This window comes from Loxodonta africana, chromosome 7 (assembly GCF_030014295.1).
Source record: "Loxodonta africana isolate mLoxAfr1 chromosome 7, mLoxAfr1.hap2, whole genome shotgun sequence".
Taxonomy (NCBI): domain Eukaryota; kingdom Metazoa; phylum Chordata; class Mammalia; order Proboscidea; family Elephantidae; genus Loxodonta; species Loxodonta africana.
In genome coordinates this window covers 14,499,970-14,572,058 of record NC_087348.1, presented here as the reverse complement: position 1 = coordinate 14,572,058, position 72,089 = coordinate 14,499,970, and the positions used below count along the sequence as shown (strand labels likewise).

Sequence of the window (72,089 nt, the reverse complement as noted above, 5' to 3'; positions counted from 1 at the left end):
AGGTTAGAGAAGTTCTATTCTTCTAAATTCCTCACAATTCTTGGCCAAATACACTGGTATAAATGCCATGTAAATTGATCTCACATCTTTTCTTCTCAGCACCTCAATGTGTGTCTTCAACTTATATCTACTCCATTTATTTACATTGTTTCAAAATTGAATAAATAATTTCTCACTATTTTTGTGTCTACATCCTCTATTCTGCTGGAGGAAATTTATTCTTCATAAGAATAAAAGCATATACCATAATTTATTTATCCATTCATCTGTTGATGGGCACCTTGGTTGCTCCCATCTTTTTGCTATTGTAAACAGTGCTGCAATAAACATGGGTGTCATATGTCTGTTCGTGTAAAGGCTCTTATTTCTCTAGGATATATTCCAAGGAGTGGGACTGCTGGATCGTATAGTAGTTCTATTTCTAGCTTTCTAAGAAAGCGCCAAATCAATTTCCAATTTCCCACCAGCAGTGTAGAAGCGTTCCAATCTCTCCACAGCCTCTCCAACATTTATTAGTTTGTGTTTTTTAGATTAATGCCATCCTTGTTGGAGTGAGATGAAATCTCATTGTAGTTTTGATCTGCATTTCTCTAATGGCTAATGATCATGAACATTTTCTCATATATCTGTTAGCTACCTGAATGTCTTCTTTAGTGAAGTGTCTATTCATATCTTTTGCCCGTTTTCTAATTGGGTTGTCTTTTTGCAGTTGAGTTTTTGCAGTATCATGTAGATTTTAGAGATCAGGTGCTGATCAGAAATGTCATAGCTAAAACCTTTTTCCCAGTCTGTAGGTAGTCTTTCTACTCTTTTGGTGAAGTCTTTGGATAAGCATAAGTGTTTGATTTTTAGGCTCCCAGTTATCTAGTTTTTCTTCTACATTCTTTATAATGTTTTCTATACTGTTTATGCCAGGTATTAGGGCTCCTAACATTGTCCCTATTTTTTCTTCTATGATCTTTATCGTTTTAGACTTTATATTTAGGTCTTTGATCCATTTTGAGTTAGTTTTTGTGCATGGAGTGAGGTATGGGTCTTGTTTCATTTTTTTGCAGATGGATATCCAGTTATGCCAGCACCATTTGTTAAAAAGACTGTCTTTTCCCCCATTTAACTGTTTTGGAGCCTTTGTCACAACAGATGAATGGATAAATAAATTATGGTATATTCACACAATGGAATACTACGCATTGATAAAGAACAGTAAGGAATCTGTGAAACATTTCATAACATGTCAGTTGCAATTAGTCTTATACAATTAGTCTTATTGTATAAGACCACTATTATAAGAACTTGAGAAATAGTTTAAACTGAGAAGAAAACACTCTTTTGTGGTTGGTGTTCACTAATTAGATAGTAGATAAGAAGTACTTTAGGTGAAGGGAAAGACAGCACACAATACAGGGGAGGTCAGCACAATGGGACTAAACCAAAAGGAAAGACGTTTCCTGAATAAACTGAATGCTTCAAAGGCCAGCGTAGCAGGGGCAGGGGTCTGGGGACCATGGTTTCAGAGGACATCTAAGTCAATTGGCATAATAAAATCCACTAAGAAAACATTCTGCATCTCACTTTGAAGAGTGGCATCTGGGGTCTGAAACGCGAGCAAGCAGCCATCTAAGATGCATCAATTGGTCTCAACCCACCTGGATCAAAGGAGAAGGAAGAACACCAAGGACACAAGGTGATTATGAGCCCAAGAGACAAAAACGGCCACATGAACCAGCGACTGCATCATCCTGAGACCAGAAGAACTAGATGGTGCCCAGCTACAACCAATGACTGCCCTGACAGGGAACACAACAGAGAACCCCTGAGGGAACAGGAGAGCAGTGGGATGCAGACCCCAAATTCTCATTTGACTGAGACTGGAAGGACCCCGGTGGTCATGGCCCCCAGAGCGTCCATTGCCCCAGGACAGGAACCATTCCCGAAGCCAACTCTTCAGGCATGGATTGGACTGGACAATGGGTTGGAGAGGGATGCTGGTGAGGAGTGAGCTGCTTGGGTCAGGTGGACACTTGAGACTATGTTGGCGTCTCCTTCCTGGAGGGGAGATGAGAGGGTGGAGGGGGTTAGAAGCTGGCGACAATGACACGAAAAGAGAGAGTGGAGGGAGAGAGCAGGCTGCCTCATTAGGGGGAGAGTAATTGGGAGTGTGTAGCAAGGTGCATATGGGTTTTTGTGTGAGAGACTGACTTGATTTGTAAATGTTCACTTAAAGCACAATAAAAATTATTTTTAAAAAAAGAATAAAAGGATAACTATGATACTTTAATTGTGTGGTGCATACAGTTTAGTGATGTTCTTTCCTCAGAGTTTTGAAAGCATGAGCCATGATGGAGGCACTAGGCATAGAGAAATATGGATATGTGCAGTGAGATGAAAGAAGCTGCTATTCTGTATATACTTTCTTATCTCAGAAGCAGTTTATCATTCGTGGATTTCTGACTTTTGTGTCTGCCAAGAAGCAAACAAATACATTGATAAGTTAACAATTTTCCCATTTCTCATTCATGGAGAAAATAAGAATTTATTAACACTTGGATTTACCCACATAAAGCCCAGTCACCCAGGAGATCCACTATTTTTCAGCACATTTATCACGTAACTATCTCTTTGATTCAATGGATCATGTTTGCCATCATTCTATGACTAGATGCAGATAAGATCAATCTTCCTGGATTTTAGAAACGCCAGTTCCCATCACCAAAAGAAGAAGAGTAAAAGTTTATGTAGCTGTTAAGGTCCACTTAGTAGCAGGCAGAGGGATGTTAATATAGAGACATTTGTGGCTCTGATATGAGAATGTCAGCCTTTATTTTTGATTGGGGAGAGAAACTTATCTAGAGAATGAAGCTAGAGAGGCTAAAACGTCCATGATTTTTTAAAATCCTAGCCATGATATGTGTTTATGAAATATCAATTTCCCCAACTGTTCTTCACCCAATTGCGCTTTGCCATTCAACTGAATTGGCAATAGAAGGATGCTGAATGTCTAATAAAGATCCCATGGGTAAATTTATGGAGTCAAAATTCCCGTCCTGCCCTATAGGGTCTACAACCCCGTGGCACTTTAACCTTTTAAGCAAGGGATTTCCTTTATTTTTCAGCTCAGAGGAAACCTGGGAACTAACAGTCTCAGCACTTTAGTCTGGATTGTTGGGATCTGCATTCTCTCATATAATTTAATAAAAAATTTCCCACTATGATTGCAAGGTGGAAACTTAATGTTCTGACAGCAAACCAATCACAACTGTAAATACTCTTCTCCTGAATTCTGGCAAGAGTGAATGCTTTGAATATGATGAAGATGACACTCCTGATCATTGGTAGGATATTTCAAGAATGTAGCAAAAATCCTTTTTTCCAAAATTCTTCCCAATACCTCGCTATAGTTTACTGCCACTTTTAGAAATAAAAACATATTTTCCCCCCAGTGGCAGAAAGCCCAGCATCCTGTGATTCAAACTTTACTTCTTAAGAAACAAAAAATGGTGAGGAAATAGACGGAAGATGGTAATTTCTGGGTCAAAGATTGGGTGATTTTTATTTTCATATCGATTGCATTTTCTCTCATAAATATTTAGTACAACTATGATTTTAAAAATAAATATTATCCAGTGTTACCTGGAGAATTAGTATTTATTCTGACTTGCTGGTATCTGGAAGCAGATTCTTTTTTGCAATTAGGCCATGTGAAAAATGTAGAGACGACATTATGCAGAGGAAAGGGAAGGCTCACTATAGTAGAGGAAACAAAGAACACTGGAGTATTGGAAAACAAATTGCACATAGGAGGACAAGGAAAGAAAATTTCACAATTGTTACTTGATTTTTCACTCTAAAATGTGTTGAAAATATAGGTAATCTCCTAGTTTTAATTAGGAGTCAAATGCAAAAGTGGCAAATTGTAGTTTTTCACTGGGAAGATCTGAAGCCCTGACATGTTTGCCTTGTATATTGAGAAGAATCAGCTTTGCAAGCATTGCAAAATTTCTAATATCTATGATGGAATAATAATAAATTCAATAATAATACGAATACTAACCCCACCACCACAAATGATACTCTCAATGAAAATGCAGAAGTGAAATAATCTTTACGAATTTTGAAAAATCAAGGGTTTTCTTCCTACTGAGTTGATATATTCAGGAATAGTAGATTTCATTCCTAACTCTTGTTTTTCTATAGCAATACATGTGTTTCTGGGTTCAGACCCAACCTCATCCCTCTATTTTGTATAATGTGAGAAGTACTTCTTTTTGAGGGCCTGGGTGGTGCTCTGAGATAGAACTCTCCAAACTACCATCTTGGTGGAATTTAGCACTATGGAATTTTATTTTCTTTAACAGAAGCTAGTAACTGTTCTAATGATTCTGAGCTGCCTACAATTTTTAATTTCACTGTATCTCTCCATGCTCACCTATAACGTGGATGAGAAGAATATTGACTGGGTAAGTAGCAGTTCTTGGGATGATGAGAATGAATTTGACTATTTCATTAAATCATGTTGGCAAGAACTCTTTTAACTTTTGGTAAAATGGGCAATAACACAAAACTTATTTGTGGTTCTGTAAATGACTAATTATATGCTGACCACACTTGGCACACACAGTACGTAATTATCAAATCTGCACAGAAACTCACCCATCCATGCATTCAAATATTCATTTATTTATTCATGAATTCACCTATTAATTTGCCATATTCAGTATGCTCTGTAGTGTGATGAATATATAAAGTATGTATGTTTATAACAATTAAAAAAATCAAAGTATAATTCATTGGAGAAATCTGGAAGAGATAAATTATACTATTACAGGAGTATACAATTGAAAATGCTGTAACCTAGACATAAAAATAACACAAATATTTAGAATTTTGTTTTATTGTAACGTATAACAGAGCTGGAGTCCTCTGGAGCAGTGGTTAAGAGCTCAGCTGCTAATCAAAATATTAGCAGTTCAAATCCACCAGCTACTCCTTGGAAATCCTATGGAGCACTTCTACCCTGTCCTGTAGGGTCACTCTGAGTCAGAATCAACTCGACAGCAATGGGTTTGAATTTTGGTATACTAGAGCTTTTTTTTTTTTTTTTTTAGAGCTAGGTAGTACAGAACTGTAATACGCTTTCGCCAACCTTATCACATGGCTCTTTTCATATGTTAAAATTATTGATATAGTTCTGCACCTGATAGGGCTCATTCATTCAGAAAATGGACAAGATATGGATACAGAATTCTCTTTTAAGTATGCTTGGTAAAGTATGCTTAAGTATGCTTGAAAAAGAGGAAGAACCTCAATGAGGTGGATTGACACAGTGGCTGCAACAATGGGCTCAAGCATAACAACGATTGTGAGAATGACACAGGACCAGGCAGTGTTTCACTCTGTTGTACATGGGGTCGCTACGTGTTGGAACCGAATCAACAGCACCTAATGACAACAAGTATAAAAAATTTATTACAAGCAATTGGTTTACATGTTTGTTGGGCAAGTCTAAATCCCCTAGGGTAGGGAGTTAGGAAAGGAAGATTATGGGCAAACTTGAACCCATGGGCATGGCTCACAGGTGAAATTTTTTCTCTCTCAAATCTTATTATAAGAAGCATGAAGAAAGTCATATTTTTAAGACTTTGTTATGTTCACCATTTACAAATTCTGCTTTCCATATCACTGCAGGAGAAAATTCTCTTATACTTTCTGCCACTGTATAACAAAACCCTCTTTTTCCAGTTTTTCACAATGCATTCCTCCCTTCTTTCTGAGCCTCACTAACAGCATTCTCTGAGTCCATATTTCTACTAGCAGACTAAGGCCATTTAGCTTTCGCTGTCCTTGTTCTCAACATTCTTCTCAAACTTCTTCCAGCCTATTGTCCAATTCCAAAGTCACTTACATATTTTAGGTATTTGTTATGGCAGGACCTTACTTCTAGTACCAAAATCTGTATTAGTTTTCTATTGCTACGTAATGAATCACAAATGTCTTAGCTTAAAACTGTACTTACTTATTATCTCACAGTTCTGTAGGTCAGAAGTCCAGGTGTACTTGGCTGGGTTTTCTACTTAGGGATTCATCAGGCTGGAGCCTAGGTCTCAGTTGAACTGGACTCTTACCTGAAAACTCTGGGAAAGACTCTTCTTCCAAGTTCATTCTTGTTACTGGCAATATTCAGTTCCTTTTGATTGGAAAACTGAGATCCCAGTTTTCTTGTTCGTTGTTGGCCAGGGGTCAATATCAGCTCCTAGGGCCCACTCTTAAGTCTTTTCACTTGGCCCCCATCTTCTTAGAAATGGAGAACTTCCTTTTTGTCAAATACGTCTCATAATTTGAGTCTTTCTGACTTCCTCTTCAACCAGCCAGAGAAAACTCTCTACTTTTAAAGGACTCCTAGATAGCACAAACGTTAAATGCTCAACTACTAACTGAAAGGTCAGTAGGTCAAACCCACCTAGAGGTGTCTTGGAAGACAGGCCTGGTAATCTGCTTCTGAAAAGTCATAGCCTTGAAAACCCTATGGATCAGTTCTACTCTGCACACATGGCGTTACCATGAGTTGGAATTGACCCAGAGGCAATTAACAAGTGATGAGAGCAGGCCTATCAGATAATGCCCTTTTTGCCATTAACATAGTCATAAGCATAACACCAGAAGGTAAAGGTCATGAGAGAGGCATTTTAAAATTCTTCCCACCAGCAGCTTCTTCTTTTACATCTGTATAACATCCAGTGAGAAAACTTACAGAAAAGAGGAAAAAGTATTTATTTTTTATAGGGTCATGAATCTAAAGTGAAACATTCCTCCCCTCACAGTACATTGGCCCAACATTTGTCACGTGTCCTCCCCAAACTACAATGGAGACTCCAGAGCTCTATTATTAAAGGAGTAGGAAGAGTATTCTCAACCACGGTTTTCTCCATGACCACCAATAATACGCATATACCTTTCTCCCCACACACAAAACACGTTCATCAATTGACAAAGGACAATAGCACGAAGTCCTATGCATTTGCTGCACTGGGCTGAACATCAGGATTGTAGTATATTTGTAGTTCTTCTCTCCAATAAATCCAGAAGTGGATTGCAATGAGATCTGAAAGTCAAGCTATCTGTCCCACCCTACTCACACTCATGATACATCTGTGGATTAGAGAAAGGATAAAGATAATAAAACCTCAGCTTGGAAAACAAAAAAGAAAAACCCTGTAATTATTGGTCCATCGCAAATGTAAGATTATTTGAGGCAAGAATTATACAGATCTCCAATTCACTAAAAGGGTATAAAGCACTTATATCAAAGTTCACATCCCACTTCCTGATGGTGCAGGTTATGTTGGGATTCCTTTTGTTATTGTTAGGTGCAATTGAGTCAGTTCCAACTCGTAGCAACCCTATGTACAACAGAACGAAACACTGCCTGGCCCTGTGCCATCCTCACAATCATTCTTACGCTTAAGCCCATTGTTGCAGCCACTGTGTCAATCCATCTCATCGAGGTCCTTCCTTTTCTTCACTGACCCTCTACTTTACCAAGCGTGATGTCCTTCTCCAGGGACTGACCCCTTCTAATAACGTGTCCAAAGTATGTGAGACATAGTCTCACCATCCTTGCTTCTAAGGAGCATTCTGGTTGTACATCTTCCAAGACAGATTTGTTCATTCTTTTGTCAGTACTCTTCACCAATACCACAATTTCAAAGGCGTCAATTCTTCTTTGGTCTTCCTTATTCATTGTCCAGCTTTCACATGCATATGAGGCAATTGAAAACACTATGGCTTAGGTCAGGCACACTTTAATCTTCAAGGTGATACCTTTGCTTTTAACACTTTTAAAGGGATTCCTTTAGATGCATATGCATTCCTTTCACATGCATATGAGAGGACTGTTGCAGCAGATTTGCCCAATGCAATGCATCCTCTCATTCCTTGATTGCTGCTTTCGTAGGTGTTGATTGTGGATCCAAGTAAAATGAAATCCTTGACAACTTCAATCTTTTCTCTTTTTGTCATGATGTTGCTTATTGGTCCAGTTGTGAGGATTTTTGTTTTATGTTGAGTTATAATCAGTACTAAAGGCTGTGGTCTTCATCCTCACCAGTAAGTGCTGCAAGTCCTCCTCACTTTCAGCAAGCAAGGTTGTGTCATCTGCATAAAGCAGATTGTTAATGAGTCTTCTTCCTCAAATCCTGATGCCCCATTCTTCTTCATGTAGTCCAGCTTCTGGAGTTATAGGCTCAGCATACAGATTGAATAATTATGGTGAAAGGATACTATCCTGACACAAGCCTTTCCTGATTTTAAACCATGCAGTATCCTCTTGTTCTGTTCGAATGACTGCCTCTTGATCTATGTACAGGTTCCACATGAGCACAATTAAGTGTTCTGGAATTCCCATTCTTTGAAATGTTCTCCATAATTTGTTATGATCCACACAGCCGAATGCCTTTGCATAGTCAGTAAAACAGGTAAACATGTTTCTGGTATTCTCTGTTTTCAGCCAGGATCCATCTGACTTGAGCAATGATATTAGTGGTTCCACATCCTTTTCTTAATCCAGCTTGAATTTCTGGCAGTTCCCTGTTGACGTACTGCTGCAGCTGCTTTGGAATTATCTTTAGCAAAATTTTACTTGTGTATAGTATTAATGATATTGTTCTATAATTTCCACATTCGGTTGGATCACCTTTCTTTGGGATAAGCATAAATACGGATCTCTTCCAGTCTGTTGACCAGATAGCTGTCTTCCAAATTTCTTGGCATAGGTGAGTGAGCACTGTTAGTGCTACACCCATTCTTGAAACATTTCAATTGGCCTTCTGTCAATTCCAGTAGGCTTGTTTTTTGCCAATGCCTTCAGTGCAGCTCCAGCCACTTCCTTCAGTACCATGGCTTCCTGATCATATGCTACCTCCTTGGAAACTCTATGGGGCAGTTCTACTCTGTCCTATAGGGTCGCTATGAGTCGGAATCGACTCGATGGCACTGGGAAATGGTTGAATGTTGACCAATTGTTTTTGGTATAGTGACTCTGTGTATTTCTTCCATCTTCTTTTGATGCTTCCTGCATCGTTTAATATTTTCCCCATAGGATACATCAATAATGCAACACGAGGCTTGAATATTTTCTTCAGGTTTTTCAGCTAGAGAAATGCTGAGTATGTTCTTCCCTTTTGGTTTTTAATCTCCAGGTCTTTGCACAGGTTATTATAACACTTTACTTTGTCTTCTCAAGCAAATCTTTGAAATCTTCTGGTTCAGCTCTTCTGCTTCATCATTTCCTCCGTTTGCATTATCTACCCAAGGTTCAAGAGTAAGTTTCAGATTCTCTTCTGACATAGTTTTTTTCTTTTCTTTCTTTCCTCTCTTTTTAATGACCTCTTGCTTTCTTCATGTATGATGTCCTTTATGTCATTCCAATACTTATCTGGTCTTCAGTCATTAGTGTTCAATGCATCGAATCTATTCTTGAGATGGTCTCTAAATTCAGGTGAGATATACTTAAGGACGTCCTTTGGGTCTCGTGGACTTGTCCTAATTTACTTCAGCTTCAACTCGAACTTACATATGAGCAATAGATGGTCTGTTTCACAGTCAGCCCCTGGCCTTGCTGTGACTGATGATATTGAGCTTTTTCCATAGTCTCTTTCCACAGATGTAGTCGACTTGATTCCTGTGCATTCCATCTGATGATGTCCATGTGTATATTATTGAAAAAAGGTATTTGCAATGAGGAAGCCATTGATCTTGAAAAATTCTACCTAAAGATTTTCAACATCGTTTCTATTTTCCAACTACTGATCCTTCTTCTCTGTTTCCAACTTTTGCATTCTAATCACCAGTAATTATCAATGCATCCTGATTGCATGTTTGATGAATTTCAGACAGCAGAAGTGGTAAAAAATCTTCCATTTCTTCATCTTTGGCCTTAGTGGTTGATGCATAAATTTGGATAATAGTCGTATTAACTGGTCTTCCTTGTAGGCATGTGGATATTATCTTAACACTAACAGTCTTGTACTTAAGGATAAATCTTGAAATGTTCTTTTTGACAATGAATGCAATGCTATTCCTCTTCAATTTGTCATTCCTGGCATAGTAGACCAAATGATTGTCCAGTTCAAAATGGCCCATACCAGCCCATTTCAGCTCACTAATACCTAGGATATTGATGGTTACGCATTCAATTTCTTGTTTAATGACTTCCAGTTTTCCCAGATTCATACTTCGTACATTCTACTTTTGATTATTAATGGGTGTTTGCAGCTGTTTTTTCTCAGGTTATACCACATCAGCAAATGAAATCCTAAAAATTTGTTATAACAAACAGCAAAGGTGTCACCTTCTCACCTGATAAGTTTTACTCATCACAGTGAGCACTGAAGGAGTTGCTTTCATTTTCTAATCTCTGCATTCCTCATTGCTAGGTCTAGTGATGGCTTAGCCCAAGATAACGAACGCTGCACCACACACACACCAAGTTTCCTAGTTGTCATTTCCTGATCACGTGAGTCTTTTTGCTATAGTTTCCTATCTTAATTCTTTATTCCATATACAAAAGTTTTTGGTTTGACAGACTCATATTTTCTGCCTCAACAATAGTATCAATTTGATTATTAAGGAACTCCATCAAAAATAAACTTTAGGTTTTCTTTGTCGACTTTATTTTACATTGAGTCTTCAATTCTGTCCTACTGGCATCTAATCCCACAGTCCAGCACCAGTATCTCAGCCATGTAATGCCCTTTCCTTTACACAACCCTGTCCTTCCCTCAGAATCTCAAACCAGAAAGAATAAAGAAGCTTTCAAAAGAAGGGAAAACAAGAAGTCAAGACTTTCAGAAAGCTCATAAGATTGGAACATCCCATCTGAAAATACTTACAGTCACACTGTTGATGGTCATGGAGGACTCCTTGGCATTACATGTGTGAAGATCATAGGAATAATTATACCATAAGGATGGCATAACCTCTTTGTCCAAGTCACACACTGCTGCGAGGGATGGCCCAAAGCAACCAGGCCAATAGAGAGGAGAATAAAACACACTACAGCAGAAAACAGCTCAGAACATTTGTGGCCAGGCTACTCTGAACCTAAAAGAGAAATGCTGAGTAAGGATCCCTCTGCACAAGCAACAAATGCATCTATTATACCTCCTTTCCAGTGACTTGCAATTGTTTATGTCCTTGTCTGTCTCCCTCCAGAGAGGTCTAGAATTGATCATTTATTTCTGTATGGCTTCTGGATGCCTAGTAAAGTCTTTGAACCTAGAAGGTAAATCTTGGTTGAGTAAATGAATAAACGAAATGTTTCTCTGAGGCAGGACTTCAGTGGGGTGGAAGAGAATGGTGCTCTCCTAAATTCCCTACAATGAATAGACAGCAAGGTAGATGAAAACAAAACAAAACAAAAACTAAACCTGTTGCTGTGAAGTAGATTCCGACTCATAGTGACCCTATATGAGGTCATACATAAAAACCCCCATAAAACTGTGACCAGAGGCAGAGACATCAGTGGACCATCCACAGTTTCTTTCTCATCCACCTTACTCAGAAACCCCTTGTGTAAGCATCAGCCACACAGATGATGCAGATGAGCAGTTTGTTCCTCCTGGTACACCTATGTGTCCACAAAAGCGAACCTACTCAAACATGGTTCTCGGACATAGGAGGGTCCAAGATTCTGGATAGGTGTATAGTTGGCTACATCTGTGGCCATAGGTGGATAGCTGGATAGACAGGTTTAACTTGGGCTCTACTTTCTTCGGTTTGTTTGAGTTCTCTGTTCCACAGTTTCATTTCCCACTCTGTGCCTACGTTTATAAAATGAGAGGAATAAACAAAGTGATCTCAGGAGTGGCTTCCCTTGTACCCCAACTCACAGAAGAAGGGGACTGAGCAAAGACCAGTCTGAAAACTGTAGTTAAAGGTACATGGCCTCAAAGGCAACTCCAACAGCCATATATTGGAGTAATGCATAATCTCATCCAGACCCCCTTTTTACAGGCCTGAGCAGTTGGAGCTTTGGGAACAGTAGAGGAAAAGTGGGGAATCTTTTTCCTCAAAACCCCAATTTTCCCAAAATAATCACTAAAGTCCATGTTCCTGGAACTCCTCATAGCGAACCACAGTCATAATACCTTGAGTACATATTTCTTAGAATAAATAAGATTTGTTCTGGGACAGTGCTTTTCTTCAGTCTCAAAAAGGGATAGTATAGTATGTGACAGAAGTAAAATTCACTACAGGCTATATGACTCTGGTGAGCCTGAGCCCACTCTGCGACACCATTCTGTATCCTTGCTGATAAGTTTGTTGTGAGACTGTTCTTCTCTGGGGGTAAGAGTCCCATATGCTTCCCCTGAAAGCATAGAGATGTTCTTCTTGTGCTACTCTATTCAATATGGTAGTCAGTAGCCACATGAAACAACTTATATTTAAATTAGCATTAAATAAAATAAAGATTCAATTCCTTAAACATGCTAGCTGCACAATTTCTCAGTAGTTACATGTGGCTACTGTATTTGGCAACAAAGATATAGTATAGTTCTATCATCTCAGAAATTTCTATTAGATAGTCCTGGTCTAATGGTTTGGGGTCAAGAAGGGGGTTCCAAATAATATGCTTTCAATCCTGATGAAAGAGAGATATTGACATTGGCCTGGATAGTCCCTAAAACTTCTTTGCTGCTCTCAGGAGATTTTTGCAACAATAGCCACTGCGGTGCAGCATTAAGGTGGCACTCCCACACATGGCCCCAAACTTCAAACCACTGGCAGGATATTGGGTTGAATGAAGACTTAGCAAACATTTACAGATTAGAAAAATCTTCTCCCTATAACCACACATTCCCCTGCCTGCCTTTCCCATTTCTGGGTTTCCCTGGAAAGAATGAAAGGAGGGTAAACTTCCTTTCATAGCCAATACAAATAACTAATGATAATGGCTTAAGAGTTTATCCTCAACCCTACAGAAGTATTAGTTTTCAGGTCTAGTAAGCAGGAATGATGGGATATGAGTCCTCACACGAACAGCCTTTTGACTGAATTTTTTCAAGTGATAATGTCTGACAGATGTGCTTAAACAGTAAACCCAAAACAAGGAGACCATCTTTTTTTTTTTTTTAACATTGTAGCTTCTTTGTCGTTGAAGATCTGCATTTGAAGGCCAGTTACCACCAAAAGGGCATCATGAGGAGGCAGAATTTTTCTAGAATAGATTCCTAGGCACAGGTTTAGGGTAAACCAAAAGAAAACCAAACCCAGTGCCTTCAAGGATTTAGGGTATAATACAATAATACCCTGAAGGCAGGCAGTGATTTAGGGCACAGTGATTGGAGAAATGTGGTCTGGACAAGAATGTGGAAGATTCAGCCTCAACTCTTAACTCTGCCAAACAGCTGGTCTAGATCTCAGTTTCCAGCTCTGCAAAGTAGCAAGATTACAGCCTCATTTGGATCCATAAAGCTATGGGTTTTAGTTCTCATACTCACCAGTTTTAATTGATTTTTCTTCTGTGATGATCAACAGAAATCCAGAGATGACAAACGACTCAGAAAAGACAGAAAAAGGTCAGGTTAGTTTCTATGTGCAGATGTAGCAACAATATTACTATCACGGTGTTTATGGAAAACTACTGTGTGGAAAGCCCTGGTGAACCAAGGAACAATGATGCAAGAGCCATTTGAATACATATATCCTCATACTCATATAGCATTCAGAAAAGTGAGTGAAAAGCAAGTTATGATCACCACTCCATCCCAATAAACAAAATTAGGACATTAAAAGCCAGGAAAGAACTGTTTTTTGCATGAAAGAAGAAAGTCTTGAAGTCAGGAAAAATTGGATAAAACAGTGAGAAAAAATTTCAGTTCTTGATCCAAATACCAACAACATTCTTTAAAGAGATGGAAAAAATTATCATTAACTTTATATGGAAAGGGAAGAAGCCCCAGATAAGTAAAGCACTATTGAAGAAGAAGAATAAAGTAGGAGGACTCACATTACCTTATCTCAGAACCTACTATACAGCTAAGGTAGTCAAAACAACATGGTACTGGTACAACTACAGATACATTGACCAATGGAACAGAATTGAGAACCCAGATGTAAATCCATGCACCTATGGTCACCTGATCTTTGACAAGGGCCCAAAGTCCATCAAATGGGGAAAAGACAATCTTTTTAACAAGTAGTACTGGTAAAACTGGATGTCCTTCTGCAAAAAAATGAAACAGGACCCATACATCACTTCATATACAAAAACCAACTCAAAATGGATCAAAGACCTAAATATAAAGCCAAAACTATGAAGTTCATAGAAGAAAAAAAAGGATCAATGCTAGAGGCCATAATGCATGGCATTAATAAGATACAAACCACAACCAACAACACACAAGCTCCAGAGGATAAGCTAGGTAACTGGGATCTTCTAAAAATTAAACACTTATGCTTATCAAAAGACTTCACCAAAAGAGTAAAAAGAGAACCTACAGACTGGGAAAAAATTTTGGGCTATTATGAATAAGACAAAGGTCTAATCTCTAAAATCTGTAACGAAATCCGACACCTCTACAACAAAAAGACAAATAATCCAATTAAAAGAAATGATGAGACACTTTACCAAAGAAGACGTTCAAGCAGCCAACCCACACATGAGGAAATGCTCACTATCTCTAGCCATCAGAGAAATGTAAATCAAAACCACAATGAGATACCATCTCACTCCGTCATTACTGGCATGAATCAATAGAACAGAAATAAGAAATGTTGGAGAGGCTGTGGGAAGGTCAGAACTCTTATCCACTGCTGGTTGAAATGCAAAATGACACAACGATTTTGGAAAACAATATGGCACTTCCTTAGAAAGTTGAAATAGAAATACCGTATGATCCAGCAACCCCACTCCTAGAAATATACCCTAAAGAAATGAGTTGTCACATGAATAGACATATGCACACCCATATTCATTGCAGCATTGTTCACAATAGCAAAAAGATGGAAACAACCTAGTTGCCTATCAACAGATGAATGGATAAACAAACTGTGGTACCTACACACAACGAAGTATTACACAATGATAAAGAACAACTATGAATCTCTGAAGCATCTCATAACATGGGTGAATCTGGAGGGCATTGTGTTGAGTGAAATAAGTCAATCACAAAATGACAAATATGGCATGAGACCACTACTGTAAAGGCTCGTGAAAAGGTTTACATACAAAAAGAAACAATCTTTGATGGTTGTGAGGGATGGGAGGGGTGGGGATGGAAAAACACTAAATAGACATTAGATGAATGGTAACTTTGGTGAAGGGTAAGACAGTACATAATACCAGGGAAGCCAGCACAACCTGTATAAGGCAAGGTCATGGTAGCTCCACAGACACATCCTAACCTCCTGAGAGACTGAATTGCTGGTGGGCCGAGGGCTGTGGGGATCACGGTCTTGGGGAACATCTAGCTCAATTGACGTAACATAGTTTGTACAGAAAATGTACATTCTACTTTGGTGAGTAGTGTCTGGGGTCTTAAAAGCCTGTGAGAGGCCATCTAGGATACTCCACTGGTGTCACCCCTTTGGGAGCAAGGAAGAATGAATAAAACTAAAGACACAAGGGAAAGATTAGTCCAAAGGACTAATGGGTCACATCTACCACGCCTCCACCAGACTGAGTCCGGTACAATTAGATGGTGCCTGGCTACCACCATTGACTGCTCTAACATTAGGATCACAATAGAGGGCCCTGGACAGAGCTGGAGTAAAATGTAAAACAAAATTCTATCTGAAAAAGAAAGACTGGACTTGCTGGCCTGATATAGATTGGAGAAACCCTGAGAGTATGCCCGCTGGACACTCTTTCAGCTCAGTAATGAGGTCACTCCTGAGGTTCACCCTTCAGCCAAAGATTGAATAGGCCCATGGAACAAAACAAGACTAAAGGGGCACACCAGCCCTGGGGCAGGGGCTGGAAGACAGAAGGGAACAGGAAAGCTGGTAAAGGGAACCCAGGGTTGAGAAGAGAGAGGGTTGACATGTTGTGGGGTTGTTAACCAATGTCATAGAACAATGTGTATAGTAACTGTTTGATGATAAGCTTTTTTTTTTTTTTTTTCTGTAAACCTTCATCTAAAGTTCAAGTAAAAAAAGAAAAAAAATTTTAAAAAAAAAGGTATCGTTCTACTGGTCCCAGAATTAAGGAATTTAGACCTGCATAAATAAATGCTGACAAGATGGACTAGATGCCTCCTCAAGTGTGGGCTATGCTTAGTAATTTGTTTCCAAAGAGTAGACTAGGAAAAGAGGAGGGAGAGAAGTAACTTTACAGTGGAGAAAATTGGAAAACACTATATTGGCCATGTGATCAAGTTTAACTTCACCAGTAACAAGTCATGTTGATAGCACGCACACTTGATTGGTGAACTGATGAGAATGGCATTTCACCTCTGTATTCTTATACCCAAAACCCATCACCTTTGTCTAATTGTGAAAAAAACATCCAGCAAACCCAATTTGAAAGATAGTACAAGGAATCCCTGGATTACAAAGGAGATCCATTCCTGAGTGTGTATTTAAGAATTTGTAGGTAAGTCAACAGGTGCATAGGGTTCTCATTTAGCCTTACTTTAGTGAAAGCAAAGGCTCAAAGACTTTTCAATGATTTAAAAGCTTTATGTGCAGCAAGGGAAGGTGATTGTGATGAACAATTTGTTGTGAGTAGGGTTTGATTCAATTGTTTCAAAGCAAGGGCAAATTTATATAACATTAACGGCTAAGTATGAGTTGTCCATAAGTCAGACTGCCTGTATACAAAAAAACATAGCCAGTCCTCCACAAAACTACCAATATCTTCAGAGACAAAGAAAGTCTGAGAAACTGTTACAGCCTTGAAGAACATCAGGAGATATATCCACTAAACGTAATGTGGTATCCTTGAGGGGGTACTGAAATAAGAAAAAGGACATTGGGGGAAAAGTTGGTGAATTCCAAAGTATTGACTTTAGGTAATAAAAGGTAGAGAAAAAGGTGAAATTCTGGGTGCATCTGACCAAAAAAAAATGAGTGTAGCCAAAGATAGCTATCTATTTGTGGTGGGAAGCTGATGGGAAAACTATGGAAGAGAAACTTAGTTATGAGAAAGACTTAATCACATCCATGTAGAAGAAAACAGCTCTCAAAGAAAAGAACCACTAAGTCCCCCTTGATATCCTATACATGCAGTGGTTTCTGAGGAATTTCCAGTCCATCACTGAAGTATGGACATTTGTTTGGTCTTCTCTGAATGCAACTAAATGCAGCAAAAACATTTCAAAGTTCTCAGAACAAGAAGTGCTCCTTTCCCCATGGTTCTCACAAACATCAGCATGGTTTATCTACACATGTGTTGTGTCTCTCACAGGTGCTCATTTTTCTACAAAGAACCGTTCTCCCCAACTTTCTCCTACTTCACGGATTTTTCACTAAACCTGGAGAGAAGTCACTAGCCTCATCATAGCTGAAGAAAGTAGGTAAAAGTTAAGGTAATCTTTAAAAGAAATGATTATTTCTATCAGTTAAGAAATGGGTCTCAAATCAGAAGACTCTTGTCCTCCCACCCCACTCAATCAATTCCAAGGCTACAAACACAGGAGAACAAGTTCTACCCTTTGACCCCTTGCTCCTGAGGTTATAAATGTAGCAAGGTGACAGGTATATAGCCCAAGCTATTTGCTTCTTCCTCACACCTCCACCCCCTCCTATCCTCCTAGGGAATTTTACTCACACAGAAGGCTCCTATGAATGGGTATCCAGCCTTCAACAGGGTGGAAAACACTGGAGTGAATTGAGAAAAGAAGGAAAGAGATAAGAAAATGAGTCCCAAATTCAACACCATCAACCCACACAGAATCTGGATAGTCCGTTGGGAGAGGAAAGGAGATCGGGGGTTAAAGAAACAGCATTTGTAGGGACAGGGCCTTTTCACCTCTGACATAATGCCCACGCATTGTCACTGACTGTGAGACCTCAGCCAGTATGCAGACACTATAAAAGCTCTAGAGTGAGGAATCTGGAAAGCCATTGTGTAGGGGATGCTATTTTACCACAAAAAAAAAAAAAAAAAAACTGTTGGACTGTCTAGCAAATGCACAGCAAACCTTTAGGCCTTTCTGTCTCTCAAGCCCTTGTCTGTAGATCTGGTGGCACAGTGGTTAAGAGCTTGACTGCTAACCAAAAGGTTGGCAGTTCAAATCCACCAGCTGCTCCTTGGAACCACTATGGGGCAATTCTCTGTCCTACATAGTCACTGTAAGTCGGAATCAACTTGATAGCAATGGGTTTTTAAGCCCTTGTCTTCTCAAGATTTTGCTCTCAGTTCATGATGAGTGCTGGGCTCTTTTTCTTAATCTTTCTGAGTCCATTTTTCATAACTCTCAGCTCCTACTTTTACTTCTTATGGGAAGAGTTAGCATCAGAGCCCTCATACTCCTTTGAGTATTGGTAGTTGTCAAAACCTCTTCCTACTTCACTCAAACACCACTGGACACATCAACATGGAGGTTGGCCCTCCTCGGACTCATCAACCAACCTCCCTGTTGCTGAGGAGCCTGATGCTGTACCTCAGGTGGTGATGTTTTCCTCCCCGATATTCCCCTTACCTCAGAGATTCATAGCTCTATTAACATTTACCAAACAGTTTCCAAGCTTTATGTCACATAAGCCTCACAGTAATCAATATTATTGAATAGGTGAGGCAAGCAACCAGTTCACCTGGTCCTGAAGCCTGATCAGACTGAGGAGCCTGATGCAGAGACAATTCTGAAAACCAGAGTTCTAAATTTTTCTTCCCAGCCCTAGATGTATCCTTTCCTCCCCTTCCCTCCACTCAGTAGAATTTCTTTAATAATCATGGAGGACAGCAGATAGGCAAACAAAAAATAAACATCACCACCGTTCTCAAAAGGAAAGAGGAAACAAGAAGAGGAAGTTTTTTCCAGTTACTTGTGGTGAGGAATCAATTCCCTTCAAAAATCAATTCTGATTATAGGCATATAGTTGGGGAATACATAGAAAAATATTTATATATAATATATAATCATTTACCACCATTATTTTCTAAAAGAAAAATATACACATCCACTCCTCACTTATCGATATTTTAAGTTCCAGAGACCAGATCGTTATGTGAAAATAGGCATTATACAAAAATGGAGGATGACCACATCAATTCACAAAATGGAGGATGACTACATCAATACATTACTGCCAATTATGTCATTACATAACTGCCAAACCACTGAGAATCATGGCCCAGCCAAGTTGACACATAGCCTTAGCCATCACAGCCAGTGTTACCCTCACCTTTCACCTCAAGATTCATTACTGGCAGACATATGTTGTTAATGCACAAAATAGTCAGATAATAGATTTTTCACTCTTGTCATAAATTGGAAATGTCAGATAATGAGATAGTTGACAAGTAAGGAGTAGGAGTATTATATATTATAAAATAAATGTGTGTGTACTGTCATGGATTGAATTGTGTCCCCCAAAAATATGTGTCAACTTGGCTAGGCCATGATTCCATGTAATGTGTGTTTGTCCTCCATTTTATGATTGTAATTTTATGTTAAAGAAGATAAGGGTGGGATTGTAACACCACCCTTATCCAGGACACATTCCTGATCCAAGGTAAAGGGAGTTTCCCTGGTGTATGGCCTGCACCACCTTTTATCTCAAGAGATAAAAGAAAAGGGAAGAAAACAGAGAGTTGGGGACCTCATACCACCAAAAAAACAGTGCCGGGAGCAAAGTGCATCCTTTGGACCAGGGTTCCCTGTACAGAGAAGCTCCTAGTCCAGGGGAAGATTGATGCAAAGGCCAACAAAGAGAGAAAGACTTCCCCTGGAGCTGATGCCCTGAATTTGGACTTTTAGCCTACTTTACTGTGAGGAAATAAACTTCTCCTTGTTAAAGCCATTCACTTGTGGTAGTTCTGTTATAGCAGCACTAGATAGCTAAGACAGAATTTGGTACCAGGAGTGGGGTGCTGCTCTAGCAGAAACCTAAAAAGTGGAAGTGGTTTTGAAACTGAATGGATAGAGAACCAGCAGCAACAGAGAACCTGCAAAGGCAGAGAAGCAGCAGCAGAAAAGCGGCAGCAGCAGAGAACCAGCAGCAGCAGAACCAGAAAACCAGCAAGAAATGGTGCTGGAGCTGACCCACAGAGCAAGAGAAAGCCTTACCCTGGAGCTAATGCCCTGAATATGAACTTTCAGCCTACCTTACTGTGAAGAAATAAATTTCTCTTTGTTAAAGCCGTCCAATTGTGGTAGTTCTGTTCTGGCAGCACTAGATAATTAAAACATGTATATATATGTGTGTGTGTGTATACAAGTTGTTGTTATTGTTGTTGTATTTTCACAATTTCATACACACACACACATATTGTATTGCAAAAATACAAAAACAACACCAACAACAAAAAAGTCAAAAGCTGATATTCAAAATATGGGGAAGGACATTTTGAAATACCACCTCATATAGCAAAGGTCTTAGGACAGTTCAAATGGCACTCTAGGTGCTTTCCATTGGCCCCCAGAGCAGCCTGGATTCCCTGCCACAAAACTTAAGAGTCACCAGATTACAGCAAATCTCCAGTCCCAAAATGTACACAGTGTCTACCCTCTGTACTCTCCAAACTGAACCCCTTCTGATTTGGACTCACCCCAGGAACTCTGATTTCCTTCTTTAGGTATTTCATCAGGCTATCCTGTCTCTGGTTGGTGGGTTTGGGTTTCTCTATTTTGGGGAACTTGCTGCCATCTGGTGTGAGGACCAAAATGGTCTCATTGGACATGCACTTTGATATCATGACGTGGCAGCCAAATGGAAGAAAAAACAAATTCAGGTTGAATATATCGTTTAACACAAAATGTACAAGGCTTCCAGGTTCTGGCCTCCCAAAATTGTTAGACCCTTAATCCACAGGTGACCTGTCCTTCAGGGAAGGAAATTAGTAGTATGGAGCAGGAAAACCTGAAAACTTTGGTTTCATGGGGAGTTTTCCATGTTTGTCATAGTCTATCAATTACAGGTAATAAACACAGCCCAGGAAGGCGATAGCGTGAATCTCAAGAGATTCCAATATTCAGAGGCAAACAGTCTCACAAGATTGCTTTCAATACAAGGGACAATATCCATTTCCCCTAGTCCCACCTACAATGAGTGCATTGCCGTATTTTGAATGAATTTCACCCTTAACCTATTCCACAAGTCATGAGATATGATAAGAGTTCTGTTTTCAACTTTTCCTGTTCAGGTTCTCTACCACTCAAACTATCTAACTCTGCCTATTTGTTTTAGTTGAGTAATATTGGGTAGCACTGTTGTGTTGTTCTTAGGTAATGTTGAGTTGGTTCCAACTCATAGTGACCCTATGTACTACAAGACGAAACACAGCCCAGTCCTGCGCCATCCTCACAATTATTGCTATGCATGAGCACGTTGTTACAGCTACTGTGTCAATCCATCTCGTTGAGGGTCTTCCTCTCTTTTGCTGACCCTTGCCCTCTACTTTACCTAGCATGGTGTCTTTCTCCAGGGACTGTCCCTGCCAATAACTTGTCCAAAGTATGTAAGACAAAGTCTCCCCATCCTTGCTTCTAATGAACATTCTGGCTATATTTTTTCCAAGACAGATTTGTTCATTCTTCTCGCAGTCCATGGTATATTCAAGATTCTTCACTAACACAATAATTCAAAGGCATCAATTCTTCTGTCTTCCTTATTCATTGTCCAGCTTCCGTGTTTATATGAGGTGAATGAAAATATCATGGCTTGGGCCAGGTACACCTTAGTCCTCAAAGTGATATCTTTGTTAGTTTGTTTGTTTGTTTTCCTTTTTAATTGTACTTTAGATGAAGGTTTACAGAACAAACTAGGTTCTCTTTAAACAGTATACATATTGTTTTATGACATTGGTTAACAATCCCATGACATGTCAACACTCTTCCTGCTCGAACTTGAGTTCCTTATTACCAACTTTCCTGTCCCCTTCTGCCTTCTAGTCCTTGTCCCTGGCTGGTGTGCCCCCTTTAGTCTTGCTTTGTTTTATGGGACTGTCTAATCTTTGGCTGAAATGTGAACCTCGGGACTGACTTCATTACTGAGCTAAACAGGTGTTCTGGGGGGCAGACTCTCAGGGATTCTCCAGTCTCTGTCAGGCCAGTAAGTCTGTTTTTTTGTGTGTGTGTGTGGGTTAGAATTTTGTTCTACGTTTTTCTCCAGCTCTATCCAGGACCCTCTATTTTTATCCCTGTCAGAGCATTCAGTGGTGGTAGCCGGGCACCATCTAGTCTTACGTGACTCAGTCTGGCAGAGGCTGTGGTAGATGTGGTCCATTAGTCTTTTGGACTAATCTTTCCTTTGTATCTTTAGTTTTCTTCATTCTCCCTTGTTCCCAAAGGGATGAGACCAGTGGAGTATGTCAGATGGCCTCTCACAGAATTTTAAGACCCCATATGCTACTCAACAATGTAGAATGTAGAACATTTTCTTTATAAACTATGTCATGCCAATTGAGCTAGATGTTCCCCTGAGACCATGTTCCCCAAAGGCCTCAGCCCAGCAGTTTGATCCCTCAGGGTTCCATGGCATGCATCAGGCATGGGTCAGACACACCTTAGTCCTCAAAGTGATATCTTTGCTTTTTAACCCTTCAGACAGGTCTTTTGCAGCAGATTTACCCAATGCAATCCATCCTTTTGATTTCTTGACTGCTGCTTCCACAGGTGTTGATTGTGGTCCCGAGCAAAATGAAATCCTTGACAACTTCAGTATTTTCTCCATTTATCTTATTGGTCCAGTTGTAAGGATTTTTGTTTTCCTTATGTTGAGGTGCAATCCATACTGAAGGCTCTAGTCATTTGTCTTCATCAATAAGTGCTTCAAGTCCTCTTCACTTTCAGAAAGCAAGGTGTGTCATCTGCATATCACAGGTTGTTAATGAGTTTTCTTCCAATTCTGATGCTGTGTTCTTCTTTACACTGTCCAGTTTCTCAGACTGTATGATTAGCATTAGTCCTAGTTTTTTCATTATGAATTTTTATTAAATATTATTCCGTAGTACCTTCCATACTCACAACATCCCTGTATGTCAGTCAGTTAGTTATTAAAATGACATAGTAGTTATGGAAACTCCTAGTCAGAAAGTGCGTTATGAATGGAAATAATACACACTTTGCATACATGATAGTGTAGAGTTAATACTGTAGAAATATTTGTGGGAAACTGTAGAACCAGGGCTTGACCCGTTTATCCCAGAATCTGAAGGTTTTGCACAACTCACTAAATTCTACCACTACTTCCTATCCCATCCTAATTTCCTCATGACAATGGCAGCTTTATGTCTCACTTTACTCAGTCTGAGAGGCTGCTGTATGTGATGGTATGAGAACATAACCATAAACCTAGGTTTAAGGTCACTTGTTAGCCTTAAAGATCAAGTTGCCTGTGGTATAAGCTGTAGAGCTCCACTTAGATTGCTTTTCCCTGCACCAGTCTCAGCCCATGGGCTCCCCAGTTTGCATAATAGCCTGAGAACATCTGAAGTTACAAGCTCTCTTCCCAGATGATTATGTGACTTTGGGCAAGTGACTCACCAAAATCATGCAGTTAGCAAACAGCAGAAACAGTGAAAACCAGATACTCCTTCCTGCCCATTCTATTTCCAAAATGTTCTAGCATCTCTTAACTGCTCTCAAGGAGCTTCCAGGCAAATAGCCCCCTAATATGGTCACAGCAAGGGAGTTGCGAGCTGAGAAAATCTCTCTACAGTGCCTACCTGTCCCTGTGGACTAGCCTGTGGGCTCCAATGGAGATCTCAGAAGTCCCCAGGAGACTTTAGCTCTGGATTTTCATACCTACTGTTCTGCCAGCATTTCCTACTTGTCATCATCTTCTGAAACCCCTAGCCCATCTTTAGTCCAATGTTTACAGATACACAGAGTGTCATGTGTGTGATACATACAGATTGCAGATTTGTGAACTGTGCCTCCACTTCCTTTTACTAAATTCCTAGCATCTCCAGACATATCACAAATAGAACCAATCAATAATTGGGAGAGAACAGAAGTCTGTGTGTGAACTGCCATCCCAGTACTTACTAGCTCCGAGTTATTAGACAAATCTGCATCCTTCTTGGAGCATCAGTTTCCTAATCTGTTAAATAGGATAACAATACTGACACTAGAGAGTTGCTATCAAGAATGCAGTACTAAAGGCCTATATTGCTTCCAAGGAGTATTCAAAAATATACAGCTAAAAGTGGCTGGGTGGCATCAATGGTTAAGCACTTCACTACTAGCTAAAAAGTTGGTCGTTTAAACCTACCCAGGTGCCTCAGAAGACAGACCTGGCCATGTGCTTCTGAAAGATCACAGCCTTTAAAACACTTTAGAGCAATTCTGCTCTGCACAAAAGGGGTGGCCATGAGTTGGAATTGATTCCATGGCAGCAAGCAACAACAAAAACAATAAAATAGTAATATCGATAGTAATAACCGTATTGAGAAATAATAATGTTCAATAATATAGAGGTAATAATAGTAATGAAGCTCTGGTGGAACAATGGTTTAGAGCTCAGCTGCTAACCAAAAGGTTGGCACTTCGAATACACCATCCAATTCTTGGAAAACCAATGGGGAAGTTCTACCCTGCCCTATAGAGTCACTATGAGTTGAAATCCACTCAACCGAAATGGGTTTGTTTTTGTTTGTTAAATAATAGTAATAATGGCTATATTGCTTTCAAGGAGCACTCAATAATATCTACTTAATGAATTTAAAAATAAAATATACAATTTTTTTATTTTATGTATTTTTTTTTCTTTTTTCAAATCCTCAGGCTTTGCCTAGGCTGAAAGCAGCCTTTCAGCACTCACAGCTTATAATGGATTGAATTATGTTGCCCAAAATTATGTGTAGTAAATCCTAATTGTTATACCTGTGGTGTAACCTGGTGGTACAGTGGCTAAGATCTATGACTGCTAACCAAAGGGTCAGCAGTTTAAATCCACCAGTTGGTCCTTGGAAACCCTATGGGTTAGTTCTATCCTGTCCTATAGGGCCGCTATGAGTTGGAATCGACTTGATGGCAATGGATTTTGTTTTTGGTTAATACCTGTGGTTAAAATCCCATTTGGGAATAGGTTGTCATTGTTATGTTAAAATGATGCAGAATTAGTGCAGGGTGTATCTTAAGTCAATCCCTTTTGAGATATAAAAGAGATAAAACAAGCAAGCAGAGGAGAGAAGGAGTAATATAGATGCCAAGTATATGGAGATCTCCAAGGAACCAGAAAGCAGAAGTTGAAGAGACAAGGACCTTCCTCTAGAGCTGATAGAGAAAGCAATCCTTCCCCTAGAGATGGCACTCTAAATTTGAACTTCTAGTTTCCTAAACTGAGAGGAAATAAACTTCTGTTTGTTAAACCCATCCACTTGTGGTATTTCTGTTATAGTGGCACTAGATAACTAAGACAGAATTTGTACAGAGAATGGGATGCTGCATTAACAGACACCTAAAATGTGAAAACAGTTTTGGAATTGGGTAATGGGTAGAGGCTGGATGAGTTTTTAAGTGCCTAATAGTAAAAGGGGAACCCTGGTGGAGTAGTGGTTAAGAGTTCAGCTTCTAACCATAAGGTTGGCAGTTGGAATCTACCAGGTGCTCCTTGGAAACCCTATGGGGCAGTTCTACTCTGTCCCATAAGGTCGCTATGAGTCAGAATGGACTCAACAGCAATGGGTTTGATTTTAATATTAAAAGACTAGATTGCCTTAAAGAGACTGTTGGTAGAATTATGGACAACAAAGGACAATTCTGGTGAGGTCTCAGAAGGAAGTGTGCAAGCTATAGACAAAGCCTCTATTGTCTTGGAGAATACATATGGCACCAGGAACTAAATGTTGCCAGAAATGTGGATGTCAAATGTGCTTCTGGTAAGGCTTTAAAAGAAAATGATAAACATATGAATGGACAATGGAGGAAGAGCAGCGCATTTTATTCAGTGGCAAAGAACATGTCTGAATTATGTTCAAATGTTTAGTGGAAGGTAGAACTTATAAGTGAAGAACTTATATATCTGGTTGATGAGATTTCTGAGACAGATATTAAAGGGGTTGCATGGTTTCTCTTTGCCACTTATAGTAAAATATGAGAGGAAAGAGATGGACTTAAAAACGAACTGTGCAAAATGAAAGCAAAACTTAAAGATTTGGAAAATTCTGTGGTACAAATTAAGGGCACATGTCCTTGAATTTTCACCAAGGACATGGCTACACAAGTTTTCTTAAGTAAATTGAGCCTGTGACCAATGGATCTATTCAACTACCACAGCAGAAAACCTATTCACTTAGACTGAACAGGACAGATTAAAAAAAAAAAGAAGAGGATGCTGACTGCCTCTTGGAATTCTTCAGGCAGGAAACATGTCAAAGGAGCTACATCTGTTGTCCTCCAAGAAAAGAAAGAGACTGTCCAACCCTGGAGTAGTTCAGAGATCAGCAGAACTATTGGAAGGAGCATGGGGGGGCAGGACCTTCTTGTTTTCAATGGGTGGGGCCATTGTCTCCTGGATCTCCAAGGGTGGGACCTCAGCCTCCTAGGTTTCAAAGAGTCAGATCTTCACCAAATTGGTCTGGAGTGTGGGACTGCCATTAAAGTGTGCAGGGGGATGGAGCCTCTGCCCAAACCTTAGGGGACAGGATTGCCATGCTCAAGGGGCAGAAGAATGGAGACTGCTGGGGCTGAGGTGTTAGGGTCACCACTCAGATGAACTAGGAGAATGGGGGTTCCCATAGCCAAAGGAGCAGAGTTGCTGTCCCAGTGGGCCTGGAAGACAGAGCTAAAGCCCAGGACTGAGGACCCTCCATCCAGAATCCAGATACTGTGGCCACACCCAGAGTCTAGAGGGCAGGGACATTGCCCAGAAGGTCTCAGAGAACAGAGGATTATTTTCAGGTCTTGAGAGCTTGTAATATGTTCTTATGGGTTTTGGATTTGCTTGGTGCATGTTGTCCCTTCTTTCCTTACATTTTCTCCCTTTCCTAATGGACAGTCTACTTTGTACCTGTTCCACCACTTTAGTTTGGAAAGATTTAACTCATTTACTAGCAAATTCCCCTAATGGTGAAGAGGGCATTGCTGTCCCTTAAAGGGCCATGCACCTTCTTTGTCAAAGTCCAGGAGGAGCTCCGCACATAGTCTTTTCACTGGGTGCTATAATGATGATAGGGAAAATGACAGGCAGTCACTGAAGAAAGACCCCTGGAAGGGGAAGGAACCAGGAACCAAGAGAGAAAGGAGTCTAGATTCTTCCATAGCTTGTCCACAAATGCCTGCATGAGTCATCTCCTCCCTTTCAGACTCATCCCTGGATCCTAAGACAAGAGAGTTGTGCTTGGTTATCTCTGTTTTCCTCTAGTTCCTAGAACTAAGCCAGCCTCCTAAATGCTGCTCCTAAATTCCTTCTTCACTAGAAATGTTAAGCAGTGCAGGTAAGTGCCCATGATCAGGTTGTGCTTCTGGGTTCCTGCTGGCCGCCCCCAGGGGAAGGAGGAAGCTTGCAAAGTAGAACTTTACAGCTGCTTCAGCAGGCTCTGGTACCCTTGCCTGCTGCATCTAAGGCTGCTTCCAAACCTTAAAGAGCCACAAGGACCCACTCTAGAAACCACCTAGTGTGTGAGTTTGTGTGTGTCCTGCTGAATGCTCCCCCTCTGCTTCCCCCATCTTTAATTCTGCCAGTTCCGTAGAAGTACCCTGTTTTTCAGAGGGTGAAGATCCATTGTTAGAGTGGCCAGAAAAGGAAGTAGGCAGTAGATAAGACGTGTCTTAGTTACCTAATGCTGCTAATTACAGAAATACCACAAGTGGATGGCTTTAACAAACAACTATTTGGGTAAACATCACCATACTTGGAATATAAAGATGGTTTAAACTGTGTCCTGTGGAGCTGACGCAGGATCTAGGCTAATTCATTCATTAATAAATAAGAAACACATAATTAGGATCGATTTATCTGAGAGCTTTTTCCCAACTTTCCCCAGGAAACTCACAATGTCTATAGCTGGAGCTCGGAGTTTCTGTCATTCAGTGGTTAAAAAAAAAAAGGGGGACTAATAAATAGAGAATAAAATGGCAAATCGAATGCATGCTAAAACCAGTCAGTAAAAGCTTATTTGAGAACATAATATTCACATGGCCTTAGAGTACCACCCCACTGATTATTCTGTAATTACAATGTTGAAAAGACTTCTTTATAATGAAAATATCTGGTAGACACCACCTTAACCAAGTGATCAAGTTAAGCATCCCAATAACAGAATAAACTGGGATTCTATGCCTCCCAGTGTGATGCAATGATAAGCACACAGCATCACCTATGTTGCGTTCTTGCTGAAACAGTGAACCTGAACTAATCATGAGAAACCAAATTAGAAAGTCCATGGTGTGGGACATTCTACAAAACAACATCTGTATCTACACACACACACATATACATGCACATGCACACACATATATCGGTATACACACACGATGTATGTATATATGCAAATTACATATATATCTGAATTAGAAAGTTATTTGGCACTTAGTTACATTTTCTTAATATCATTTTAATTTAATTTATTTTGGAACTAGAGATGAGCCTGCAATGACAAATGTTGCTTATGCGTTTCTCACATGCATATAATCCAAATATTTGCCTGGTTTAATTGGATACTAACAGAGTTTTATAAGAAATACAATTTAGGTAGCCTAGTAAATGCCGTTTTCATATTTCAAGCATTTTTTTATTTTTCTATCTGGAAGATATATGGCCCAACATGAACAATCACTTCAGAGTCTTTGTTTATAAACATTATTTCTTCCTTATTCCCAATTAGAGTATCCATGCCTACATCTATTGCCTTTCCCATTTTGAAAGCACACACCAGAATCCACAGCTGTTCTCATGTAAGGCTCTTATCTAAAGGCAAAGGGTGAGATACAGTTAGAGAAAGAGAGTGCAGAAAAGCACTGAAGGTCCTAGAGACTTTCCACGGTACAGGTTCTCATGGGACCAACACACATGAACTGTGTTAAGTCTCCAGTCTTGAACCACCTAGATCTGTGCAAGAGAGCAGTCAGCATCCCATTAAATAGTGAAACCAGATTTGTCAAACTGATTAGACTAGTTTCAAGCCATTAGTAAAGGGATCAACCTTGGAGGTTGGATTCCAAACAGCACATCATAAATCCTGCTGCTTTTATCTTGGCAAAGAGTCAAAATCCAGACATTCAGGCATCCACAGGGATAAAGATAAAGCTTTTCCAGGCCAGCTGTAAATTAACTTTACCTCCACAATCATTTTATTCAGGATTGCTTGATTCAGCTCCTCAACCATGGAATCAAAGACCCATCTTAGGTCTGCTTCATATTCTGTTTCTGGTGATTTGACTTTATATGAAAGATAGTTCCTTCATAGATTTACACATCTGCCAATAATAAACCAGGCTACCTGAATCCTCATTTATATATTATAATAGTTATAGAACATATATATAAATGTTAAAACAATAGTTTTGAATTTGGAGTTTTACCATGATGGGCTTATTAGATTGCTATCAAAACTTGAATCAAGAAAAATGGAGTTTCTTCATTGCATCTTGCTAACTATGGTCCACCTTTGGAGCTGAAGGGGGTGGACATGTTGGCATAAGGAAAGAAGGGACTTCATCTACCCTTGAAAATCACTCATGAAGGAAGGTGGATACTAAAATATATATTTTAGTTCTGTATGGGATAGAAAAAAATATATACTAATTTATAAAATAATAATGTTCACGGAAATGCAATGATAGTTTTTTCCTATCCTAAAAATATCACCTCCTTAAAAAGGACTTTCCTGGCTACTCTTTCTAATAATTCCCCCAACTACCAGCCATTTTTTAGTCTATTAACTAGTTGTATATTCCACATAGCTTCTTACAACATTGTTGTTGTTGTTGTTAAATGCTATTGAGTGAGCTCCAACTCATAACAACCCTATGTACAACAGGAGGAAGCACTGCCTGGTCCTGCACCATCCTCATAATCGTTGTTATGCTTAAGTCCATTGTTTTAGCCACTGTGCCAATCCATCTCCTTGAGATATGAAAATATTTTGATTAATTGTTAATATGTTCATTTCTGCCCTTCCTCTTAAAATTTTAACCTAAAAGAGGAAGGACATTGTCTTCTTGCTTATCACTATGCTTAAAGTGATGCATGCCCCATAATGAATTTAATATATATATATATAGATATAGATCCACAAATGTACATGTATATGCAAAAGTATATATATAAAATTTGACCTTCTGTGCATGGCAGTCAGACAACTATTTTTCTACCTATATTGTACCAAGTTATTAGCACAATTTTATGAGCCAGGTGATATTATTACTATTTTACAAAAGAAGAAACTGAAGCAGAGAAAGTATTTGTGCTATGTCCATGGGCACACAGGTAGCAAGTAAGTGCAATGGAATTTTCAAGATAAAAACTCAGAGTTGTCTGATTAGAAAGATGATCCTTTAACACCATGGTAGATTTCCTGATTTAATCTCTTTCTACTATATTACATCTGAATGGGAAGCAGGTAGCATATGAATTTATTGCTACTAATTTTATTTGTTTTGTAAAAAAATAAAATATGTAAAATATATTTAATAAGCATTGAGTAAATACCCTGTACGACACAATCTAATACATGGCACTTGGGATACAAACTTGAGTAAGATACAATCCTTCCCTGTAGGGCAGAAAGAAAGGGAGAGAAAGAGAAGAAGAAGGTGGAGGAAGAGGAGGAGAAGGAGAAGGCAAGAGGAAGAAATGGAGGGGAGAGGAAGGGCAAGGAATATAGAGGAGGGAGATGAGGGTGGGGAGGGGAAGAGTGAGGAGAGGAGAGAAGACAAGAGGAGAGGACAGCAGGGGAAGGGAAAGGAAGAGAGAGGAAGGGAGAAGAGGAGAGGAGATGGAAAGGGAGGGGAGGGGAGGGGAGGGGAAAGGAGAGGGGAGGGAAGGGCAGGGGAGGAGAGGGGAGGAGAAGAGTGAGAGAAAATATAAGGTGAATCTGATCCACGATGTGGTATTTACTCCATGTGTGCTTATACTCAAGTTATATTTACGCACGTATGAGAATTAAATGTGCTATTCTGAGTATTTTGTATGGGGGGATGAAAGGAAAAGAGTGAAAAAAGGGAAAGAAAAAAAAAGACATGCATCTCAACTTTCTGAAGGCAAGAACACCTTGTATCCCCAAATGTGGGAGGAAAAAAATCTAACAAGTAGGGATATTACTATCAAGAGAAGCAGAAATACATAATGCTTGGGATCCCATTTCAGCAATATCTTTTTGCCCTTCTGCTGCCAAATCTTGTTTGCCAGCTTGATGCCCTTACATACTCCTAAGGATGGATGGAAAATTTTCAAGTGTTGTCGACTTATTAAATGTGTGGTATATTTATTTAACTTCTTTTCTGATAAAGAACCAATAAAAGAAGTCATCGCGTTCTTGGGAAAAATGAAAATATTATTCTGAATTCATTATAAAATACACAATTTTTAAAAATCAGGGTTGGAGTCTGGTACTTTCTCAAGTGGGGTTCTTGTATTACTGTCAGGATAGATTTTCTGGGAGATATTTCTACTGTTCTGTTGGAGGCATTGAACCTCCTGGAAATGATGCAGTAGGTTCTGTTTCTGCCACACGAAGATTTGAGGGCATGATGAACACAACCTGTGAAATTAATCAGAACACCGTAGGTGAGTCACTGAAATACCAACATCAGGGTTTCCCTTTCCTGACCACACGATGTCATCATTATCAGAGGCTACTGTTCCTTCTCTGAATCTAGTCTTAAGATAGATCTGGTCGCATTTCTCAGGTATCTTTTAGGTCAAGCTAGCCCTAAAAACCCATTGCCATTGCGTTGACTAGGGCTCATAACAACCCTAGCAAGCCCTGGGACAAACATTCAGTGATGGTTCTTGGCATGAGACTCTAATGGTTGTTTCTCTGGTTCTGCAAGTGGATCAATCTTACCTTTGGCTTAAGGTGCCCAAAAACTTGGGTAAACCAAGGTGTTAAGCTTAATATGGAGTTCTACCCCCAAACAAGAAAGAATGTCATCCAGGGAGAAGGTATCGGGAAATGAAAGGAGAGAAGAGACTCTAGGAAAAATAGTTATTGTTGTTATTTTATTGTTACTTCCCTTCTGATTGATTCCTACTCTTGGAAGCCTCTGGTGTTGCAGAGTAAAACTGCTCCATAGGGTTTTCTTGGGTGTAGTCTTAAAGGAAGGAGCATGCTGATGATAACGTCATAACCAAACTGTGATTTGCCGGCTGTAACTAAAGCATTACAAAAACCACACTGGACCAGAATGATGACAGGAATCATCAGTAAAGTAAGGAAGGTTCTGGACTTCCTTCCACAAATGCAGTGTGAAATGGGGGAGGAAGCAGGAAGAGAGTTAGACATTATAAGCCTCCAAGCCACTGGTCTCTTCCTGGGTTCAAACTGGGAGTTTTGTGGGAGCAAGATTCCCATTCCATAGCTACTCTAGGAGCAGAATGGACCACATGGATAAATGTTGTCATTGGGGGGCGATGATTTACTGAGGAGTTTGTTGACATGCCCAAACGTCTCACTCAATGAAAATAAAAATGACAAAATCGTTGGGAATTGCTAAGAAACTCTCACTTCTAGGCTCTTATGCTGCAAAAACCCAGTACTAGAATTAATGTGATTTAGTCCATCTCTTTTCTTTGGGAAAGGACTGTAGGGGTGGGTGGTGTGGTGCAACATGAGAACCCAAAAGAAGGGAAAGAGGAACAAAAAGACGGAGAAGAGCACCAGAAAAGCTATCTCACCAAACTATTATTTTATGATTTAGCTAGAGTTTCATCTTCTCCTGAGCCTCTGGATGACTGCAGTTAATGAGCAGCTGTTGGGGTTTTAATATCTCCTTCCTCACCCTGGAATCCTGATTTCTTAGGTGATATCCCTGGCCCCTTCTTCATAGGAAGACTGCAGGTGGTGCAAATGGCTTGCACTCCACTGTCAGCTTACTCACTGACAACTAACAATATCAGCAAGAACAACAACTAGGTTTCCTAGAGTATTTTCTCTCCTTTCATTTCCCAATACCCTCTCTCTCTGGGTGTCCTTCTGCCTCTTAACAGCAGGAGGAGCATTTGTTGGTCTCAGGGTATGAGAATGAGTTGTGTGGGCAAATGGATAGAGAAGTTTAAAACCTCCACATTTCCCCAGTAGCTCAAGGAAGGCTGCCCTAATAGGACAATGGAGTAATTCCTCGAACACCTTGGCGGCCTCTCTATTGTGAAGTATTATCAAATCGGGACTCAGAAGGATGGCCCTTTGAAGGAGTAAGGATGGTATAAAAATAGTTTTTCTTTAGCCATTGCGGTAGGCAGAACTTTAAGATGACCCACCAATGACCCATACCCTTTTATGATACCCTTTCCTTTGACTGCGGGTTGGATCTGTGAATATGAGAAGATATCACTTCCATGATCAGTTGACTTTGCATTTGTCAAAAGTGACCTTTTCCTGGGTGTACCTGATCTAATCAAGTGAGCCCTTTAAAAGAGCTTTAAAACAGAAGAAACTTTTGCTATCCTGCTGGTCTCCGAGATATAGTAGCCATAGGTTCTACAGTTGAAATGATTTCTGCCATGTGAGCATGGAAGAGGATCATCAGCCTCACATGAGACCACAGCTCCAGCTGACACCTTGAGTGCAGCCTTGTAAGACCCTGACCAAAGGACCCAGCTAAGCTGTGCCCAAACTCTTGACCCATGGAAACTGGGAGATAATAAATGTGTGTTGTTTTAAGTCTCTAAGTTGGTGGCAATTTATTCCACAGCAATAGAAAACTAATACAGACATCTTCAAGGGAAGCCCAGTACTCACGGAATTAGGGTTACAACAGGTTACTTGGCATCCAAAGGCAGAGAGGGACACGGCAATGCAGAGCTCCAGCACACTTAAAGTGAGCACTAGACCATCCATACCCTGGAAACAAATCCATAACAAAGGAGCATGAGGATGGAGATGACAAGTTCCAAACACTGATCACTGATTACAGAGCCAAAAGAGAAAAAGGACTGGCCCAGGCTCAGGAAAACTGGCTTCCATCGTAGCCAGAACTTTGGCCAGTTCAGTATTTGGCCTGGTGAAAGCCACTTATTTTCTCACTTTATCATTTTGTCACTGATAAAATAATCATGCTGCCTCCCTTTTTCTCCCCCCACTACATTCCAGTGCTATTGTGAGCACAGAATGTGAAAGCACCTTAAAAAGGGGAGAAATGGATCATAAAGATCATTGTCATCTTAGTCCTTTCAAACTCTGGAAATTCCATATAGTGGGCATTATGATATGATCTCATGACTTAGCCATTGCAGGTAGAAAATGTTCCTCCAAAACAGATCTAGGTCCTAATCTCCAGAATATATGAATATGTTAAATTACATGGCAAAGGCTGCCGATCAGCTGCTTTGAGATGGGGAGATTATCCTTGATTATCCAGATGGGCCAAGTTTAATTTATAAGCCATCTTATAAGTAGAAGTAAGAGGCAGAAGATCAAAGAGAGATTTGAAGATGCTGCACTACTTATTTTGAAGATGGAGGAAGGGTCCGTGAGCCAAGGAATGCAGGTGGTAATAAATTTGTTTTGTTTTAATTAACTAAATTTGTGATAATTTATTGCAGCAGCAACTAGAAACTAGTGTAGTAATGGAGCCCTGGTGGTGCAGTGGTTAAGCTGATAACCAAAAGGTCAGCAGTTCAAAATCCACCAGCCATTCCTTGGAAACCCTATGAGGTAGTTTTACTCTGTCCTATAAGGTCACTATTAGTTGGAACCGACTTGACAGCACACGAAAAAACAGGAATGTAGTAATGAACACCAAATGAGTCCATCTCTAATCCATACCCTAGGAGAACTGTCTTTAGGTCCAATCTTTAGCCAAAACACATGGTCCGATTTGAGGGACATTGTGAAAGCACTGTTATTCCCATTAGTCTTTTCCTGAAATGAAGCCTGGGATTCTTGGGTTTAATCACTCTCTACTTTCTCTCCTTGCACAGGGATAGGCCCTCTGGTCTGGAGGAACCCAAGGATGCGGGGCTCAGGATGTAACACAGACTCAAGTGGACCTAAGAGTATTTGTATTGATTATTTCATTATCTATTCACTCATCCCTTGAATAAATAATCAGTGACCTCTGCATTTTGAGCATTGTTGTAGGTCTTGAAAGTACAGGAGCAAAGAAAAAACAGGCAATTTCCTTGTCTTCAAGGATCTTACCATCTAGAGGAGTAGGCCAGAGGTTGGCAAACTTTTTTTCTAAGGGGACAGGCAGTAAATACGTAAAGCTTTGCGGGCTATAAGGTCTCTGTTGCAACCACTCAACCCTCCTGTTATAGCCCAAACACAGCTGTACACAATATGTAAACAAACGAGTGAGGCTTTGTTTCAATAATTTACTTACAAAAACAGGTGCCAGGCTGTGTTTTCAACAAACAGTAGCAAATAAACATGTATTAGTTTGAGCCACATGGAATTGTTGTTTTTCTAGGTCAAGTATAGTTGATCGTTGGCAAATTCCATGTACTTCTCCCTAATGATTCCAGGTAACGTGCTACCTAAACACTTATCTACAAAGATCTTGCCATTTTCTAACCTCTTTTGATAATTACATTCAAAGGTAAATCCTCTGATGCTTTGGAAAACTAACTGCTGGGATAAAGATGAGGATGTTGGATGATACTGAAGATAATAATGATGATGATATTTTCCTCTCTGGATGACTAGAGTTTCCTGAAGGCAGGAACATGGTTACCTTTCTGTGTGTCCCAAAGTCCTGACTCTTAGATTGAGTATAAAATATGGACTTATAGACTTGTGGGCTGAAAGTACAGATGCCCAGGTAAGAAGACACTTGATACTTCAGATTCTAGGAAGACCTTATGGACATATTCTGGTGTAAGGATGGGCGGGAAAAAATCTTCATACAAATAATAAGAATTCATGATGAGCACTGGGTTTTGGAAGAAGATGATTGAAATGAAGGTAGGACCAGCTACATAATTTATAGAGCCAAGTAGAAAATGAAAATGTAGGGCTTCTTGTTCAAAAATTAAGAATTTTGAGACATTAAACCAAGTACCGGGTTTTCTGTGGGCAGCGCCCTGTGTAGACACCGAGGAAGCCATCCCTATTAGCCAGTCAAATACAGGTTTGGTCCTTATCATTATACCCTTAAAGTCTATTACCGTGGGGAACTCCAGAAACTGAACATAAATGTCAAAAATTCTTCTTCAGAATAAGAAGCAGCCAATAGCAAATGATATAATGGGATTAGAGAAAGGAGGCCCCAGATTCAAATTCTGCTTCTGCCATTTCTAACTGTGTCATCTTAGAATAATGTGTTAAGTTCTCTGAAGTGGATTTTTTCTTATTTTGAATGAGTGGCAAGAAATATAATTGTTTACTATAAGAACTGCTAGAAATATTAAGGAGAGTAAATTCATTTAGCAAAGTTAACCTCAAGGCATTATTTTGGTGTGACTATATAGTCCTGGAGACATCCAGGTTACGCTGGGAGTGAAGCAAAGACACTGCAATTGGTCTGCATAATAAATTAGGAACAATGCTGAGGTCCAAATTTAGCTGAGGCTAAGAAACAAGGAGAACAAAAGGAGAGGAAGAACTAAGCATCATGGTGGAATGCTAGATGTTTATACGGAGCAATGATCCCAGAAAACTCAGTGGTGTTGAGACTGGCCAAGAGACTTTGAAGTAGGAAACATTTATTGTTACATTTTGTTTGTTTTCCTGGGCTGCAATATCCATCCAACCCACACACACTTACCCCACGGTCCAAAACTTCAGGAAGTTTTACTACCTACACAATCTTTTATAAGTGGTTGTCTTAGTTTGCTAGTGCTGCTGTAACAAAAAGTACCATAAAGAATGAGGATTTACTGTCTCACAGTTTTGGAGGTTAGAAGCCCAAATCATGGTATTAGCTCTAGGGGAGAGTCCTTTCTTGTTGTTAGCTCCAGGTGTTTCTTGGCATTCCTTGGCTTACAGATGAATCTTCACATGGAATTTGCCATCTCCCTTTTTTTTTATGTGTATGTCTCTGTGTTTTCTCTTGTTTACGAGACCACTCAGAAGGGATTAGGTTTAAGACCCACCCTACTCTGGAATGTCTTGATTAACGTAAGAAAGAAAAACAGGGTTATACTCACAGGTACTGGAGTTACAACCTCACATCTTCTGGAGGGACAAAATTCAACTGATAACAGTGGTAATTTGAAGAATAAAGTTTTAGAATAGTATCCATATTTGAACAAGTGGTACTGAAAATTTGTAAAATACAAAATGAAGATGGGGAATTTTTCAGGAGCAGGATGTTGGAGATAGAAATAGTGAGTCATGCAAGAACATCTAGAGGTGTTGGGAGGGACCCTGGGTTACTCATCACTTGTAGGATAATGTTCAAGACAATTTTACTTTGTTTAGAGAACTAGGCAACCCCATCAGAAGCTCAATCAAGAAGCTCTGGAGACATATAAGGACTGGCATCTGAGCTACATTTATGGAGGGAATAAGAGTACATACTGATCAGAATTGTGAAATTAAGTAAGAAGATTATGCAAAGGGCTCAACACAATAACTGTTAGAAAGTAGGTGTTCAATAAATATGAGTTTTCTTTTCCCACTTTGCCTGATCACATATAGAGAATAAACAAGGAGACATGTGGGATGTAGCCCTAACTCCTAAATAAAAGATTGCCCTTTTTCTCAATTGCTTCAAAGTTCCCAAAATAATGTAGCAATTAAAGAATGCTGATTGTTACTTTTGCCAGAACCAAGGCTCCTGTGACCTGCTTCACTACAGTACTATGTGAAAAGAGGAAGCACTCACTATTAACATGGACTTGATCATGGTACAAGTTCCTGGCATCCCGCTGTTCATACAACCAAAGTAGGTGGATGAAAAAACAGCCAAGCTGAGTGAAGTGATTATGATCCCCACGGAGGCATTCACTGCACTGGCAATATTCAATCCTAGGCTACTTTCAACCTAGAAAGGAATAAAAACAGTCCAAAAACATCACCAGATATGCCTCCATCCTTCTCACCCTCTGCTTCTTCCCCAACACAGCCATCTTCTCCAGCCATAGCCTCTTGACTTATCTCTTTCCTTTAAAGAAAAAAAAACTAACCCATCATCATAGGGTCAATTCTGACTCATGGCAATGCTATGTATTACAGAGTAGAACTGCTCCACAGCATTTTTTGTTTTTTTGTTGTTGTTCAGAATATACATAGCAAAATATACACTAATTCAACAGTTTCTGTATATATAATTCAGTGATATTGATTACATCCTTGGAGTGGTGCAACTATTCTTGCCCTCCTTTTCTGAATTACTCCTCACCCACTAACATAAACTCACTGCCCTCTAAGGTTTCTATCTAATCTTTGAAGTTGCTATTGTCACTTTGGTCCCATCGAGATAGTTTTTAAAAGCATAGTGCTCAAGAAAATCATTTTTTTCTAGTTAAGCTAAACTGTTGTTTGGTTTTAAGAGGACTTCATAGGGTTTTTCTAGTTGCAATCTTTACAGAAGCAAGCAAATGTTTCTTCCTTGGCACCACTGGGTGGGTTTGAATGTCCATCTTTAGGCTAGTAGAGAAGTGCAAACCATTTCCACCTCCCAGGGGTTTAATCTCTTGCCGGAGCACAAATACGGTCTTGTCATTCCCAAACTTGTATCCTCAGATGACTCCCCTAGGAATCTCATTAGAGGGGCATACAATGCCCTTTATACTTTAGTTGGACATACGCTGTGTCCACCCACTACCGTGTTGTACTTCCAGTGCTTGATTACTTGTCCTTCTCTAAATGCTGCTCCCTTTCATGCCTTTATAGCTTCTGCATATTATTTTCCTCCCCTGGGTATTCTCTGGAAACCCTGGTGACATAGTGGTTAAGAGCTACAGCTGCTTAACCAAAAGGTCAGCAGTTCGAATCTACCAGATGCTCCTTGGAAACTGTATGGGACAGTTCTACTCTGTCCTATAGGGTCACTATGAATCAGAATTGACTCAACGGCAGCAGGTTTGGTTTTTGGCTTTTTGGGTATTCCCTGCCATACCTTCTCTTCTCAGAGGAAAAGGTATGGAGCCCTTTTATAAGAACTCAAATTTCTCAGGAAAGAGTGAGAGTTTGGGTGTGACCGCAGCAGTAGGCACATTTCGGTGGATATAACTGGATGAGAAGTTAGGGAGGCAGGTTTGGAAGGACCACCTTCAACATGCTCCACAGTTAGAATTTATCCTTTGAGCAAAGAAAATTCAAATATGGTCTTTTGGCAGGAAAGACATTTGATGAAATTTGGGCTTTGCCTTTTATTGGCTTTGTGAAAGACAGCTTGGCGTGGAAGTTATGTTCTAAAATTGCTTCTTCTTTAATAGCCTTACTGGGAATTTTATTTCATTGTAATCTGAATCAAAATCCTTTTAGATTCCAATTGTGATATACATTTTAATAATTCAGTTAATAAATATTATGTCACACCAACATTCATTGCCCTTGTCATGGGCTGAACCTCTAGTTGCAGGGATCTTTTGACTGCTCCTATTTCACATTTACCCTAAGGAATCCTCTGTGTCTTCATAAAGATCCTCTTAGCAACTCCCTTGCCAAAATATTCAGCCCCATGTCAGAAATTCTATCATTGTCCAGTTAGCTGATTGGCAATTTTGAAATACCAGCCCAACCAGTTGAAGCTCACTATCTCTCCTGCTCATTTAAAAACAATCAAAACATTGGGCCGTCATGTGTCATTAATCCTTCCTCTTTTGGCACAAAAAAAATATTACTCACCAGGCATTTTGTAGTTCTATTTCCTGCCACAATTGACAAGGACCCTGAAGCAAGAAACTAGTGACAAAAAGAAAAATGAAGATAAAAATTTAAGCAGATATTTGAAGTTACGATTTACCAAAACTTACCCCTAAATTACATAGAAATGTTAAACAGATCAATTATCTTAGAATGAATGGTAAACCTTTGAAAATAACTGCCTCCTCCTGAAGAAAGAACAGAGAGAGAAGGTCTACCAGAAGGAATAATAGGGACATTTTTGAAGCCCTTCAAAATAAAGCTAATGTCAATAGTATTTAAACGTTTCCAGAGCATTGAAATATAAAGAAAGCTTCCAATTCCTAGTATGAATTAACCAATACTGATACCAAATTTAAACAACATATTACAAAAATAAAAAGAAAGAAACTAAAGACTAATCTCTCTTTTTTTCTTCTTTTTTTTGAATATTTTATTGTAGTTTAGATGAAAGTTTAAGAGCAAGTTTGCCAATCAACAATTTATACACAGATTTTTTTTTTTTTTTTTTGTACCCTTGGTTGCAATCCCGTCAATGTGTCAGCTCTCTCCTCACTTTCACCCTGGGTTCCCCATTTCCATTCCCCCAGATTTCCTGCCTCTTCCTTCCTTCTAAACTTCATTTTTGAGTAGATGCTAACCTTTCAGACCCCTATATTTGAATGCTCTGAGGGACTCATTCCTCACTGGTGTTACTGCTCGCTCTAAAGGTCTGCCTGTTGTTAGGATGAAAGGTGATCTCCAGGAGTGGTTTCAGTTCCAAGTTTGAAGGGTATCCAAGGGCTATATTCTCCGGAGTTCCACCTGTCTCTATCAGACCAGTCTTTTTTTTTTAATGAATTTTGCTGTACATGTTTCTTCCACTCTGTCCGAGACCCTCTATTGTGATCCTGAACAGTGGGCTCAGTAGGAGTTCCCAGTACACAGAGAATCCCAGAGATTCTACAGGAAATAATAGATGGATGCAGTAAAGTGGCAGGGTACAAGATCAACACACAAAAATCAGTCAGATTCTTCTACACTAAGAAAATTCTGAAAAAGAAATTAGGAAAAAAGTATCATTTACGGTATCACCCCATAGGATAAAATATTTAGAAATAAACTTAGCCAGAGACATAAAAGGCTTATACAAAGAAAACTACTACAAAACACTACTGCAAAAAACAAAAGATAACTACATAAATGGAAAAATATACCATGCTCATGGATGGGAAGACTTAACATGGTGAAAATGTCAAAAATACCCAAAGTGCTCTATAGATATAAAGCGATCCCAATTCAAATTCCAACAACATTCCTTGACGAGATGTAGAAAATACTTACCAATTTTACATGGAATGGAAAGAGTTCCCAGATAAGTAAAGCATTAGTAAAGCAGAACAAAGTAGGAGGACTCATACTTCCTGACCTCAGGACCGACTGTACGGCCACAGTAGTCAAAACAGCACAGTACTGGTATGACAATACATGCATAGACAGTTAGAACGGAATTGAGATTCTAGAAGTAGTAAACACATCCATCTGCAGACAGTTGATCTTCAACAAAGGGTTGAAATGCATTAAATAAGGAAGATATAGTCTTTTTAACAAATGATGCTGGCAAAACTGAATATCCATATGTAGAAAAATGAAACAGAATCAATACCTCACACCATACGTAAAACCTAACCCAAGATGAATCAAAGACCTAAATGTAAAACTTAAAACTATAAAGAACATGGAAGAAAAAAATAGAAGGAAACCCAGGAATCCTAATTTGTGGCTTAAATAGACTATCAAAAGTAACTAGTAATAAAAAATAGTGCAAAATAAACTAGATAACTGAGACCTCCTAAAAATTAAATACTTATGTGCATCAAAGGACTTCTCTAAAAGAGTAAAAAGAGAACCTACAGACTGGGACCCCACACGTATGTCAATTTGTCATACTGTGGCGGCTTGCATGTTGCTATGATGCTGGAAGCTACACTACCGGTATTCAAATACCAGTCAGGTCACCCACGGTGGACAGGGTTCAGCATAGGTTCCAGAAAAAGACAGACTAGAAAGGAGGATTGGGCAGTGAAAAAAATCAAATAGTGAAAAACTTATGAATAGCAGCAGAATATTGTCTGATATAGTGCCAGAAGATGAGCCCCTCAGGTTGGAAGGCACTCAAAATAAGACAGCAAAGAGTTGCCTCCTCAAAGTAGAGTCAACATTAATGACATGGATGGAGTCAAACTTTCAGGACCTTCAATTGCTCATGTGGCATGATTCAAAATGACAAGAAACAACCGTAAACATCCAATGATAACAGAAACATAGAATCTGCGAAGTATGAACTAAGAAAACTGGAAATCATCAAAAATGTAATAGAAAGCAGAAACATCAATACCCTAGGCATTAGTGAGCTGAAATGGACTGGTATTGGACATCTTGAATCAGACAATCATATGGTCTACCCTACCAGGAATGATAAATTCAAGAGAAATGGCATTGCATTCATTATCAAAGAGAACATTTAAGATCTATCCTGAAGTACAACACTGTCATGATAGGGTACTATCCATATGCTTACAAGGAAGATCAGTTAATAAGACTATTAGTCAAATTTGCACACTAAACTCTAAGTACAAAGGTGAATAAACTGAAGATTTTTACCTACCTCTGCAGTCTGAACTAGGTCAAACATGCAACCAAGATGCATTGATAATTACTGGTGACTGGAATGGGAAAGTTGGAAATGAAGAAGAAGGATTGGTAGCTGAAAAATATGGCCTTGGTGATAAAAATGCTGCCAGAGATCACATGACAGAATTTTGCAAGGCCAACAACTTCTTCATTGCTAATACCTTTTTTCACCAAAGTAAACAGAGTCAGAATCGACAGCAACGGGTTTGCTTTCTTTGGTTTTTTAAAGCAGAGACTATACACACGGACCTCGCCGGATGGAATACACAGGAATCATATTGACTACATCTGTGGAAAAAGATGGTGGAAAACTCAATATCACCAGTCAGAACAAGGCCAGGGGCTGACTGAAGAACAGACGATCAATTGCTTATATGAGAGCTCAAGTTGAAACTGAAGAAAATCAGAACAAGTCCACGAAAGCCAAAGTATGAACTTGAGTATAACCAAGTTGAATTTAGAGACCATATCAAGAATAGATTTGATGCTTTGAACACTAATGACCAAGGACCAGGCAAGCTGTGGAATGACGTCAAGGACATCGTACATGAAGAAAGCAAGAGACTGTTAAAAAGACAGGAAAGAGATAAAAAATCAAAATCGATGTCAGAAGAGACTGAAACCTGCTCTTGAACATCAAGTTGCTAAAGCGAACAGAAGAAATGATGAGATGTAAGAGCAAACAGAAGATTTCAAAGAGTGGCTCAAGAAGGCCAAGTAAAGTATTATAATGAAATGTGCAAAAGCCTGGAGTTAGAAAAAAAAAAGGGCGGGGGGAAGACACCCTTAGCATTTTTCAAGCTGAAAGAACTCTATTAAAAATTCAAGCCTCGAGTTGCAATATCAAAGGAATCTATGAACAAAGACGGAAGAAGAGTGGATGCCTTTGGGTTATGGTGTGGTGAAGAATATTCAATATACTGTGGACTGCTAGAAGAACTAACAAATCTGTGTTGGAAGAAGTATAGCCAGGATGCTTATTAGAAGCGAGGATGGCAAGACTTCATCTCACATACTTTGGACATGTCATCGGGGGGACCAGTTCCTGGAGAAGGACATCATGCTTGCTAGAGTAGAGGGTCAGTGAAAAAGAGGAAGACCCTCAAAAAGGTGGATTGACACAGTGGATGTAGTAATGCGCTCAAGCATAACAGCGATTGTGAGGTTGGCACAGGACCAGGCAGTGTTTCCTTCTGTTGTACACAGGGTCATTATGAGTCAGAACCAACTCGATGGCACCTAACGACAACACAGGCAAAATACTGAACAAGAAAAGAAGTATCAAAAGAAGATGGAAGGAATACCCAGAGTAACTCAACCAAAAATAACTGGTCGATGTTCAAACATTTCAGGAGGTAGCATGTGATCAAAACCCATGTACTGAAGGAAGAAGTTCAAGCTGCACTGAAGACACTGGTGAAAAACAAAGCTCCAAGAATTCGCAGAGTATCAATTGAGATGTTTCAGCAAGCGGATGCAATGCTGGAAGTGCTCACTCATCTATGCCAAGAAATTTGGAAGACAGCTACCTGGTCAACCGACTGGAAGAAATTCATATTCATTCTTATTCCAAAGAATGGTGATACAATAGAATGTGGAAAATATCAAACAATATCATTAATATCAGCTGCAAGTAAAATTTTGCTGAAGATCATTCCAAAGCATTTGCAGCAGTACGTCAATATGTGTGATGGTTAAGGTTGTGTTTTAACGTGGCTGGACATGATTCTCAGTGGTTTGGCAGTCATATGATGTTGTGATTACTTCCATGATGAGATTTGATATAATGCAATCACCTCCATGATGGGATCTGCTATGAGTAACCAATCTGTTGAAAGGGAGTTTCTTTGGACATGTGGCCTGCATTGAATATAAGTCAACATTCAAGCATGGCTCGTGGGTTTTGCTCATTCTGGATCCTGCAGCTGGCTCCTGTTCATCTGACCTCCAGTTTTTGGGACTTGAGCTAGCAGCTTACATGTGGTCTTCTCTGGTGATCTTGGGATTTGTCAGTCTTGGATCCTCACAGCCTGTGAGCAAGAAACCTGCTCTCTAACCTGCCAATCTTGCGTTTGCCAGCCCCTGAGGCTAAGGGAATAATGAGAAGCCTCTATCCTGACCCATAGACTTGGGACGTTCCAGCCTCTACAACCGTGTGAGCCATTTACTTCATATAAATCTCTCCCTATATGTACATATAGAGTTTACTGGTTTTGCTTCTGTAGAGAACCCAACCTAAGACGACAAGGAACTTCCAGAAATTCAAGCCGGATTCAGAAGAGGACATGGAACGGGGGACATTATTGCTCATGTCAGATGGATCCTGTCTTAAAGCATAGAATACCAGAAAGGTGTTTGCCTGTGTTCTATTGACTATGCAAAGCATTCGAACATGTGGATCATGACAAATTATGAATAACATTGCAAAGAACGGGAATTCCAGAACACTTAATTATGCTCATGAGGAACCTGTACCGAGCCAAAGAGGTGGTTGTTCAAAGAGAATAAGGGGATTCTGCATGGTTTAAAGTCAGGAAAGGTGTGTGTCAGGGTTGTATCTTTTCACTATACTTATTCAATCTGTATGCTGAACAAAATGATCTGAGAAGTTGGACTGTATGAAGAAGAATGTGACACCAGGATTAGAGGAAGACTCATTAACAACCTGTGTTATACAGATGACACAACCTTGCTTGCTGAACAGAAAGAGGGGTTGGAGCATTTACTGATGAAGATCAAGGACTACAGCCTTCAATATGGATTATAGCTCAACATAAACAAAACAAAAATCCTCACAACTGGACCAATAAGCAACATAATGATAAATGAAGGTTGAAGTTGTAAAGGATTTTATTTTTCTTGGATCCACAATCAACACCCATGGAAGCAGCAGTCAAGAAATCAAACGACATATTGCATTGGGCAAATCTGCTGTATGAGACCTCTTTAAAGTGTTCAACAAGAAAGATATCACTTCAAGGACTAAGGTAAGCCTGACCCAAGCCATGGGGTTTTCAATCACCTCATATGCATGCAAAATCTGGATAATGAATAAGGAAGACCAAAGAAAAATTGAGACCTTTGAATTACAGTTTTGGTGAAGAATATTAAATATACCATGGGTTACCAAAAGAACAAACAAATCTGTCTTGGAAGAAGCCAGAGCTCCTGAGAGGCAGTTATGGTGAGACTTCAACTCACATACTCTGGACACGTTAACAGGAGGGACCATTCCCTGGAGAAGGACATCATGCTTGGTAAAGTAGAGGGTCAGCCAAAGAGAGGAAGTCCCTCAACAAGACGGACTGACACAGTGGCTGCAACAATGGGCTCAAGCATAACAAGGATTATGAGGATGGCGCAGGATCGGGCAGTGTTTCATTCTGTTGCACATAGGGTCATAATGAGTGGGGACTAACTCGACAGCACCTAACAAAAACAACAACAGACTGTAAAAAAATGTTTTCAGTGATATATCTGACAAGGGACTAATCTCTAAAATTTATAGAAAATTTCAAGATCTCAATAATAATAAGACAAACAACCAAATTAAAAAAACGGGCAAAGGATATCAACAAACAATTCGCCAGAGAAGACATCAAAGTGGCCAACAAATACATGAAGAAATGCTCACAATCTTTAACTATTAGCGAGGTCTAAACCAAAACTACAATGAGATACTATCTCACCATAATAACAATGGCACTGATCAAAAAAAAAAAACACACAGGAAAAAAAATATACTGGCAAGGCTGTGCGTAGATTGAAACTGCTGGTTGAAATGTAAAATGGTACAACCTCTGAGGAAAATAGTATGGCACTTCCTTAAAAAACTAGAAATAGAAATACCAATATGATCCAGCAATTCCACTCCTAGGTATATATCCTAGAGAAATAGAGCCATGACAAGAATAGACATATACAAACCTGTGTTCATTGCAACATTATTCACAGTAGCAAAAAATGTAAACAACATCAGCCCTATTAACAGATAAATGGGTTAACAAACTATGGCACATGCACACAATGGAATACTAAGCAACATTAAAGAACAGCAATGAATCCAAAAAACATCTCACGACATGGATGAATCTGGAGGGTATTATGCTGAGTGAAATAAGTTAATCACAAAAGGATAAATATTGTATGAGACTTATTATAAAATGTCAAGAGAATGTTTATACGCTAAGAGAAACATTCCTTGATTGTTACCAGAGATGGGAGAGGGAGGGTGAGAAAGTCACTAGCTAGATAGTAGACGCGTATTACTTTGGTGAAGGCAAAGACAATACACAATATTGGCAAAGTCAGCACAATATGACCAAGGCAAAGAAAGACACTGAGAGGTACGCAAAGGTAAAAGACAACAATGGTAAATAATATTACATATAAAATCCTGCAACAACAGTAAAGACAAACAACAATTTACGATTGTATACATAAGTAGATACATAACCTGAGCAGATGGGGGCAAGAGTATGGGAGTACACCCATGTGTGTATATAGGTTTGGCAGTGAATATTTCTACATACATATGTGTTGCAAATATACCCATATATAATACAGCGCACAGGAGGCATAGTTATGAAAACTTCTAAGCCATAACCAAACACCTCTGGGGACTGAGTTACTGGGCTTGAGATCTAGGGACCACAGTCTTGGTGGACATCTATTTCAATTGGCATAACTTAATCTATAAAGACAATGTTCTACATCTTATTTTAATGAGTGATGACTACAATCTTAAAAACTTGACAGAGGCCGTCTGAGATACAACTACTGGTCTCTCCCTATCAGGAGCAAAGTAGAGTGAACAAAACCAAAGACTCAAGGAATCAATTCGTCCAAAGGAATAAAGGACCCCATGAACCACAGCCTCCTCTAGTCTGAGACCAGAACTAGATGGTGCCTGGCTACCACTAAAGGCTAACTTATTTTAAAATAATTGGAATTTTTAAATAAAAGAGTAGCAAAGAAAAATTTTAAATTCCTTATTAGATGATTAAAATATACTAATTCATTTGACTCCAACAGTTGAGTAATTATTTTCCTTTTGGCAAAAATTGCAAGAGTCAAGTCAATAGACTCCCTGCCTCAGGCTATTCAACTGTTTGAGTTTTGAGGGTTGCTTTGACACTTTGATTTCAAAAGCTTCAAAAAATTATTTTTAGTAGCAAAAATAGACCAATCTAATGAAGCAGCTTGATAAATTTCTTTAACAAATTAATGATATCAAGATGTGGAGATGAGTAATGTAAACTAAATCACTTCTGGAAAAAAATAGCAGAGAGATTTCTCCTTCATATGAAATGTAATGAATCAGGTATTTCTTCAAACGTGCAAGTTTTTAAATGTTGAAATAACATTACAACTTATAGAGTTAGTAGATTTAAGGAAAAAAATCATAAACTGATGCTATATATGTTGATAAGACATTTAATACAATTCAATCTACTTATTGATAAAATATGAAGAGTTGGCTGTTCCATAACATAATGTAATATCTCAGTCCAAAAGTCTTTATCACATTTAATGGAAAAACCCTAGAAGCATATCATTAAAGTTAAAATCAAGAAAGGATGGCTACTAGTATGAAAACTGTTCTGAGTGTATTAAACAATACAATTATATTGAAAAATTTCAAATAAATGTTTAAAATTAATGTTATTTAAATATGAGTTATGTTACAAATATTCAAGAATATCAATTAGAAGCTACTATGAAAAAAAGAAAATTCAGTAAGGAAGATGGGAACATTACAAATAGAAATTATGCATAAAACCAAAACCAAAGCCAATGTCTTTGGGTCGATTTTAACTCATAGCGACCCTATGACCCTACAGAGTAGAACTGCCCCATAGGGCTTCCAAGGAGCACCTGGTGGATTGAAACTGTGGACCTTTTGGTTAGCAGCAGTAGCTTTTAGCCACTACGCCACCAACCTGGTGGTGTAGTGGTTAAGTGCTACGGCTGCTAACCAAAGGGTCAGCAGTTTGAATCCGCCAGGCGCTCCTTGGAAACTCTATGGGCCAGTTCTACTCTGTCCTATAGGGCCACTATGAGTTGGAATCGACTCGATGGCACTGGGTTTGGTTTTTTGGTTTTATTATAAATACGTGTGTATTTGTGTGTCTCTTATGTGTGTATGTTTGAAGACAGGGCTGAATGAAAGTACCTCATTTACCATAGCAAAAATATTTTACAGTATTTTAGATGGAAAAACATAAGAAGGAATGTAAAATGTCACGTATATAAAACTAAAAGAAAACTTGAACAAATAGTCTAACATGGGGATATTTTGATGGAATTCTGATAGCAGTGGGTGGGGTTAGTGGGTTTGGTAACTAAAGGGACCAAAAAAGAAGAGAAATTTTTGGTCGGCTCTTGGTATTGGTATTTGTACTCGTAAGAGAGAAAAAAAGGCACTTCACAGGTAGGATTTGGAAATAAGATTGAAGAAGGAATAAATGAAACTAACAGAAGCATTCTGCCAAGTAAGCAAAAGCAGGATACTATTAATGTTAATTTTAATAGGGAAATTCTCATTTATACTCTCAATTTTCAGAGAGCTTTTGTGTGCGTGTGTGTGTGTGTTTGGAGGGGAGCATTTTTAAAATTTTCTTAAATTTTAATTTTAATTATGTTTTTAAATTTAATTTTAATGATAGTTATTGTTATTAAACTTATGAAACAAAATTGATTTAATTGTCCTGTTTGTTAGCCTAAACTGTTTGTTAAGACTTGATAGTCATTGGGTCAGACGCTATAAATTGCATAACAGCCAACTCCCTTTCTCCTCCCTGCCAACAAAACCATCATTTTGTTTAGTGCCCCATAAACTTCAACATAGAATGAACCCTCCTCAGGTACAGCGGTGAGTCATGATTAGTTGAAACCATTAATGCCAAGTCTATTCCCATTGCCCATAGTTGGTTTGGGAATATGCATATAAAACATTTCTGAACATTGAGCTAAGTCAAGAAGTCTGATATGGTCTACCAGGAGTTCTTGATGAGGTCTTGTGTCGCCAACCAAGAACTAACTTGGAAGTGACTTGCCACTGACCTTCTCGTTTAGAAATAATCAATACTGTCAATATTTAAGCCATCTGGGCTGGGTCTTTTCTTACATGTTGCTGTAAAATATTGTAACTGATATGTATTAAATATTTGATTTGCCTAGCTTTCAATGTATTTATATTATTATGACCAGTATAAATATGAGAAAATTGAATCAGAGGGAGGTTAGATACATTTCTCAAGGTTACAGAACTACAAGTAGAGTTAGGATACTATTTCCAATTATTTCAGAAGGCACTTTACTCACCGTCACTGACCCCCACAGTGGGTACCCGACGTATACTGAAATGGGATTTATTCCACGAAAAGGTAACAAGACACACAGCATTATTATTCCCAAGCTGAGGTTCATCACGGCAATCAGGATCTGGACAACCTAGAAATGATGACAAAAGTAAAAGCCAATTATCCACCATAAAAATGTTGCCCAAGCCACTCTTTCTCCAACCACAGAGTTACACTCCTTCTCAATCTTTCGAAATACTTGGATGTGGTTCTTGATATTCTCGTGTCTTTTTTTTTCCCCCGTATAAACAAAAAAAAAAAAAAACAAAAACCAAATCTGTTACCATCAAGTCGATTCCAACTCTTAGCGATCCTATAGGACAGAGTAGAACTGCCCCAAGTGTTTCCAAGGAACAGCTGATTGATTTGAACTGCCAGTATTTTGGTTAGCATCAAGCCCTTAACCACTGCACCACCACGGCAGAAATGTGAATATAGCAACTTACAAAAATGATCTCTTGGGATATCTATCTTCGCCCAAGGTATTTCAAACTAAAAAAAGGCTGTGCTAGGATCTGCTCAGAGACACTTTACTGGTATCCGTGATGCTACTCCTATGACAACTGTTGCTCTGCTTTGTCGCATGCCCAGACAGGGGAGACACAGAAATTAGAACAAAGTCTTCTAGCAAGCATAAGTGACCTGAAGGAAGGACAGCCCGTAAAGGGAAAGGAGAGAAAAGACCAAATATGACATTTTCTTGGGATCTGGGACCTGAGACCATGACTGTGAAGACAGAGGTTAACACTTAGGGACACTTGACTACAATTGTCCCATGGGACTAAAAAGGATTCAAAGTGTCCACAGTGACTTTGTCCTAGTGCTTTGAAGCCTGAGTTACAGATAAATTTTAACATTCACTATCCATCAACTAGCATTAACTTGTCTCTCTTTACACCCTTATTTCTTTTAGGAAAATCCACCTAAGACTCCAGGGAGGAAATGCAGAGAGAATATAAGGGTTTTCATCATCTGTGGAGCAGGACTGGCTAAGAAAATAACCTACACGGAGATACTAACAACAGGCAGCCATCAGGTATCAGGAAGGCCTGTGGAGGGGACACAAGCTAGTCCACACTGGGCCTTTTCTTTTACTGCTCTTCCATATGAAAGTTGAATATATTTATCAAGATGACCACATGAATTATAGGCATGATATGATAGAATATTCCGCCATTCTTTTTTTTCAATTGTTAGGGTCTGAACATCAAATACTGCTGTTCTGAAGATCGGTTGATATGACATGATGCTTGAAGGAGAGAGTATTTGTCATCAGGTTTGATCAGTTTTGAGTATACAACATCATTGGTCTTCTCCCAGATGTGCACCTGACTTACCCCTAGAACCTTGGGTTCTCCCTTCAAGAACTTCTCTGGCATTCCTTTCCACACATATGAGTGTAGATTAACAAGCTGTGCAATCTGGGGTACACCAGGCCCAGGCCCTGGTGTGGCCTGTTGCATTCCCTGCAGCGTTGTCATAGCAGCAGAAAAGGTGCTACAATAAAAAACATAATTCAGAATGAGGTCCTGGAAATGACAGGACAGGGGCACTTTGAGGCAGGTTACTCCATAAGGCAGTCTCTGGTCAGCATTCCCTGATTAAGTTGTAACAGCTGTCAGGATATTTCACAACATGTTAAAGAGGAAATTCATTTCCAACATTCCTGATTTGCTCTTGTCTTGGGGAGGGAGGAAAGAGGGGATTATATGATTGGTAAGCACATGATATTCATTTTTCCATGTGGTCAGTGGTTGAGTCTTTCTATCTTTTGCAGTTTGTTTCAAAGATTTTTCAGAACAGTCAAGGTTGTCATCTGCTTCCTGCTCTCATGGAATAAGCTAGACATAGGACTAGGCAAAGCCACACCAGGGAGCCCTCCTTTTTCTCTTGCAGTCTTTGCTTTGATGATAACCAAGTTGGTAAAGTAGGTAACATATTTAAAGCTGTTGAGTAGGTGTATTCAGACTGAACTCTACATTTGACTCAAAGTGATCGTATATGGTGCAGTATAAATACCCCATAGGGTTTCCAACACTATAAATCTTTAAGGAAGCTGGCTGCCACATCTTTCCCCCATGTAGCAGCTGGTGGCTTCCAATCGTCAACCCTTCAGTTAGCAGCCGAGCACTTAGCCACTGTATGCCCAGGGCTCCTGATAATAGTGTTACCATTATTAATCCCCAAATGGCATTTCACTGCTCTTAGTATAAAGTTAAAATCTTTAGTGTGGTTGAGAGAAGAACCTCTGCTACTTAGCCCACAGCTATTACCATAAACTTACCTTGAATCTCCTTTTTATTTTCAAATCCCCAAATATTCTTGACTCATTTCAGTTCTTCCAAACCAGCAATCTCTTTCCTATATTGAGGCATTTGCACATGGTGAACCTATTGCTAGGAATGTTCTACCCCTTCCACAGCTGCCCTGCAACAAAAACCCACCTCAGCTTCTGGTCCTTCTCATTCACTGATGGTATTACATACACTCTGCCTTCTCTCAGACACAATTCCCCACTTCCCCAACTTCTCACAAATGGCTTACTCAATCTATGATGTTGACAGTGGTTTAAGAAATCTGTTACTTCTCTCTTAGAACCTAGAAGCCAAAATTCTTGTATATGAACTTATTTCTCTCTAATGCAAAGGAACCTATACATTCATCTCTCACACATACCAAGGATTTAGGAATTTTATGCCCTGTTGTATCAAATACCCCTGGTGATCTGTTTCTATATTTAGTGTCTCTCCAGTAAGACTTTGAACTTCCCCAGGACAGAGATATTATATCCAAATAATGCTTCCAAGTGACTCTATGGTCTTGCTATGTTTCTGGGGTAATATTGGTCAGATTCTCATCACCCAGGGCTAGTGCTCTGTCTACCCAAGGATCTCTGACTCTGGGTTCACATAACTGCCTAGGAAACCCTAAAGGGCAGTGCTACTCTGTCATATAGGGTCTCTATGAGTTGGAACCATCTCAACAGCACACGAAAACAACAGTCTTCACACTATGGCACACACGTGGTCTCCATGAATCAGGGTGACTTGACAGCAGCTAACAACAAAAACAAAACATCAGGTATAGAAACTGATATAATTATCTAGGCAGGTAAATTCCAAAAGGACCAAAATTTGTGCTTACTCTTCCTGGCTCAGCTTCCTAAATTCAACTACCAAGGACTCCAAAACAGTAGAGAATATTGGATGGATTTGAGAAACATTTCTTCCAGATTAGGAAATAATCTGAACACTAGTCTTGTCACATTTTCTGTGACATCTATCAATCTATTCACAACTAGTGTATTTCCCCCTCTTTTTTTTTCCTGAGAACAGAGGTCAGAAAACTAAAAAATCCCTCACTCTTCTTGTACTGGTTCCAAACTCCTTGTGGATCACCACTACCACTGATCTTTTGCTTCCTTATTTTTCTATCATCCTCCTCCTCATAGGTCACAATTGCCAAAGAATCATCCTGAGGAGGATTGTCCAAAGGTCCACCTTCTCCTTCTTTGGAAAATTTATAAAATAAAGGTTCATATGGAAGCTTGAACCTGTGTGGGTTTTGGATGATGACGACTGTGATGTAGGAACAGTGACCTGGGGCAGGAAAAGGCCCAGGCAGGAATCGAGAAGTCTGGGTTCCACTCCCAGCTCTTTTATTGACTTGTGTGATTCTGGGCAAGTCATTTCCCTTCTCTGAGTTTTGTTTACCTCACCTGAGAGAAGAACAGGTTGACTATAACTACCTGCACACTTTTTTCTGATTTCAAGAATGCTAAGAATCTACACAGTCTCTTTCATTAGTAGACTTCTTCATGAGCAGCTTCAGGTTAGGGTTGGGTGTCCAGTGCATGGCACCAGAGACCCTGGGGAAGTAAGTTAGACCACAGCTCTACCTCAGAGGCCAGTCTAAATGTGTAAGACTGTGGACTCTGTCTTTGCCCCACACCACATTCCCAAACTCTGCCTGTGGCAGATTTTCTTTGAAATGCAGAATTATAAAATAACCTATTATAGGCAGAGAAAAAAGATCATGGAAGTGATATGAAATAAATAGTTAAAAGTTTAAATACTGCTTTCAGATTTCTGGAAGGTTAGGGACCTAGAGGAAAAAAAAACTAGAACAACCTCATCCAGCATCCAGCTTCAGCCTTTATGAGCCTTCCCTTGTTCCCGTCCTCTTCAGCAAAGACTGCTTCCAAAATACTCCAAAAGAATCTGTAAAGGGGCACTTGAACCACCCCAATCTAGAAGCACAGAAAGTGGCCTCATTCTTTCTCATTCTACTCCCAAGAAACTTAGGACCAACCAATGAGAAAACCATCAGCCCAAAAGCCTAGGAAGGCAAGTCCCTGGACCTACCTTCTTCAAGCCTGGGATGTCTGCTGTGTGTCTGATGAGTGCTGGAAGAGGCTCTGAGCAAGTGCTTCTTGGTCCTTCCGTCCAGATACCGTCACCTTCCCCAGTTCTACACCTCACTCACCTTTAGATCTGCACCCTTCTTCTAATAGTTTTTCTAAACCCCAAAGGCTGAGAATTTCTGAGTAGACCTACTTCCTTTTTTATCTCAGAAATGCTAACTGAATTTGTGTCCATAATATGGGTGTGGATGTCTATTGTACAATTTCCTGAGCAAGCATTGGCAACTTATGTAACCAGTACTTTTCACAAAATAATAGTGGTTATTACTACGCTATTACAAAATAATAGCAGTTATTACTGTGGTTGAACATTCACTGTGTGCCAGACTCTGCTCAAAAATTTTTATGCATGCAGAGTAATTTAATGGTATTTAGAATCCATCCAAAAAGCCCTTTTCCACAATTTCATGTAATTTCACTTGCCACTTCCTGTATACCTAGAGAAATATGTTTCACCATTTTATAAACAATTTAAATGTCCTATTTACATGAAAGTACACCAGTGGAGATCCATTTTAAAGTTATACTTTGAGGGTCTCCACTTAATTATGAATGGTCTTAGAAGATCAGAAAGTTGGATGCCTGTCAATAATTAATACAACATCTTTCTAAATCAAGGTAGTAGTTGATACCATATAGAGAAGTTGGCCTTTGATTAAGACAAATCAATTCCAATCATTTATTGCACGACCTTGTTATTTCTCTGAGTTGAAGTTCCCTTATTTGTAAAATGAAAATAACACTTACCTCATATGAAGAAGGAAAGCAAAGTGAGGTTTAGCTCTCATTCAGTCAACATTTTCTTAGTAAACAATTACTATGGGTCATGTGGTATGTTATATGATTCAGACAAAATGGTGAAAAAACAGACACACTCTCTGTCCCCAAAGATTTTACAGACAAATGAACAATACAGATAAGTAAACAGATAATTATAACACAGGCCAATCAGTCCCTTGCAAGGTAAAGTAGAGTACCCTAGGAGAGCTCGTGGTAGGATCAATTAACCTAACCTTGTGGAAATAGAGAGTCTTCCTAGAGAAGGAGACATCTAATTTGCCACATGAAGAATGTGCAAGATACAATCAAATGGAAAGAAAGTTGGGGGATGAATAGGGTTCCAGATAGGATCAATAAAATGGAGAAAATCCAAGATGAAGAAACGGAAAGAGCTTCAGGATTACTCAAGAATAAAACAGGAGCAGAGAGTAAGCATAGGTCATTCAAGGCCTTAAGTCATCTTTCGGTGTTTAAAATTTATTCTATGAGTAATGTGAATTCATAAAAAGGTCACATGCTTTGGATATACGTCTACTTTGATTTTCATAATGAACCAATGAGGCAGAAACTATTATGCCCATTTTCCAGAAGATGAAATTGAAGCTCAGAGATGTTTACACAGACGGTTTAGGTGAGATTAAAACCCGGTTTTGTCTAATTTGGGAAACTATATTATCCAAAACCCTCTAGGATTCTCATCCTCAAAATGGAAAAAAAAAATGTGTTTCATAAATATTTCCTGGCTACCATGTGGAGAAACAACTGGAAGAAACAATTCTGAATTCAGGGAGTTAGGCCAATGAAATCAGCCTCTCTCTAGGGAAGTAATAATGATTACCTAAACTATCACTACTGTTAATGAAGATGGAGAAAAGTAAATGCATGGGAAAGATGTTTAGGAAATAGAAGTGACAGTACTTGGTGATATAATGGTTGTAGGATAAGAAGAAAGAAAAAGAAAAGATGACAAAAACAGATTCTGATTTAGAGAACTGAATAAAAGATATACGGTCACTCACTAAGGCAATAGGCATGGACAGGGACAGATATGGGGGACAAATAGTAACATTTCGAGCATGTTTCCTTTGAATAGTGTTGGGAAAATCCAATGCTGACAGAAGATGTATAACTGGGATAAGCCAGTGAGTGAGAACATGGTTACAGAGGTAAACTCTGATAATCATCAATGCAGAGGGATAAGGCCACCCAAGAATTTGAGTGGAGACACAGAAGACCAAAGTCTTTAAGAGAATTTAAGATTAAACCACTATTAGCAGAAAGAGGAGTTCTCAGGGGGAATCTGAAAAGAAAGCTAAGGAAGGTAGCAGGAAAACTCAGAAAAAGTGGCATCACAAAAAACAAGTCTACAGAGAGTTTCATGACTCCAGAAGGAAGTTTAGATCAAGATGATAGACTGAGTAGAATTGTCAATCTCCCCTCCAGCTCTATATTCCACTAAATGACCAAAAGGTTAGGGATATCATTAACAGATAAGTAATTTTTAGTAATTATGGAGAGCTGAAAACAATGAAAATGAGACTTGCTAGACAAGCAAGGGTAGAACCACCTTAGCCCAAAGTAAGCACGTAGGAAAACTAATGCAGAAATGAGAGCAAATAGAGAGTTTAAGTTCAGTGTCATAAAATAGAAGTAGTAGGGGAGTGGGACAGAGCCCGGGGCAGCTGTTAAGGTAATTAATTATTTAAATTACGTTAGAAGCAACTGGGTTAGTTGTCTCTTTCTCCCTCCCCAGGCATCACACAACATGCCAAAAAGCATGAGAACTCTTTTTCAAACAAAATGAGAGATCTGCTCTAGGGGAACACACAAATTGTGCTTGGGCTAAGTAAGAAGCAGGACAGAACAAGGAATTACTTCAAACCTTCAAAATAACAGAGGACAAAGAAAAACATAAAAGCAAGGAAGAAGGGAATTACAGAATTGTGGTCCCTAAGCGAAAGCCCCAAGTTTACCCTCCAGAGCCAAGATTCTGATGGAGACATGAACAGACCCTGGTCTGGAGAAGTAGGATGATTTCTCCTATCTAAAACACAAATGACCTGCACATGGGACCTGGCTTTGTACCAATTCCTTTCTCACTATCACCAGGTAGGGGCTTAAGTAGGAAAAAAAAAAAAAAAAAACCCTCTGCGTTCAAGTCGACTCCGACTCGTAACAAAACTGTGGGACAGACTATAACTGCCCTACGGTGATTAAAAAAAAAAAAAAAACAAGGCTGTAAATCTTTTCAGAAGCAGACTGCCACATCTTTCTCCCAAAGAGCCACTGGTGGATTCAAATAGCTAATGTTTTGGTTAGCAGCCAAGTGCTTTAACAACTGTGCCACAAGGGCTCCTCGGGCTGCAGTAAGCAGAGCCCATATTCACTGACAAGAGAAGATCAATTATCAAATGAAAACCTGAAGAGACACTGAACATTTGAGGAAACCATTACCACCAAGTAAAAAAATTAAATTCGAACAAGAAATGAGAAGACAAAACAAGGATTTTTTTTTTTTTTTTTTTAAACCAGTCTGTATTTCCTTATCTCCCCATTCTGGAATTACGTTCAATTGATTGTATATTTTTTATTATTGTATTTCTCCCCTCAATTGGTCTGACAGTTACATAATCTTTCACTATTTGTTTACTTGTAACCTTAAAAATTACAACATGTATACTTGATTTATCAAATTCTATTAAGAAAGAGAACTTTACTTCCTCCAAGAAAGCCAGTAGTAAGATAGTAGATTTAATCACAAATATATGTGTACTTACACTGTTTCCCATACATCTGTCAGTTTGTCATACTGTGGTTGGTTGTGTGTTGCTGTGATGCTGGAAGCTATACCAAGGGTAGTCAAATACCAGCAGGGTCACTCATGGTGGACCGGTTTCAGCTGAGCTTCCAGACAAAGACAGACTAGGAAGAAGGACCTGGAGGTCTACTTCTAAAAAAATATATTAGCCAGTGAGAACTTTATGAAAAGGAGCAGGACATTGTCTGATATGGTGCTGGAAGATAAGCCCCTCGGATTAGAAGGCACTGAGAAATTAACTGGGGAAGAGCTACCTCTTCAAAGCACAGTCAACCTTAATGATGTGGATGGAGTCAAGCTTTCAGGGCCTTCATTTATTGATGTGGAACAACTCAAAATGAGAAGAAACAGCTGCAAACATTCATTAATAATAGGAATGTGGAATGTACAAAGTTTGAATCAAGGATAATTGGAAGTCATCAAAAATGAAACATCGACATCCTAGGCATTAGTGAGCTGAAATGGACTGGTGTTGGCCCTTTCAAATCAGACAATCATAAAGTCTACTACGCTGGGAATGACAAACCGAAGAGGAATGGCACTGCATTCATCGTTTAAAAAGAACATTTCAAGATTTACCCTGAAGTACAATAATGTAAGTGATAGGAAAATATCCATATGCCTACAAAGACAATGAGTTAATATGACTACTATTTAAATTTACACACCAACCACTAAGGCCAAAAACGAAGAAATTGAGGATTTTTAACAATTTCTACAGTCTGAAATTGACCAAACTTGCAATCAAGATGCATTGATAATTACTAGTGATTACAATACAAAAGTTGGAAGCAAAGAAGAAGGATTGGTAGTTGGAAAACATAGTCTTGGTGATAGAAATGTTGCCAGAGATCACACGATAGAATTTTGCAAGACAAACGGATTCTTCATTGCAAATACCTTTTTTCAACAACATAAACGGCGACTATACACGTGGACCTCCCAGATGAAAACATAGGAATCGAATCCATTACATCCGTGGAAAGAGACAATAATCACAATATCATCAGTCAGAACAGGCCAAGGGATGACTGCAGAACAGGCCATCAATTACTCATATGCAAATTTAAGTTGAAGCTGAAGAAAATTTTAAAAAGTCCACAAGAGCCAAAGTATGACATTGATATACCCCACCTGAATTTAGAGACCCTCTCAAGAATAGATTTTATGGATTGAACACTAATGACTAAGACCAGACATGTTGTGGAATGACATCAGGACATCATACATGAAGAAAGCAAGAGGTTATTTAAAAGTCAGAATAGAAAGAAAAGAACAAAATGGATGTCAAAAGAGACTCTGAATCTTGCTCTTGAACACAAAGGAGCTAAAGTGAATGGAAGAAATGTTGAAATAAAAGAGCTGAATAGAAGATTTCAAAGTGCAGCTCGAGAAGACAAAGTTAAGTATTATGTCGACACGTGCAAGGACCTGGAGTTAGCAAATCAAAAGGGAAGAACACACTCAACATTTCTCAAGCTGAAAGAACTGAAGAAAAAATTCAAGCTTTGAGTTGCAATAGTGAAGGGTTCTATGGGGAAAATATTAAATGACCCAGGAAGCATCAAAAGAACATGGAAGAAACACACAGAGTCATTATACCAAAAAAAAAAAAATCAGTCAATGTTCCACCTTCTCAAGAGGTAACATATAATCAGGAACCAGTGGTACTGAAAGAAGTCCAAGCTGCACTGAAGGCATTGGAGAAAAACAAGGTTCCAGGAATTGACAGAATATCGATTGAGGTGTTTCAACAAACAGATGCAGCATTTCCAGCGTCTATGGCAAGAAATTTGGAAGGCAACTACCTGGCCAACCAACTGGAAGAGATTCATAATTATGCCTATTTCCAAGAAAGGCCATCCAACCGAATGTGGAAATTATCAATGTCATTAATATCACATGCAAGCAAAATTTTGCTGAAGATCATTCAAAAGTGACTGCAGCAGTATATTGACAGGGAACTGCTGGAAATTCAGGCCGGATTCAGAAGAGGACGTGGAACTAGGGAAATCATTCCTGGTCTCAGATGGACCCTGGCTGAAAGCAGAGAATACCAGAAGGATGTTTAAAAAAAAAAAAAAAAATGTTTTATTGACAATGTAAAAGCATTTGACTGTGTGGATCACAACAGATTATGGATAACATTGCAAGGAAAGGGAATTCCAGGATACTTAATTGTGCTCATGAGGAACCTGTACACAGATCGAGAGGTAGTTGTTTGGACAGAACAAGGGGATACTGAGTAGTTTAAAGTCAGGAAAGGTATGCATCAGGGCCGTATCCTTTCACCATACTTATTCAATTTGTATGCTGAACAAATAATCCCAGAAGCTGGACTATATGAAGAAGGACTGGGCATCAGGATTGGAGGAAGACTCATTAACAACCTGTGTTACACAGATGATATAACCTTGCTTGCTAAAAGTGAAGAGGACTTGAAGTTTTTACTGATGGTGATCAAAGACCACAGCCTTCAGTATGGATTACATCTCAACATAAAGAAAACAAAAATTCTAACTGGACCAATAAGCAACATAATGATAAATGCAGAAAAGATTGAAGTTGTCAAGGATTTCATTTTACTTGGATCCACAATCAACAGCCATGGAAGCAGCAGTCAAGAAATCAAAAGACGTATTGCAGTGGGCAAATCTGCTACAAAGGGCCTCTTTAAAGAGTTTAAAAGCAAAGACGTCACCTTGAAGACTAAGGTGCCCCTGACCCAAGCCATGGTATTTTCAATTGCATCACATGCACGTGAAAGCTGGACAATGAAGAAGGAAGACCGAAGAAGAATTGATGCCTTTGAATTGTGGAGTTGGCAAAGAATATTAAATATATCACAGACTGCCAAAAGAACGAACAAATCTGTCTTGGAAGAAGTACAGCTATAATGCTCCTTAGAAGCAAGGATGGTGAGACTGCATCTTACATATTTTGGACATGTTGTGAGGAGGGATCAGTCCCTGGAGAAGGACATCATGCTTGGCAAAGTGCACGGTCGGCAGAAAAGAGGAAGACCCTCAGCGGGATGGATTGACACAGTGCCTGCAACAATGGGCTGAAGCATAACACCAATTGTAAGGATGGTGCGGGACCAGGCAGTGTTTCATTCTGTGGTACATAGGATCGCTATGAGTTGGAACCAACTCGACGGCACCTAACAACAGCAACAGTTAATGTTTGTGGTTGTATAAAGTAGATAACTGTAAGGAATCTAGCTAATATATACAGCCCAGGTCAGGGGAAAACTGATTTAGAGATGTTGCTATATTACTGTCACTTGATCAATAGGTTTATTGCAAAATATTTCGGACAGGGGTGAGCCCTGCAGGAACAAGGGCCCCATATTGCTACAAGGCACAGCCATTTCACACAGGAACTTGCAGCCTTGTAGGAGAAAAACTGATGGGCTTAAGGGCAGGAATCTATGCTAAAAGAAGCAGACACAGTCCAATGATCTGGAGCTGCCTAGAGGAGGAGAAGAGTAATGGTTTAAGGGGAAAAGGAGACAAGGTAGCCAAAAAGAGCATTTGGGATTGAGATTCAGATATGAGAGGAGGTTAATGAATATATGAGTTTTCAAGCCACTGGCTTTAGTGGGGCTGAGGGAGCCTGCAAGTTGAAGAGGAAACATCAGAGCAAGATGGAGTGAAGTCTTTTATTTCTATTATTTTATTGTGCTTTTGGTGAAAGTTTACAGCTCAAGTTAGTTTCTCACTCAAAAATTTACACTCATATTGCTTTGTGACATTGGTTGCAACTCCCACAATGTAGCAGCACTTTCCTCTTTCCACCCTGGGTTCCCTGCGTCCATTAGTCCAGTTTTCCTGTCCTTTCCTGCCTTTTCATCTTGCTTTTGGACAGTAGTTGACAACTTCATCTTGTATATTTGATAGAACTAAGAAGCACTTGGAACCTTAGTGGTGCAGTGGTTAAGAGCTACGGCTGCTAACAAAAAGGTCAGTAGTTTGAATCCACCAGCTGCTCCTTGGAAACCCTACAGGGCAATTCTACTCTCTCCTATAGAGATGCTAAGAGTCTGAATGGACTCAATGACAGCTAACAACAACAATAACAACAAGCACTTTCCTCACATGTGTGATCGTTTTATATGCCTGCCTAATCTTTGTCTGAAAAGTGGGCTTTGGGAGTAGTTTCAGTTCTGAGTTAGCAGAGTGTCCAGGGGCCATAGTCATGGGTAATCCTCCAGTTCCTGTCAGACCAATAAGCCTGATCTTAATCTGTGAACTTGAATTTTCTTCCACATCTTTCTCCCACTGTGTCCGGGACTCTCTATTGCGATCCCTGTCAGAGGAGTTAGTGGTGGTAGCAGGGCATCATCTAGTTCTTCTGGGCTCAGGTTGGTGGAGGCTGTGGTTCAAGCGGTCCATTGGTCCTTTGGACTAATATTTTCCTTGTGTCTTTGCTTTTCTTTTTTCCTTTGCTCCAGACGAGACGGGACCAATAGATGTATCTTAGATGGCCACTAGAAAGCTGTTAAGATCCTAGACGTTACTCACCAAAGTAGGAAGTAGAAATTTCCTTTATGATCTTGTTGTTGTTGTTAGGTGCCATCGAGGCGGTTCTGACTCATAGCGATCTTATGCACAACAGAGTGAAACACTACCCTGTCCTAAGCCATCCTCACAATCGTTGTTATCCTTGAGCTCATCGTTGCAGCCACTGTGTCAATCCACCACGTTGAGGGTCTTCTTTCCTCTTTTCCACTGACCCTGTACTCTGCCAAGCATGATGTCCTTCTCCAGGGACTGATCTCACCTGACAACGTGTCCAAAGTATGTAAGATGCAGTCTCGCCATCCTTGCTTCTGAACAGCATTCTGATTGTACTTCTTCCAAGACAGATTTGTTTGTTGTTTTGGCAGTCCACGGTATATTCAATATTCTTTGCCAACACCACAATTCAAAGGCGTCAATTCTTCTTTGGTCTTCCTTATTCACTGTTCAGCTTTCACATGCATATGATGCAATTGAAAATACCATGGCTTGGATCAGGTGACAACTTTGCTTTTCAACACTTTAAAGAGGTCCTTTGCAGCAGATTTACCTAATGCAATGCGTCTTTTGATTTCTTGACTCCTGCTTCCATGGCTGTTGACTGTGGATCCAAGTAAAATGAAATCCTTGACAACTTCAATCTTTTCTCCATTTATCATGATGTTGCTCATTGGTCTGGTTGTGAGGATTTTTGTTTTCTTTACGTTGAGGTGCAATCCATACTGAAGGCTGTGGTGTTTGATCTTCATTAGTAAGTGCTTCAAGTCCTCTTCACTTTCAGCAAGCAAGGTTGTGTCATCTGCATAACACAGGTTGTTAATGAGTCTTCCTCCAATCCTGATGCCCCATTCTTCTTCATACAGTCCAGCTTCTCTCGTTATTTGCTCCGCATACAGATTGAATAGGTATGGTGAAAGAATACAACCCTGCCGCACACCTTTCCTGACTTTAAACCGATCAGTATCCCCTTGTTCTGTCCAAACAACTGCCTCTGGATCTATGTAAAGTTTCCTCATGAGCACTATTAAGTGTTCTGGAATTCCCATTCTTTGCAATGTTATCCATAATTTGTTATGATCCACACAGTTGAATGCCTTTGCATAGTCAATAAAGCACAGGTAAGCATCCTTCCAGTATTCTCTGCTTTCAGCCAGGATCCATCTGACATCAGCAATGATATCCCTGGTTCCATGTCCTCTTCTGAAACCAGCCTGAATTTCTGGCAGTTCCCTGTCAATGTATCGCTGCAGCCGTTTTTGAATGATCTTTAGCAAAATTTTGCTTGCGTGTGATATTAATGATATTGTTCTATAATTTCCACATTCAGTTGGATCACCTTTCTTGGGAATAGGCATAAATATGGATCTCTTCCAGTCAGTTGGCCAGGAAGCTGTCTTCCATATTTCTTGGCATAGACGAGTGAGCACCTCCAGCGCTGGATCTGTTTGTTGAAATATCTCGATTGATATTCCATCAGTTCCTGGAGCCTTGTTTTTTTGCCAGTGCCTTCAGGACAGCTTGGACTTCCTTCAGTACCATCAGTTCCTGATAATATGCCACCTCTTGAAATGGTTGAACATCAACTAATTCTTTTTGGTATAATGACTCTTCGTATTCCTTCCATCTTCTTTTGATGCTTCCTGCGTCATTTAATATTTTCCCCACAGAATCCTTCACTATTGCAACTCGAGGCTTGATTTTTTTCTTCAGTTCTTTCAGCTTGAGAAACACCAAGCGTGTTCTTCCCTTTTGGTTTTCCATCTCCAGCTCTTTGCACATGTCATTATAGCTCTTTGTCTTCTCGAGAGGCCCTTCGAAGTCTTCCCTTTAGTTCTTTTACTTCATCAATTCTTCCTTTTGCTTTAGTTGCTCGACATTCAAAAGCAAGTTTCAGAGTCTCCTTTGATATCCTTCTTGGTCTTTTCTTTCTTTCCTGTCTTTTCAATGACCTCTTGCTTTCTTCATGTATGATGGCCTTAATATCATCCCACAACTTCTCTGGTCTTTGGTCACTGGTGTTCAATGCATCAAGTCTATTCTGCAGATGGTGTCTAAATTCAGGTGGGATGTACTCAAGGTCATATTTTGGCTTTCGTGTACTTGCTCTGATTTTCTTCAGTTTCAGCTTGAAGATGGCATACGAGCAATTGATGGTCTGTTCCACAGTTGGCCTCTGGCCTTGTTCTGACTGATGATATTGAGCTTTTCCATCATCTCTTTCCACAGATGTAATCAATTTGATTTCTGCGTGTTACATCTGGCAAGGTCCCTGCGTATAGTCGCTGTTTATGTTGGTGAAAGAAGGTATTTGCAATGAAAAAGTCTGTCAGTTTGTCATACTGTGGGGCCTTGCATGTTGCTGTGATGCTGGAAGCTATGCCACCGGTATTCAGGTACCAGCAGGGTCACCCATGGAGGACAGTTTCAGCTGAGCTTCCAGACTAAGACAGACTAGGAAGAAGGGCCTGGCAGTCTACTTCTGAAAAGCATTAGCCAGTGGAAACCTTATGAATAGCAGCAGAACATTGTCTGATAAGACGAGCCCCTGGGTTGGAAGGCACTAAAAAAGATGACTGGCGAAGAGCTGCCTCCTCAAAGTAGAATCAACCTTAATGACTTGAATGGAGTAAAGCTTTCAGGACCTTCAATCGCTGTTGTGGCACAACTCAAAATGAGAAGAAACAGCTGCAAACATCCATTAATAATCTGAACCTGGAATGTATGAAGTATAAATCTAGGAAAATTGGAAATCATCAAAAATGAAATGAAACACATAAACATAGATATCCCAGGCATTAGTGAGCTGAAGTGGACTGGTATTGGCCATTTTGAATCAGACAATCCTATAGTCTACTATGCTGGGAATGACAACTCAAAGAGGAATGGTGTTGCATTCATCTTCAAAAAGAATGTTTCAAGATCTGAAGTACAACGCTGTCAGTGATAGGATAATATCCATACGCCTACAAGTAAGACCAGTTAATACGACTATAATTCAAACTTAACCCACCAACCACTATGGCCAGAGATGAAGAAATAGAAGATTTTTATCAGCTGCTGCAGTCTGAAATTGATGGAACATGCAATCAGGATGCATTGATAATTACTGGCGATTGGAATGCGAAAGTTGGAAGCAAAGAAGAAGGATCAATATTGGAAAATATGGCCTTGGTGATAGAAACAATACTGGAGATCGAATGATAGAATTTTGCAAGACCAACAACTTCTCTTTTTTTATGAACTATGTTATGCCAATTGACCTAGGTATCCCTCGAGACTATGGTTCGTAGCCCTCAGCCCCAGTAACTGGGTCCCCCAAGGTGTTTGGATATCTCTAGGAAAATTCTATGACTTTGCCTTGGTCAAGTAATGCTGATTTCCTGTGACAGTTAAGATTGTGTGTCAACTTGACTGGGCCATAATTTTCAGTGTTTATATGTGATCACCCTCGTGATGGGATCTACTACGAGTAGCCAATCCATTGAAAGGGAGTTTCCTTGGGTGTGAGGCCTGCATCTGAATATAAGTGGACATTCTGGCTTTCACCCTCTCTGGATCCTGCAGCTGACTCCTGTTCGTCTGACCTCTGGTTCTTGAAACTCAAGCTAGCAGCTTACCTGCTGATACTGGGATTCGTTGATCTTCACAGCCTCTGAGCAAGATCCCTGTTCTCTTACCTCCCGATCTTTCATTTGCCAGCCCCTGCAGCTACATGAATCTGGAGAAACCCTGTGTTCTTACCTGCCTATCTTGGGATTCATTGATCTTCACAGCCTGTGAGCAAGAGCTCTACTCTCTGACCTGCCAATCTTGGGCTCATCAGCATCTGAGTCTATGTGAATTGGGAGAAGCCTCTATTCTGATCCATGGACTTGGGACATTCCAGCCTCTACCATCGAGTGAGCTGATTCCTTGATGTAAACTCATTGCTGTTGATTTGATTCCGACTCATAGCTACCCTATAGGACAGAGTGGAACTGCCCCATAGAGCATCCAAGGAGCACCTGGTTGACCTTTTGGGTAGCAACTGTAGCACTGAACCACTCTGCCACCAGGGTTTCCTTTCTTGATATAAATCTCTGTATATATTTACATGATTTACTGGCTTTCTTCTCTAGGGAACCCAGACTAAGATATTTGCCCTATGTTGTGTGTTCTCTTTCCCTTCACCAAAGTTGAAACTTGTCTATTATCTAGCTAGTGATTTTCCCTCCCCATACCCCCCAAACCCATAACCATCAAAGAATTTTTTTATCTGTGTGTAAACTTTTCTTGAGTTTTTATAATAGTGGTGTCATACAATATTTGTCATTTTTTTATTGACTTATTTTACTCCACATAATGCCCTCCAGATTCATCCATGTTGTAAGATTTTTTGCAGATTGATCATCATTCTTTATCCTTGCTTAGTATTCCATTGAGTGTATGTATCATAATTTATCTATTCATCTATTGGTGAGCACTTAGGTTGTTTCCATCTTTTTGCTGTTGTGAATAATGCTGCAATGAATATGGGTGTGCATATGTCTATTCTTGTGACGGCTCTTATTTCTCTAGGATATATTTATTCCTGGGGCTGGGATTGCTGGATCATATGGTATTTCTATTTCTAGATTTTTAAGAAGGTAACATATTATTTTTTAGAGTTGTTGTACCATTTTACATTCCCACCAGCAGTGCATAAGAGTTCCAATCTCCCCACAACCTCTCCAACACTTGTTATTTTCTGGGTTTTTTTGTTTTGTTTTTTTAGTGCCAATATTGTCAGGATGAGAAGGTACCACATTGTAATTCTGATGAAACCCTGGTAGAGTAGTGGTTAAGTGCTACGGCTGTTAACCAACAGGTCAGCAGTTCAAATCTTCCAGGAGCTCCTTGGAAACTCTGTGGGGCAGTTCTATCCTGTCCTACACGGTCGCTATGAGTTGGAATCGACTCGACGGCAGTGGGCGGGGTTTACTCCTCTAATGGCTCAAAAGTAAACAAATCTGTCTTGAAAGAAGTACAGCCCGAATGCTGTTCAGAAGCAAGGATGGCGAGACTGCGTCTCACATGTTATCAGGAGGGATCAGTCCATGGAGAAGGACATCATGCTTGCTAAAATAGAGGGTCAGTGAAAAGAGGAAGAGCCTCAATGAGATGGATTGACACGGTGGCTGCAACAATGGGCTCAAGCATAACAATCATTGTGAGGATGGCACAGGCCTGGGCAGTGCTTCATTTCATTGTACACAGAGTTGCTATGAGTTGAAACAGACTTGACAGCACCTAACAAAAGCAACAATGGTTAATGGGAGCCCTGGTGGTGCAGTGGTTAAGCAGCTAGCTGCTAACCAAAACATTGACAGTTCAAATCCACCAGCCACTCCTTGGAAACCCTATGGGCAATTCTACTCTGTCCTATAGGATCACTATGAGTCAGGATCAACTTGACTGCAATGGGTTTGTTTGTTCGTTTGTTTTCTTTTTTTGGTTAATAACTAATGATCACAAGCATTTCCTCATGTTTCTGTTAGCCGCCTGAATGTCTTCCTTGGTGATCTGTTCATATCCTTTGCTCATTTTTTAATTGGATTATTTGTCTTTTTGTTGTTGAGATGTTGAAGTATTTTGTAGGTTATAGAGATCAAACCCTTGTCAGATGTAGCATGACCAAAAACTTTTCCCCTGTAGATTCTCTTTTTTCTCTTTTGATGGGCGTGTTTAATTTTTAGGAGCTTCCAGTTATCTAGTTTACCTTCTGGTATTTGTACTTTTTTAGTTATGGTTTGTATACTATTTATTTATTTAGTATTATTTGTTTATGTAGTAGGACCCCTAGTGTTATCCCTGTTTTTTCTTTTTTTTTTTATTGTACTTTAGATGAAGGTTTACAGAAAATACCTTCTCATTCAACAGTGAGTACACATATTGTTTTATGACATTGGTTAACAACCCCATGACATGTCAACACCCTCCCTTTTGAACTTGGGTTCCCTGTCACCAGCTTACCCGTCCCCTCTTGTCTTCTAGCCCTGGCCCTTGTGATGGTGTGCCTCTTTGGTCTCACTTTGTTTTATGGGTCTGTCTAATCTTTAGCTGAAGGGTGAACCTCAGGAGTGGCTTCATTACTGAGCTAAGAGCATGTCTGGGGACCCTATTCTCTGGGTTTCTCCAGTCTGTGTCAGGCCAGTAAGTCTGGTTTTTTGTTTTTGTTTGTTTGTTTTTTGTGGGTTAGAATTTTGTTCTGCATTTTTCTCCAGCTCTGTCGGGGATCCACTATTGTGATCCCTGACAGAGCAGTCAGTGTTAGTAGCCAAGCACCATCTAGTTGTACTGGACTCAGACTGGTGAAGGCCGTGGTAGTTGTGGTCCATTAGATATTTGGACTAATCTTTCCTATGTGTCTTTAGTTTTTTGCATTCTCCCTTGCTCCCAAAGTGGTGAGACCAGTGGAGTATCTTAGATGGCATCTCACACACTTTAAGACCCAGACACTACTCACCAAAGTAAAACGTAGAACATTTTATTTATAAACTATGTTATGTCAATCGAGCTAGATGTTCCCCGAGACCATGGTCTCCATAGCCCCCATTCTAGCAACTCGGTCCCTCAGAGAGTTTGGATATATCTATGGAGCTTTCATGACCTTGTCTTATACAAGTTGTGCTGGCTTCCCCAGTATTGTGTACTATCTTACCCTTCACCAAAATTACCACTTATCTATTGTCTAGTATTTTTCCGTCCTCACCCGTCCCTTCCCCTTGTAACCATCAAAGATTGTTTATTTTTGTGTGTAAAACTTTTCATGAGTTTTTATAGTAGTGGTCTCATATAATATTTGTCCTTTTGTGATTGACTTATTTCACTCAGCGTAATGCCCTCCAAATTCATCCATATTGTGAGATGCTTCTCACATTCATCATTGTTCTAACCCAACAGCTGCTCTGTGGGAGGCTGATGTGGTAGTCTGCTTCCCTAAAGATTATAGCCTTGGGAACCCCCCCATAGGGGGCAGTTCTACTTTGTCCCATTTGGTCACTATGAGTCAGAACAGACTTCACAGCAGTGGGTTTGGTTTGGTTTCTTGCCCACAGCCTCGCTCTAGTGGCTCTATTAAAGATATCCACTTCAATGTCTGGGGAAAAAAAGCACAGATTATTTAGGGGAAAAAAGGGAAACTGGGCTGTAAACCCATTTAATCTGCTTATTAATATTACTTGCATTAACCCTATGAGTCATTTTCTTTCAATAAGTTACATAATTTATAAATGTGAATCATGTCACTGCTCCATCTCATATGCAAAATAGATTTAACAGTAACTACACTGCAGGACTGTTACAAGGATTAAAGCTCCTGAATCATAATGCGTGCTACAGGGAAGCTACTTGGTAAGTGCAAATAAAGATGATTATTATTTCTAAGCTTATTGAAAAGCAACTCAAAAGAAACTGACAAGGAAATACCATGTATAACAAGCAAAAAGGAATGGAACTCACAAAGTATGTCTAAGGAGAGAGACGTGGGGCAGTGGCCCTGAAGGTATAGAGATGGGCTAAGTCAGCACTAGGAGTTCTGTGTGGGAATGTTTGGGTAGGGATGGTACTGGGAAGAGAGAGGGAGCAAGTTTTAGGAGAATGGTTTGCCTTTGGATTTCTGAACAATTTATGATTGTATCCTGTCTTCTACATGTGTCTATAGTCAGTAGTGCACAGGTCATTCCATTAATACTTGGAGAAGTCTCCTGATGACAGAGTTTGAGGTTTCCATTCATCCTCCATCCTAATTCATTCCCAAAGACAAGAAAAGTACATTCTGGCTTGCATTCTGGGACTAGTTCCTGGGAGGTCTATAACTTTAAGCTCAGTTCTACACTGAGATCATTGTCTCCTCTAGCAATTGGAAGCAGCATCATGACATCAGATCCCATTACATGTCCTCACAATAAAAGACGTCAGGTCAGTATCCCCCAGTCCCACCTGGCCCTATCCACTAGAAACAGATATTATGAAGATCTAAAGAGGAGGCTAAAGCTCTTTGCATAAATTTTGCTCAGAAGAGAAGGAAGATAGAGAGATGAGTTTTGTGTCTCAGGACTCAATACCAACAGTAGAATTGAAAAGCTTTCAGTTTTATCTAGGAGCCCTGGTGGTGCAGTGGTTAAAATGCTTGGCTGCTAACCAAAAATTTGGTGGTTTGAACCCACCAGCCGTTCCATGAGAGAAAGATGTGGCAGTCTGCTTCCATAAAGACTTACAGCCTTGTAAACCCTATGGAGCAGTTCTACTTTGCCCTATAGGGTCACTAGGAGTCAGAACTGGCTCGACAGAAGTAGATTTGGTTTTGATTTGGGTAGCTTTATCTGGAGGACTCCAGGTTCATCTAGAGCAGCAGTTCTCAAAGTGTTGTACCCAGACTAGTAGCATGAATATCACCTGGGATCACTGTTGGAGTGCAAATTTTCTCGCCCTACTCCAGACTTGGAAACCCTGGTGGCGTAGTGGTTAAGTGCTGCAGCTACTAAACAAAGGGTTGGCAGTTTGAATCCGCCAGACGCTCCTTGGAAACTCTATGGGGCAGTTCTACTCTGTCCTATGGGGTTGCTATGAGTCAGAATCGACTCGACAGCACTGGGTTGTGGGTTACTCCAGACTCATTGAATCAGAAACTCTGGGAGTGGGGCCCAGCAATCTGTGCTTCAACAAGTCCTCCCACCAGGTAATTCAGATACACAATCAAGTTTGAAATCTACAGGCCTAGAGCAGTGATTGGCAAATTTGACTGCACAGTAGAATCACAGGAAAAAAAAAGAAAAAACATAGCCATCAAGTCAATTCCGACTCACAGTGACCCCACAGCAAAAAGTAGAATTGCCCCATAGGGTTTCCAAGGAGCAGCTGGTGGATTCAAACTGTTGACCTTTTGGAGTTAGTAGCCGTAGCTCTTAACCAAAGAATCACAAGAGGAACTATAAAAAATTTTGATGCCCAAGCCATGATCCAGGCTAATTAAATCAGATTATCTATGATGGGTCCTGTGCATAAGTACTTGGTAACATTTCTCAAGTGATCCCAATACTCAGCCAAGATTGAGAAACACTGCTCTAGAAAGGAGGGCAAATTTCTTGGAGAGCCCTTTGCTTCTCCCTCCACACTTTCAGTTGACTAGGGTAGAATCCCAGGTCTTTTTCACATTACTTTATGTTAAACCTGTTCTAGTCCCGTCCCATGTTTGTGCAGTTGAGTTTGTTTATCCTCATTTTTATCCTGATTAAATTTGACCAGAATTTGATGGTTCATTATTTCAACTTTGTGTTGTGTTTCCTATCTTCAGATCATTGGCAAATTAGATCAGCAGCTAAGTTCTTTAAAAAAATGTTAATATAGGTCCAAAGACTCACTAGAAACACCATGAGTTTGATATTAACTCTCTGTACAGGATTTTTTTACCAGATACAAGCCACATAATTCAGTTATGTTCTAAACCTCACTTCTATGCATTATTCTC

General features: G+C 39.6%; 1 protein-coding gene across 9 annotated transcripts; it reads right to left on the bottom strand.

Moving 5' to 3' along the window:
- Positions 1–30,077: 30,077 nt before the first annotated feature.
- LOC100660910 (membrane-spanning 4-domains subfamily A member 4A-like) lies at positions 30,078–54,655 on the bottom strand. 9 transcript variants are annotated; one of them, XM_023559709.2, is made up of 9 exons: positions 54,423–54,650; positions 52,503–53,115; positions 52,343–52,419; positions 51,396–51,555; positions 50,021–50,149; positions 40,004–40,060; positions 38,037–38,195; positions 34,007–34,108; positions 30,078–31,807 (listed from the first exon to the last, which is right to left on the bottom strand). In XM_023559709.2, exons 4-9 carry the CDS (start codon positions 51,537–51,539, stop codon positions 31,715–31,717), a joined length of 684 nt encoding a protein of 227 aa, XP_023415477.2. In that variant the 5' UTR covers positions 51,540–51,555; positions 52,343–52,419; positions 52,503–53,115; positions 54,423–54,650; the 3' UTR covers positions 30,078–31,714. The 9 variants fall into 9 exon arrangements, with proteins under 9 accessions (XP_023415477.2, XP_064144072.1, XP_064144069.1 ...); XM_064288002.1 differs by lacking the exon at positions 51,396–51,555 and having other exon boundaries at positions 54,423–54,651; XM_064287999.1 differs by lacking the exon at positions 52,503–53,115.
- Between the last annotated feature and the right edge of the window lie 17,434 nt (positions 54,656–72,089).

Excerpts from the sequence above, each read along its gene's own strand:
- LOC100660910 (XM_023559709.2), bottom strand. The coding sequence starts at position 51,539 with ATGACAACGCTGCAGGGAATGCAACAGGCCACACCAGGGCCTGGGCCT. Across the intron at positions 40,061-50,020 it reads CACTGTGGGGGTCAGTGACG|TTTCTTGCTTCAGGGTCCTT; the intron begins GTGAGTAAAGTG and ends TTTTGTCACTAG. Across the intron at positions 38,196-40,003 it reads ATAGAACTACAAAATGCCTG|GTTGAAAGTAGCCTAGGATT; the intron begins GTGAGTAATATT and ends ATTCCTTTCTAG.